Below are 72089 nucleotides of genomic sequence, written 5' to 3' on the forward strand. Positions count from 1 at the left end.
CCATCTCGGCCCAGGGCACAAATGCTGCCCACTCCCCCGGCCGTACCTGGAAATAGGACCGCAGAAACCTGCCCAAATCCTGGTTGACTCTCTCTACCTGCCCGTTACTCTAGGGGGGAAAACCTGAGGTAATGCTAATCGAGACCCCCAGACGTTCCATGAACGCCTTCCAAACTCTCGATGTGAACTGGGGACCCTATATCCTCAGGCACCCCGTAGTGCCGGAAGACGTGTGTAAACAGGGCTTCCGCAGTCTGTAGGGCCTTAGGGAGACCAAGCAGAGGGAGGAGACGACAGGACTTAGAAAAACGATCCACAACGACAGGATCGTGGTATTTCCCTGTGAGGGAGGAAGATCCGTTAGGAAATTCACTGACAGATGTGACCAATGTTGTTGTGGAACGGGTAAGGGAGTTAACTTACCTCTGGGCAGGTGTCTCGGAGCCTTACACTGGGCACACACCGAGCAGGAGGGGACATAAACTCTCACGTCCTTAGCCAAAGGGGGCCACCAGTACTTCCCAGTCAGACAGCGCACAGTTCAACCAATCCACGGATGACCAGAGGAGGGAGACGTGTGGGCCCAAGAGATCAACTGGTCATGGACAGCAGACGGAACGTACATACGCCCAATGGGACACTGGAGGGGAGCGGGCTCTGTACGCAACGCCTGCTCAATGTCCACATCCAGATCCCACATGACCGGCGCTACCAGGCAGGAGGCCGGGAGTATGGGAGTCTGATCCATGGGCCGCTCCTCTGTGTCATACAGCCGGGACAGTGCGTCTGCCTTCTTATTCTGGGAACATGGTCTGTAGGATAGGGTGAAAACAAGACGGGTAAAGCCCATTTTGGCCCACTTTGCCTGACAAGGATTCAATCTCCTCGCTGCCCGGATGTACTCCAGGTTGCGGTGGTCAGTCCAGATGAGAAAAGGGTGTTTAGCCCCCTCATGCCAATGTCTCCAATCCTTCAACGCTTTAACCACAGCAGCACTTCATCTTTTACTGCATCTAACACTTCATCTGTTACTGCATCTAACACTTCATCTGTTACTGCATCTAACACTTCACCTGTTACTGCATCTAACACTTCATCTGTTACGCATCTAACAATTCATCTGTTACTGCATCTATCACTTCATCTGTTACTGCATCTAGCACTTCATCTGTTACTGCATCTAAGCCTTCATCTGTTACTGCATCTAACACTTCACCTGTTACTGCATCTAACACTTCATCTGTTACTGCATCTAACACCTCATCTGTTACTGCATCTAGCACTTCATCTGTTACTGCATCTAAGCCTTCATCTGTTACTGCATCTAACACTTCACCTGTTACTGCATCTATCACCTCACCTGTTACTGCATCTAACACTTCACCTGTTACTGCATCTAACACTTCACCTGTTACTGCATCTAACACTGTTACTGCATCTAACACTTAATCTGTTACGCATCTAACACTTCATCTGTTACTGCATCTAACACTTCATCTGTTACTGCATCTAACACCTCACCTGTTACTGCATCTAACACCTCACCTGTTACACTTGTTTACTGTTCACTTGTTTTTCTTTAAAAATATTTTTACAGGTTTTTAGAAGGACAACCAAGCAGGTGAAACAAATGAGGAGAGGCCTAAAAAACACCTGTCTTTGGGAGTTTTTTAGCTCCAGGCCAGATTCTTTGCCAGTTCTTTTCCCAGGGGCCAGTGACATGGAGAACACCACAAATAAGTTAAATGAATTAATAAATAGATCAAACAAAACTATCTTAGTTAGCCTTCCTAAATGTCATGTAATGAATAATGTATTTTGTTGGATTTGAAACTTTATTGACTTTGAGTCATAAGATTTCTGTTTTATGATATAGCTTACTCAAAACGTACATTTTAACATGGACATTTCTACATTTTGGTCCCATTCATAATTGTTTGATAGTTATCTGTAGGAGTGTACTAATTTAATTCCTTTGTAAATAACCACAAACTAATGTAATGTAGGTCTGAAAAAGCTTAGTTCTTATGAAGAATGCAACCAATTATTCTAGTATTTGTTTTGGATGATTCTGGACAAGATTGTCATCAACATGCTTTTTACCCTGAAGCTGTCTGACTGTGCCCTTCCACAGTCATCAACATGCTTTTTACCCTGAAGCTGTCTGACTGTGCCCTTCCACAGTCATCAACATGCTGTTTTACCCTGAAGCTGTCTGACTGTGCCCTTCCACAGTCATCAACATGCTGTTTTACCCTGAAGCTGTCTGACTGTGCCCTTCCACAGTCATCAACATGCTTTTTTACCCTGAAGCTGTCTGACTGTGCCCTTCCACAGTCATCAACATGCTGTTTTACCCTGAAGCTGTCTGACTGTGCCCTTCCACAGTCATCAACATGCTTTTTTACCCTGAAGCTGTCTGACTGTGCCCTTCCACAGTCATCAACATGCTGTTTTACCCTGAAGCTGTCTGACTGTGCCCTTCCACAGTCATCAACATGCTTTTTTACCCTGAAGCTGTCTGACTGTGCCCTTCCACAGTCATCAACATGCTGTTTTACCCTGAAGCTGTCTGACTGTGCCCTTCCACAGTCATCAACGTGCTTTTTTTACCCTGAAGCTGTCTGACTGGGTAAAACAGCATGTGAACTGTGTATAAGGTAATTACAGTGAACTGTGTATTAGGTCATTACAGTGAACCGTGTATGAGGTAATTAGAGTGAACCGTGTATGAGGTCATTACAGTGAACTGTTTATAAGGTAATTACAGTGAACTGTTTATAAGGTAATTACAGTGAACTGTTTATAAGGTAATTACAGTGACCTGTGTATGAGGTCATTACAGTGAACTGTATATGATGTAATTACAGTGAACTGTGTATGAGGTAATTACAGTGAACTGTGTATGAAGTAATTACAGTGAACTGTATATGATGTAATTACAGTGAACTGTGTATGAGGTAATTACAGTGAACTGTATATGATGTAATTACAGTGAACTGTGTATGAGGTAATTACAGTGAACTGTATATGAGGTAATTACAGTGAACCGTGTATGAGGTAATTACAGTGAACTGTGTATGAGGTAATTACAGTGAACTGTATATCAGGTAATTACAGTGAATCGTGTATAAGGTAATTACAGTGAACTGTGTATAAAGTCGCATTAACATCATTTGATTGATTTACACTATCAAATTGGAGCCATGAGGATATTTAAGGCCAACAGGGGTTAATTCAACACCCAGGAGACGGTGTTTCCTGTCACACACTGAGGGATGAACATGTGAACTGAGTCTCAAGGCCTCCCCAGTGTTAGAAATCTGACAGTAGACGGGCAGTGCAGCCATTTGACCCTTGAACTCTCCTGATGAGAGGGCGATGTTTGAAGGCAATGATAAGGGCTTTAGCCCAGGGAATCCTGACACTGAATAAACGTGATGTAGTGTATTGTAACAGAAGCCAGATGTGGGGTCGTTCCACTTGCACTGCCACTAACACCTTATAAAAACCTTCTCACTTCTCTCAGACTCCAAACATTTAATAAAGAAAATGATACAGTCTAGTGTGAGTGTCAGAGAGTGAAAAGGAGAGGCTCCTTTACATGTATTAGTGTGCCCTACCAAGGTGACTGGCTTTGGTCTTGACAGGGTTTGGAGCACCTAATCCTGTTTGAGGCCCCCGGTCACGTTCCGTCCCTGGCTCCCCATGTTGTGATGTGATGTCCTTGTTCTGTGGCCTGGCTCAAATTGAAATAACAAGTTCCTCCAGAGGCCGTTGCCTCTGTGTTCTGGGGGTCTGTGGAGAGCAGGCTGTGTCGGTAAGCCTTTCTACACTGTTACAGTGTTCGCCCCCAGATGATTATAGCATAGATAGCACTGAGGAATAAAAGGACCACAATGGTCATTACGGTGCGTGATATGGTCATGGTGAGGGTAGTATTTTGAGTTTGTCTCAGGAGGGGCATGATTGATAGAAGTACATCACAAGAAATACATGTTTTAATATATTTTCTAAACAATCATGAAGAATAGATTCAGCTGAAGTTGAAGTGACACTTTTCGTTATACTCTTTAGTTGAACTGCTCAGACGGTCTGTCTGCTCACTAGTGTACAGACAGTAGCATGTCTTATTATTGACCGTTTCTCGCTGCAGTTTTACTGAGACAGTCAATGGGGACAGGGCAAACTGTACAAATTCGAATTAAAGAATAGAATTGAGCAGTTATTGAACACCCTTTCTTAAAGGCTCCACAAGTAAACATCAGTAATGTTTGTTTACCATGCTTCCTCCTGATGTCCTTTTGGCTTAAATCCGATTTTCAAAGGCAAACTCAAAATTGGTGATGAAAGTTTTCACAGAACAGCATCTAAAGTAAAGCACTTCGGCAACTGAATACACCCTAGACAAGTTTTTTTTTTTAAATTTGATTTATTTTACCCCTTTTGTTCTCCCCAATTTTGTAGTGTCCAATTGTTTTTTGTAGCTACTGTCTTGTCTCATTGCAACAACTCCCATACGGTTGAAAGTCTTGCATCTGATACACAACCCAACCAAGCCGCACTGCTTCTTCACACAGCGCTCATACAACCTGGAAGCCAGCCGCACCAATGTGTCGGAGGAAACACCGTGCACCTGGCAACCTTGGTTAGCACTGCGCCCGGCCCGCCACAGGAATCGCTGGTGTGCGATGAGACAAGGGCATCCCTACCGGCCAAGCCCTCCCTAACCCGGACGACGCTAGGCCAATTGTGCGTCGCCCCACAGACCTCCCGGTCGCAGCCGGTTATGACAGAGCCTGGGCACGAACCCAGAGTCTCTGATGGCACAGCTGGTGCTGCAGTACAGCGCCCTTAACCACTGCACCACCTGGGAGGCCACACCCTAGACAAGTTGTCAGACAATCAATGATTGATTTTAAAACACATTCACTCATTCTTTTGGGAGGTAAAATGCTTGGGAACTAAATCAGCCAAATACAACACATTTTACATTGGCTTTACACTTTGCACAAGCGCAAAGTCTTCAAGACAGTAATGCAAATGGACATGATGAGTGAATTAGTAATACCCTATATAACAAATACATCCTAATCATTGTCCCAGCTTGTTGAATAGGTCTCTGACATAAACGTTGCTCTGTGACGGTTAGTGGCATGAGTTCAACTGAGAATGGAGGGGATGGGGATGTCCCCCAAGATGATGAGGGTTTGCTCGTAGAACGAGGCCTGGATACGGAGGGGCACACCAGTGACTTTGGAGCAGGTTTTAACAATGGCTTGGAGACCTGTTTGGTTACCTGCCACAGTTACAAGCGGAGATTAAATGGCAACTACCAAACGGGGTTGCTTCCTTACAATAGATTCAGTTTCATCAATTAATACCTTTTTGTAACACCTGTTATGAAACGTTGAAACACCCATATGGGACCATAACTCCATATCAAACACGATTTTGGGAAAACATGTAGAGACAAAACTGCTCATGTGTCCTGTGACAGAAGCTAGGAGCGACTGAAATTCTTTAAGTACACCATCCAACTCAAGAAATGCAATCAACTCATACCCATATGCGAAGGCATTAATACTTTTTATACAATCATGTTTATGTAGATATGGTATACCCCACACATATGGGGACATTGGGGGTTATTGGAGAGACCCTTACAGTAGTTAAGGACTGTTGTAACATTATTATTGTTAAAATGATGTAGTGGTTAACACTGAGAATGGCTTTTACAGGGACTTTGAGCACTCTCTTCTCTAATACTTTGTAGTCTGCACTAATAACACAGTGCGTCACATACAAAAAGTATTGCATGATTTTGCATTGTATTGTACTGTTCCATTGACAAAAACTCAGCCTTACCTTATGAGTTTATGGTTGCCATCTATATGCCACAAACTGTTTGGAGCTGGCACAGAACATCTTCTGCAGCTGGAGAGTATCTGAACTCCTTCTGGATCTATAAGACACATTCTTGAACACATCGTCCTTCATAAACGGTTAGAGGTTAGAATGTTGTTTCACACAAATGTCATATTCACTTCTGTCAGGTAAGCCCACATATTGATAGACAATGCTCTTCCCCATTGCACTGAAAATCTACGCGAAATGCAACACTTACGTTCGATCCGTATACCTCTAGCGTTGAGGTGGCCCAACATCATTTTATAGCCTGTATTTGGATGATGACTGAGGATTTCACGCACAATTGCTTCCAACTCCTCATTGCCAATGGTGGTGTTAAACAAGTCAAACACCCGTAAGAACAATATTTCATATATGTCAGACAAATAAGACTTTGCGAGTTATAGATCTAACTTTGCACGATTGCCATTTCATCACACAGACCAAGTTATCAAGCTTGACAAGGCAAGTGTTATCAGCTAGATGTCACCTGCTAACAAATAACTTTCATTCATAGGCAGTAGGTGAGCAGGGCGTCCAACTGCTCCGGTGTCATCTGAATGTTGGATTGAAAGATTCAGGCGATGGCACACTTCACTTCATCCAAATTGCTGAACACTACAGGCTCTGTGTCAGTAGATGCAGCTAACTGGAACAAATTGTCAGCCAGAGACTACACACAAAAAAAGTACATCATCAGATTCAGCACTAGCATTTTCAGCTAGGTTAGCCAACACTCTCAAATCTCTACCTATCTCTTGCATGTGTGTAGCCATATTGCGTAGTGTCTGTGTCATAGCAACCAGGCATGTGAAGTCGATCTTCGTACTCTGATACCGATCAACCAGTGGGAGTAAGGTCACACTTACATAGTTTGATTGACAGCCTTGTCATTTGCACAAGGATGAAGAAATACAGAAATAAATACAGAAATAAATAAATAAAAGTTGACATGAATAAATAAATAGGGAAATAAATAAATACAGGAATAAATTATGCAAAAGTACTAATTTTTATTTATTTATGATTTTGACCGTCTTGGTCCTCCATATATATCTCGGCCCTAACAGTCTGTGGGCACTGTTTGTCACTGTTATAGTGCAATTCATGTATTGTTTAGTGTCGTAAAATTGTCAAATAAAAGGGAATACCTGGTGGCATCACACTATCAATTTTTAAAATATTAACACACCACACCTACAACTGAGATTCTTAACCAGAATGTTATGGTGGTAAATTAGATTTAGGAGTATGATGCATGTTAATGGAGGTTGGTTGTTTGATGTTAGGTTGATCCAGGGAGAGGAATCTAGATGTTGGGAAAGGAGCCCTGGGGGTATCTGCTTTCTGGCGCCGCAGAACCTCTCTGTAGATCCTGTAGAGATGGAGCAGAGTAAACAGGTAGAGGACAGGTAACTGTTCATCATGAGGGTATATATGTATATATGACTATGCAATCACAATGTCAAAATTCAAATTATGGTAATGACACAAGTAGCACACACCAGAGCTATGGAGGACAATGGCTCGAGCCTTAAATTCAAAATATAGAGATAGCTTACTATTAACTGCAGACCCTGCTGAGTATTCCCAACACCACTTTTATCTCTGCACACAGAATTGTTTTTTCTCTGTAAGCCAATATGTACAGTAACTCATATACAGTTTACTGCATTGTGGCTAATGGAATGGGTGGAGTAGGAAGTGCTGTTGGTTATTTAGACCTCAGTCCCCCAAGAAATAACACCATAAAAAGATTCTGCAGACCCTAATGAGTATTTCCAACCCCACTTTTACCTCAGCACATAGAATAGTTTTTTTCTCAACAGCCCAATATTGTGAGCATACCAGTCTGAACATTGTATATTTTTATTAGCTGTCTTAAAAAGGTCAAATAAAATAAAAATACCAAATACCATGTTATACCTTCCTTCCTGTATTTTCTTAGAAGCACAATGAAAATTAAAAGCAATGTTTTAAAATGCTGGCTTTGACTTTCAAGGTTTCCTTCCTCATTATCATACAAAAATGACATAGTAATTTGTGCTGCTGTAGGAATACTAGTGGCAGTGAGAGAAGTTTTATTGGAATTCAGTAATTGAGGACAGAATGGAAAAAAGCATGCTTAACACCTTAGAGGTTTTGTATACCAAACAAGGCTAGAAAGGTCCAATTGAAGGTGCGACATAATATACATCCAACAAATGCGTTGATTTCGAAGTTCACAGATGTGGAAGAGAATTGCTCTGTTTGTGGTAATACATCTGAATTGCTGTGTCACCTTTTTTATGACTGTAATGTAATACCCAAATTCTGGAATTATCTTGTTGTATATTTCTAAAACAAGTGTTTCTAAATTTACCTTGAGCAAAAAACACGTTTCATTTGGACAACATTGCTAAGAAGCTAGATTTCATTGTTAAACATCATTGAGTAGATTCCATATTCATAAATCTACATTTTCAAAGAAGACGCCCACATATCAAGCATTCATGTATGAATTTGTAGCTTTATTTGCTAAAAGCTACAAAATTACATAGTAACAAAAATGGTATGTGCACTGTAGAATTTTATTACATTTTTGATGTACCGGTATTTATTTTTATTTTCATGAAACCTTTATTTTATCAGGTATTCATACTGAGGCAGAGGTCTCTTTTACACATGAATTACAGAAAATACACACATCAAAATACACAAAATGCAAGCAGAAAGACGATCATAAAGAACAAACACATTCATCAGTGATACGGGTCCTCAATCAGCTTTCTGAATAGCCCTTGAGGCACCAAAACATCAAATTTAAAACAAGTTTGGACACACCTACTCATTGAAGGGTTTTCCTTCATTTTTTACTATTTTCTACATTGTAGAATAATAGTGAAGACATCAAAACTATGAAATAACACCAATGGAATAATGTAGTAAACAAAAAAGTGTAAAACAAATCCAAATGTATTTTTTATTTTAGATTCTTCAAAGTAGCCACCCCTCACCTTGTTGAGAGCTTTGCACACTCTTGGCATTCTCTAAACCTGGAATGCTTCTCCAACAGTCTTGAAGGAGTTCCCACATATCCTGAGCACTTATTGGCTGCTTATCCTTCACAATGCCATCCAAATCATCCCAAACCATCTCAATTAGGTTGAGGTTGGGTGATTGTGGAGGCCAGGTCATCTGATGCAGCACTCCATTGCTCTCCTTCTTGGTCAAATAGCCCTTACACAGCCTGGAGGTGTGTTGGGTCATTGTCCAGTTGAAAAACAAATGATAGTCGCACTAAGGCAAACCAGATGGGATGGCATATTGCTGCTAAATGCTGTGGAAGCCATGTTGGTTAAGTGTGCCTTGAATTCTAAATAAATCAGTGTCACCAGCAAAGCACCCCTACACCTCCTCCATGCTTCACGGTGGGTTACCACACATGCAAAGATTAACCGTTCACCTATTCTGCGTCTCAAAGACAAGACGGTTGGAACCAAAAATGTCTAATTTCGATTTATCAGACCAAAGGACAGATTTCCACCAGTCTAATGTCCATTGCTCGTGTTCCTTGGCCCAAGCAAGTCTCTTCTTCTTATTGGTGTCCTTAAGTTGTGGTTTCTTTGCAGCAATTCAACCATGAAGGCCTGATTCACGTAGTCTCCTCTGAACAGTTGATGTTGAGATTTATCTGTTACCTGAACTCTGTGAAGCATCTATTTGGGCTGCAATTTCTGAGGCTGGTAACTCTAAGCACGTCTGTAACCATGAAGTGCTTTGAAAGGCTGGTATTGGCTCACCATTATCCCAGAAACCCTAGACCCACTCCAATTTGCATACCGCTCTAACAGATCCACAGATGAGTGCAATAAAGATTGCATCCACACTGCCCTTTCCCACCTGGACAAAATTAACACCTACGTGAGAACGCTATTCATTGACTACAGCTCAGCGTTCAACACCATAGTCCCCTCAAAGCTCATCACTAAGCTCAGGATCCTGGGACTGAACACCTCCCTCTGCAACTGGATCCTGGACTTCCTAACGGGCCGCCCCCAGGTGGAGATGGTAGGTAGCAACACATCTGCCACGCTGATCCTCAACACTGGAGCCCCTCAGGGGTGTGTGCTCAGTCCCCTCCTGTTCTCCCTGTTCACCCACGACTGCATGGCCAGACATGACTCCAACACCATCATTAAGTTTACAGAAGACACAACAGTGGTAGGTAGGCCTGATCACCGAAAATGATGAAACAGCCTATAGGGAAGAGATCAGAGACCTGGCCGGGTGGTGCCAGAATAACAACCTATCCCTAAACGTAATAAAGACAAATGAGATGATTGTGGACTACAGGAAAAGGAGGACCGAGCATGCCCCCATTCTCATTTACGGGGCTGTAGTGGAGCAGGTTGAGAGCTTCAAGTTCCTTGGTGTCCACATCACCAACAAGCTAGAATGGTCCGAACACACCAAGACAGTTGTGAAGAGGGCATGACAAAACCTATTCCCCCTCAGGAGACTGAAAAGATTTGGCATGGTCCTCAGATCCTCAAAAGGTTCTACAGCTGCAATCATCGAGAGCATTCTGACTGGTTGCATCACTGCCTGTAGTACAGTGATTCTGTAGTACAGCCACTATTGAAGGCTATCAAATGCTTCTCAAAGATGACCTCTGGTGGTCAAACTAGCACTAACTAGCAAATCAAATCAAATTTTATTTGTCACATACACATGGTTAACAGATGTTAATGCGAGTGTAGCAAAATGCTTGTGCTTCTAGTTCCGACAATGCAGTAATAACCAACAAGTAATCTAGCTAACAATTCCAAAACTACTACCTTATAGACACAAGTGTAAGGGGATAAAGAATATGTACATAAAGATATATGAATGAGTGATGGTACAGAGCGGCATAGGCAAGATACAGTAGATGGTATTGAGTGCAGTATATACATATGAGATGAGTATGTAAACAAAGTGGCATAGTTAAAGTGGCTAGTGATACATGTATTCCATAAAGATGCAGTAGATGATATAGAGTACAGTATATACATATACATATGAGATGAATAATGTAGGGTATGTAAACATTATATTAGGTAGCATTGTTTAAAGTGGCTAGTGATATATTTTACATCATTTCCCATCAGTTCCCATTATTAAAGTGGCTGGAGTTGAGTCAGTGTGTTGGCAGCAGCCACTCAATGTTAGTGGTGGCTGTTTAACAGTCGGATGGCCTTGAGATCATCGGGTGGTGTAGGTGTCATCGGGTGGTGTAGGTGTCCTGGAGGGCAGGTAGTTTGCCCCCGGTGATGCGTTGTGCAGACCTCACTACCCTCTGGAGAGCCTTGCGGTTGTGGGCGGAGCAGTTGTCGTACCAGGCGGTGATACAGCCCGACAGGATGCTCTCGATTGTGCATCGTTAAAAGTTTGTGAGTGCTTTTGGTGACAAGCCGAATTTCTTCAGCCTCCTGAGGTTGAAGAGGCGCTGCTGCGCGTTCTTCACCACGCTGTCTGTGTGGGTGGACCAATTCAGTTTGTCCGTGATGTGTACGCCGAGGAACTTAAAACTTACTACCCTCTCCACTTCTGTCCCATCGATGTGGATAGGATGGTGCTCCCTCTGCTGTTTCCTGAAGTCCACGATAATCTCCTTTGTTTTGTTGACGTTGAGTGTGAGGTTATTTTACTGACACCACACTCCGAGTGCCCTCACCTCCTCCCTGTAGGCCGTCTCGTCGTTGTTGGTAATCAAGCCTACCACTGTAGTGTCGTCTGCAAACTTGATGATTGAGTTGGAGGCGTGCGTGGCCATGCAGTCGTGGCTGAACAGGGAGTACAGGAGTGGGCTCAGAACGCACCCTTGTGGGGCCTCAGTGTTGAGGATCAACGGGGTGGAGATGTTGTTACCTACCCTCACCACCTGGGGGCGGCCTGTCAGGACGTCCAGTACCCAGTTGCACAGGGCAGGGTCGAGACCCAGGGTCTCGAGCTTGATGACGAGTTTGGAGGGTACTATGGTGTTAAATGCCGAGCTGTAGTCGATGAACAGCATTCTCACATAGGTATTCCTCTTGTCCAGATAGGTTAGGGCAGTGTGCAGTGTGGTTGCGATTGCATTATCTGTGGACCTGTTGGGGCGGTGAGCAAATTTGAGTGGGTCTAGGGTGTCAGGTAGGGTGGAGGTGATATGGTCCTTGACTAGTCTCTCCAAGCACTTCATGATGACGGATGTGAGTGCTACGGGGCGGTAGTCGTTTAGCTCAGTTACCTTAGCTTTCTTGGGAACAGGAACAATGGTGACCCTCTTGAAGCATGTGGGAACAGCAGACTGGGATAAGGATTGATTGAATATGTCTGTAAACACACCAGCCAGCTGGTCTGCGCATGCTCTGAGGACGCGGCTGGGGATGCCGTCTGGGCCTGCAGCCTTGCGAGGGCTAACACGTTTAAATGTTTTACTCACGTCGGCTGCAGTGAAGGAGAGTCCGCAGGTTTTGGTAGTGAGCCGTGTCAGTGGCCTCAAAGTGAGCAAAGGCGTTGTTTAGTCTGTCTGGGAGCAAGACATCCTGGTCCGTGACGGTGCTGGTTTTCTTTTTGCAATCCGTGATTGACTGTAGACCCTGCCACATACCTCTTGTGTCTGAGCTGTTGAATTGCGACTCTACTTTGTCTCTATACTGACGCTTAGCTTGTTTGATTGCCTTGTGGAGGGAATAGCTACACTGTTTGTATTCGGTCATGTTTCCGGGTCACCTTGCCCTGATTAAAAGCAGTGGTTTCAATTTGGTGCGAATGCTGCTATCAATCCACGGTTTCTGGTTTGGGTAGGTTTTAATAGTTGCTGTGGGTACGAAATCACCGATGCACTTGCTAATAAATTACTCACTCGCCGTCGGATCCTTCCAAGGCTCCACCCTACCTACATCCCTGACATCTCAGTCTCTTCTTCATGCGAATGACATGGATTTGGGTCTTGTTGGGTGTCTGAAGTAAATCCTTCGCGTTCGACTAGTTGAAGAAAAACAATCTTCGTCCAGTATGAGGTGAGTAATCACTGTCCTGATATCCAGAAGCTCTTTTCGGTCATAAGAGACGGTACCAGAAACAATATGTACAAAATAAGTTACAAATAATGAGAGAAAAAAATACAATAGCACAATTGGTTTGGAGCCCGTAAAACGGCAGCCATCTCTTCCGGCGCCTTCTTCAAAGTGAGTGTTCTCCAGTCCAAAGTTTTAGATAGCTAGTGTTACTAGTGTAGCTAGCAACCGCACTTAAAACCTGTTGTGACTAGGGGGTAGTATTTTCATTTTTGAAAAATAACGTTCCCATAGTAAACGGGATATTTTGTCAGGACAAGATGCTAGAATATGCATATAATTGACAGTTTAGGATAGAAAACATTCTAAAGTTTCCAAAACTGTAAAAATATTGTCTGTGAGTATAACAGAACTGATATTGCAGGCGAAAGCCTGAGACGAATCCAATCCGGAAGTGCCTCATGTTTTGAAAGCGCTGCGTTCCAATGCGTCCCTATTGAGCAGTGAATGGGCTATCAACCAGATTACTTTTTCTACATATTCCCCAAGGTGTCTACAGCATTGTGACGTAGTTTTATGCATTTATTTTGAAGAATACCCGTAAGCGGCTACATTGTGTAAGTGGTCACCTGATGGCTCTCAGAGTGATTCTCGCGTAAAATACAGAGGTAGCCATTTTTCCAATCGGTCCTACTGAAAAACCAATTGTCCCGGTGGATATATTATCGAATAGATATTTGAAAAACACCTTGAAGATTGATTATAAACAACGTTTGCCATGTTTCTGTCGATATTATGGAGCTAATTTGGAATATTTTTCGGAGTTTTCGTGACCCTAATTTCCGGCTGATTTCTCAGCCAAACGTGAAGAACAAATGGAGCTATTTCGCCTTCAAAAATTATATTTTTGTAAAAAATTAACATTGGCTATCTAACTGGGAGTCTCGTGAGTGAAAACATCCGAAGCTCATCAAAGGTAAACGATTTAATTTGATTGCTTTTCTGATTTCCGTGACCAAGTTACCTGCTGCTAGCTGGACAAAATGCTATGCTAGGCTATCGATAAACGTACACAAATGATTGTCTAGCTTTGGCTGTAAAGCATATTTTGAAAATCTGAGATGACAGGGTGATTAACAAAAGGCTAAACTGTGTCTCAGTATATTTCACTTGTGATTTTCATGAATAGGAATATATTCTAGTAATATTTATGTCCGTTGCGTTATGCTAATTAGTGTCAGTCGATGATTATGCTCCCGGACCCGGGATGGGGAGTCACTAGAGGTAAATTAACGTTACCATTACAAATCTGCAGTCTGATAGTATAATATTAGATTAAAATGCAATTACATTAAATCAATCTATACAATAGTTTTCTAGCTAGCTAAAGTTAGCTAACAGATTAATTTGCAGCTACAGCTAAACTAATGTTATTGTTAGTTATAGGTGACCGATGGCACGGTAGCTAGCTAGCTACAGCAGATGATATAATGTTAGCTATGATATTTTAACTTTAATGTTAGTTAGCATTTACAAACATTAAACTAGTTAAATTCAGTGACAATTAGATGTAATAATAATTGATAATTACCCAATTTGGTAACAGTTAACGCTAGCTTCTTCAGCTTCAACGAGTAGCTACTGGCAACACAGGCAAACCAACAGTCAAAAAGTTCTGAGCCTTGCCAGTGTGCACGTGCTAGATATAATTAAGGTTTTGCATGCTTGCTATGATCCGTGTAGCGTTAGTCTCTCGCATGAGCTTTGATCATGGCTGTACTGATCTTTGTCTGATGGTCTTCTATTTACCTGTAGATAACAACCCTCAATTATTGGATTTAAAAAAAAAATTGGAATTAAATGACTGGATAATTTAAAGTGGTTGCTGCATGCATGCTATACGGGGTCAGTTTGTAAAGCCTATTTTGTAAAATTGCTTTATTAATCCTAGTCCAGATCACCCCATTTATTGATTTAATTTCTTCCTCCATCAAATCCCCTCATGTAGGCCTATACCCTAATCCCCTTATTATTATAGAGAACATAATCTTTGATGTCTGAATGTAGCCTGCTTTTTATTGATTAGTTAGATTTATTTTTTAAACATTTGGCATCACAGCATCGTTTAGTAATTTTAAGATTTGCATGATCATTTAAAAAAAGTGTATGAGTAAAATGTGCAACTGGTGGATGTCAACTGTGGTCTCTCACTTGAGAATCCCGTTTGAGAACCCAATGACTTCTCCAAAGTGTTAAGCAATGTTAGGAGACCCAATGTGGATGGATGGCTCAGTGATTTAAGTTCACATCGCCAACTCATTTTTTCGGTTATCTTCTACACAGTGCAGTAAAGGTGGCCAATTGGTTTATGATTTGCCAAATTGACACCTGTGCTTTATACATATTTTCAGATAAAAATATTGCCAGCCACGACCTGACTGTCCATGGGTAGGCTATCCCTAAAATATATGAAACGCAAGGATTACGCATTGAGAGAAAGCAGCAATTCAAGCATTGTGACTCTCGTCCCCATTTCGATGTCTGACCGATCTACCGCCGACTCTGTGACTGTGCAGCGCGCATATGCATTTCGACCCACCACACTCACAGCCCTCCCGCCGACGTTCAAAACGGAACACGATCTACAAACGATATACCGCTGCCAGGCCGAAGTCGGCGAGATGAACGCGTGCTGACTGGGGACAGGCGAATATATTAATGAAAGTTACCTTATCCGAAATATATTTGCGCGGTTATCTTTAAATGTTTTATTTTATTAACAACAAATCAATACATAAAGTACATGAGGGAACACAAGTATATATAGATTATATACAATGGACAATTGAGCTAGGGGGTACAATATCACATTACACAAGGACATTAAGGGACATACATTCACTTATAATTGTAACAGCTTTTTTGTTAGTAGAGTATTTAAGAAAATTTGTTTTTTTGTTTGTAAATGTACATTTGTGAATATGAAATTTGGCCAAAAGAATAATGAAATGAATTACATAAAAATGTTTCAGTTTATTCCTATAGTTATTTGCGCGGTTATCAAAACGTCAAGCCAGGGTCAGCCAACACGAAACACAGACCTTATATGAAGTGGTTCTAACGTCCCCGACAGAAAAAAGAATGGGGAAGAAACATTTCCGGGTTTTGCCGCTAGGTTTTCTGGGTATTATGACTCCTACCGTGGTTCTCACCAGTAGGCTCTAGTCTGCCATTAAACCTCGGAAAAACACGGAGATATGCGACGGTAAACAACATTATATTATAGTTTACTGTATGATATGCATGCATACAATCTTGTAGCCAATAACTATACCCGTCTGTCGCCGAATTTAGTCTAGAGCGCACGGTTGCATTTTGTTTAGGAGCATTCTCATATTCCGGGTGGTCTTTCAAAAGTCTTAGTTTAAATAGCGCTTACACCCTAAACGCTTACCCCGATTCTATTGACTTCAACGTGATATCGATGAAAGTGATTCACCAAAAAGCAGTTGCTTTACACTTTCCGCGTTGGCGACACACTTGAATCAAAATGCAACATTTCAAAATGTAGCTAGCTAGGCGTCTTTTACAATTTGTCATCTAACCAGTGATGTACATATTATTCTTATGTTCCGGGTGGTCTTTGAGCTGTGTTAGTTTTAACTGGACGTGTTATTGATTTCAGCGTGATAATCAATATGTGTAATTTACAAAATAGTGTTGCGTTTCTTGTTCTGTTGGTGACCCCCGTTTTAAAAATGCAATATTCCAAACATCTGCTGACACTCTTCTGCAGGTTGTTCTCTAACTAGTGAAGTAAAAGAAAACCTCCAGTTTCCATGTGGGTTTTGAGTTGTGGTAGTTTCAACAGAGCTTGCAAAATAATTTACCTCCTAATCGATATGAGGGATTTGTTGCCACATGTCAAAACAACAGGGTTTTTGGTGCAATCTGGAAAATGTCAAGAACTTTGACCGTTTCTTCCAAGTGCAGTCGCAAAAACCATCAAGTGCTATGATGAAACTGTCTCTCATGAGGACCGCCACAGGAAAGGAAGACCCAGAGTTTCCTCTGCTGCGGAGGATATTCAATGTCTGCTTTTTTATGTTTACCAATCTACCAATTGGTACCCTTTTTTGCTAGGCATTGGAAAACCTCCCTGGTCTTTGTGGTTGAATCTGTGTTTGAAATTCACTGCTCAACTGAGGGACCTTATAATTGTGTGTGAGGTACAAAAATCATGTAAAACATGCAACTTATTATGTGACTTGTTATGCACATTTCTACTCCTGGACTTATTTAGGCTTGCCATAACAAAGGGGTTGAATACTTATTGACTCAATACATTTCTAAAAACATAACTCCACTTTGACATTATGGGGTGTTATGTGTAGGCCAGTGACACAATCTCGATTTAATCCATTTTAAATTCAGGCTGTAACACAACAAAATGTGGAAAAAGTCAAGGGGTGTGAATACTTTCTGAAGGCACTGTATGTGTAGATGGTACATTTTATCTTAAGGTTTTCAATGTCACAAACTGTTTCTGCATATTGGTTATTGATTTTGGCATGTTAACTGTTTTGACATTGGGCTATTTATCAAAATGTCTTGTCAACTGGATGCAGAGACAGCATAATTTTCAACTTAAGTTATAGGAATATAAATCAAACTTTCAACATTAATATCCAATGGTATTGTGCTTAATCAGGTAAAATCTGCTGTTTAAACCAAAAACAAGCTTTTTATTTAACGGGTTTGCCCAATAATCGGTTGCTAACGACAGTTGTACTGTATGTATGCTTTAATGTAAATGTGTAGAGTAAGATGGGTATGAGACCAACGTGTATACTTTTTGACCCTTTGTGTGTTACAGTATGACTCGTCATGCGTGTGAGGACGGCCCAGTCTTGGAGGAACAGGAGACAGAGGGACAGAGACAGCTCCACAGTCTCCTCCTACAGCAGTTAGACACAGATGTCAACATAGATAGGTGAGCCTCCCTACTCTCTCTTACACACACACACACAGAATTACAATAGCATTTACCACACAGTTCAGATACAATAACCTACACTTCTACTAAATTATAATAATGATAGATTGGATATATATATATATATATATATCCTCAATTTTGTGGTATCCAATTGGTAGTTACAGTCCTGTCCCATCGCTTCAACTCCAGTACGGACTCGGGAGAGGCGAAGGTCGAGAGCCGTGCGTCCTCCGAAACACAACCCAGCCAAGCTGCAATGCTTCTTGACACAAAGCCCGCTTAACCCGGAAGCCAGCCGCACCAATGTGTCGGAGGAAACACGTACACTGGCCATCGTGTCGAAACCCCGTACACCCTGCTTCCGGACCGCCACAGGAGTCACTAGTGCGCGATGGAACAGAAACATCCCTCCCAGCCAAACTCTCCCCTAACCCGGACGACGCTGGGCCAATTGTGCGCCGCCCCATGAGGCTTCCGGTCGCGGCCGGCTGCGACACAACCTTGACTCAAGTCCAGAATCTCTAGTGGCACAGCTGGCACTGCGACGTAGCCTAGATTGGATTTATCAAGTTTTTCTACCAACTGAAAGCTGAAAGCACTTTACATAGTAAGGGGGAAACTCACCTCATCATACTGTTTCTTTTCTTATACAGCATTACAATAGCAAGTTGCAACAGCCACACTATTTACATATTCTTTTTACACCCTAAGTCAGGACTGACAGTTCACTTGTCACATAGGATTTATGGTATTTATGTTATGTCGCCTGTAAAAGACAATGAGGTAATGTTACTATGACTTTCAAACCAGCCTATTTTTACCACCTTTTTACCATTATAAGCCTATTATACCTCACATGCCGGAACCGGTGATGAGTGCACAGGAGTAGAGCAAGATGTGGGTAGGTGTTTCTTATTTAAAAAATCCATTGAATATACACCATCACAAAGATCTGTTATTCATTTGTTGAGGCAGGCCCTTAGAAAACATTATAAGACTAATACAATGTATTTTCACAAGAATAGCATATTGAGTTTGTTACTTGTCTGCGCAGCCTATGAAATAACATTTGAAATGTTAGTTTGTTCATTAAACAGACAAGATAACCTTACATTCCCCTGCCATAATCACAGTCAAACATATGTTTTATAGAAAGAATATAACAGAATAAAATCTAAATAATATTTTTGCCACACAACTTCAGTGTCTCATGGGAACGTGTGGAACCGCTGTCATATAACAAAAAGTGATATTTTGAAACAGCCCAAAGTGACTATGTGCTTTCAAAACCGTTGTATCTGTTCTTTCCGATAAAGTAAATAAATAAATGAAAATCTGATCTGGATGAACCTCTGCAATGATTTGAAAAAGTCCCTTTTTTGATCCATGTTTAATATTGTTTTCTATACCCTCCCTTCGCTTTAAGGAGCGTCGGGTGTTAAATTTGGAGTATCTTAATCCTGATAGCCTGCCGATAGAAAATAATATCAATCTATAATTTCAAAAGTATGTGAGACTTGTGTTTATATTTCACAACTTCTGTGGGCTTATGGGAGTTGCCTATACGCGATTGAGCAAAATAGTAGGCCTCCACTTAATTTAGGCTACATTATTGCATGTTAACCCTGAAATGATCAAGGCATGAGAACTAAATGATTAAGAATTGCTGCTCCCAAAATGAAATCTTATTATCTAGTTAGAGACAGACTCAGACCTCTCATTCAGAGAGACCACACGGATGTAGAGATCTCTCATGTGTTGTCTCAGATGTGTTATCTACTTAGAGACAGACTCAGACCTCTCATTCAGAGAGACCACACGGACGTAGAGATCTGTCATGTGTTGTCTCAGATGTGTTGCCAAGAGGAAGTGTTTTGCCCCTGCTGCGCTGTACAAGCCATTTGGGGAGCAGGCTGCCGGGGTGAGGAGTCTATCCCAGTTCCAGGCTTTACAGGACGGGGAGAGTGAGCTGGCCAGTCTCAGGGAGCTGGGGCTCACAGACCTGGAGGTAGAACTGTGGCTCAACAGAAACCAGCCAGAGAACACTGAGAAGGTAAATGTTATTTATATATATCATTGATATTATATAACAAGGGACGGTACAGTTGTTGGACACCCACGTCCTGCATCCTGTTGGGAAAAGCAGGTAATAATATCGAAGAGAAGGTGATTGTTGCTTTCCAGTGTGCAAAACTGGTTGAAATTACGTCAGTACAACCAGATTGTAATACTGTCATTCTAACCAGTTTTGCCCACTGATAATGCTGGATATCATGACAATATGTTATATGTGTGGTTGTGGTTTTCAATTACACCTCCCAAGAAGGAATACAGAGCTTGTATGTAAACCAAAGAAAATGTTTGAAAAGTGATATTTACTGATTGACCAACTGTGAGTGTTTTTTCAGATGCCAAAACCTCCTGGTGGTGTAGCCTGATATAGATATTGATTGTTTGACCTACCATCGGTCTCTGTGGTAACTCAGGCATCCATGGTGGTGGTTTATGGCCATGGTGTGTTTTCTACAGGCAGACATGTTGTGTGTTCTGCCCTACAGGGTCATGGGGTGTGTGTGGCCCCCGGGGTGCGGCAGCAGCGTCTTCTGGTGATCCAGGACAAGATGGATGCCAGGTTAGAGCTCATTTCCCGCCCACAGCGCTTCTCTGCCAGCCTACCCCTGTCCCGCAGAGAGATGGAGATAGAGAAGGCCCTGTTCCAGGGCAATGACCGCCTGGGCTTCCTCACTGCACTCTATCATCAAGGTGGGATGATTCAACTAACACCAAAAATAATAGTGGACACTTTGAATACAGTGTTGTTTAACATAACTAATGAATTTAGAACTATTCTCACATTTATCATATACTTTGCACACGAACCACCGCCCGTTTGGAATAAGAAAGCATGAACGTATTTACGTGTGAGTGCCTTTGTTTGCCATTTATCTCTATCGGGAACCAGGCCTTCTTAGGAAGGATGTGGGTTGGCCTTTCAGCTTGTGAGGCTCTGATTGACTGGGTTGGCCTTTCAGCTTGTGAGGCTCTGATTGACTGGGTTGGCCTTTCAGCTTGTGAGGCTCTGATTGACTGGGTTGGCCTTTCAGCTTGTGAGGCTCTGATTGACTGGGTTGGCCTTTCAGCTTGTGAGGCTCTGATTGACTGAAAGGGTCCGGACCGTCTCGTCTACTGTGGGTTACTCTCCACGTAACCAGAGACCGTAGCCGCAGCATCTCCCTTGCAAAAAAATGTGCACTCGGCCCTTTGATTGGACCAGCAAACTGTCAATCAACACAGGTGAACAGACTGCTGATTTTCTGTACATATATAGGATCGGGTGCAGCGCGAACGTCAAATTGTAGGGATAGAGGATAGCCATAATAAATACATATGCAGCTCCCCAAAAAATGGAGGTGATCAAGAATATTACTTGTTTAGTTTGTTCCCTTCCAAAAAATGACAGCTTAGTTTTTAGGCCTACTGGTCTTTTGGTATGTCAACATTTCTTGAAATTGATTATTAACTGTTGAAACTTGCATTTGTAATTAGTTGTTCAAATGAATTATTAGCCTACAGTGGCGAAGACGCACCATCTCCACTTGCGCTCTCCCAACTCCCGCCATTGGAGAGAGCTTTGTTCTCTAGTTGAAATGTTTACTGATACTTTCACACGTTTAAATGCATATGTGGAAAATCTGTATTCCATCTAATCCCACAATAATTGTTACCGTTTTGTCATTCCATCTCCATATCGTTTGTTGTTTCATGTTTGATACAATACATTTTCATTGACCATTTCTTACCCTCTCAGTGGGCGCTGTGTTTATTATGCACATGAACGTTCGCAAGGCTCATGAGGTAGAAGTTCTGTTTATTTAATTCACTGTATGGTTTGTTCATATTCCCTGGGTTATGTCAGAGTTCCGTGTGTCTGTATCATTCTGGTTTTGCGTAAAAGATTGTGCATAGAAATAGGCTACGTGGGCTGCGCACCACGCTTTGGAGAAGGTACGTTGAATAAGAGGACATGATTGTTCCATGGATGAATGGTGAGGAAATTTCATGAGGCTAATAATCCTTAAGTCTGATTTAAGATTAATGTAACAATGGATGTGGAAATTGCCTTTTACATTGTTGAACCAGTTGGTTGTAATTGCCATTTGGGTAATTATATGGTCCTGGGAGGGGCCAACTGCTTATATGTACCTGTTTGAGCTCCTGTTAGTGTAAATGAGGACTTGGTGGACTGAATATTCTTTAAGTTTTGTTTTACTTTGTGTTCGCTCCTGTGTGCTGATAAGGTCACAGATGACAAGACCGAGGATTACGGTCGAGGTGGTTTAATAACGCTGAAGATTCATACGTTGTGCTGTGCCTGTACTATGTAGTACATGGGCTAGGGCACTAGGGCTTTGATTGACAGGTTCATACGTTGTGCTGTGCCTGTACTATGTAGTACATGGGCTAGGGCACTAGGGCTTTGATTGACAGGTTCATACGTTGTGCTGTGCCTGTACTATGTAGTACATGGGCTAGGGCACTAGGGCTTTGATTGACAGGTTCATACGTTGTGCTGTGCCTGTACTATGTAGTACATGGGCTAGGGCACTTTAAGGCTTTGATTGACAGCTTGTAATAGCCGAGAGAGAGTGTGTGTGGTCTGGAAGTAAAGAGAGAAATAAATATACAATAGTGAATGACCTATATACATAATACAATCTGTAATTCACCATAAACAATATGCATTTAATAATAACATGGCTTAATGCTATACAAGACAATACAGCGCCATACAACGTGACTCCACTAATTAGAGATCAAAGGAGTGCCATGTACTACAAAGCATAGTGCCGCCATCTTCGGTACAGGGCTACAACGACACAATGAACAGTGAATTACAATGTAATAGCCACATAAATTATATAGCATACATCTATATATACTAAACAAAAATATAAACGCAACATGTAAAGTATTGGTCCCATGTTTCATGAGCTGAAATAAAAGATCCCAGAAATGTTCTATATGCAAAAAAAAAAGCTTATTTCTCTCAAATTGTGTACACATTTGTTTACATCCATTCAATCAAATGTATTTATAAAGCCCTTTTTAGTTCAGTCACAAAGTGCTGTACAGAAACCCAGCCTAAAACCCCAAACAACAAGCAATGCAGGTGTAGAAGCACAGTGGCTAGGAAAAACTCCCTAGAAAGGCCAGCACCTAGAAAGAAACCTAGAGAGGATCCAGGCTATGAGGGGCGGCCAGTCCTCTTCTGGCTGTGCCGGGTAGAGATTATAACAGAACATGGCCAAGATGTTCAAATGTTCATAAATGACCAGCATGGTCAAATAATAATAATCACAGTGGTTGTAGAAAGTGCAACAGGTCAGCACCTCAGGAGTAAATGTCAGTTGGCTTTTCATAGCTGATCATTCAGAGATAGAGACAGCAGGTGCTGTAGAGAGAGCGAGTTGAAAACAGCAGTTCCGGGACAGGTAGCATGTCTGGTGAACAGGTCAGGGTTCCATAGCCGCAGGCAGAACAGTTGAAACTGGAGCAGCAGCAGGTAGACTGGAGACAACCGGTGGACTGGGGACAGCCAGGAGTCATCAGGACAGGTAGTCCTGAGCAGGTCCTCAGAGAGTTAGAGAGAGCATACTTAAATTCATACAGGACACAGGATGAGAAAGGAGAAGTACTCCAGATAACAGACTGACCCTAGCCCCCCGACACAAAGTATTGCAGCATAAATACTGGAGGCTGGGACACGAGGGGTCAGGAGACACTGTGGCCCCATCTGATGATACCCCCGGACGGGGCCAACCAAGCAGGATATAACCACACCCACTTTGCCAAAGCACAGCCCCAACACACCTAGAGGGATATTTTCAAACCACCAACTTACTACCCTGAGACAAGGCCAAGTATAGCCCACAAAGATCTCCCCACGGCATGAACACTAGGGGGGCGCCAAACCCGGACAGGAAGATCACGTCAGTGACTCAACCAACTCATGTGATGCGCCCCTCCTAGGGATGGCATGGAAGAGTGCCAGTCACTCAGTCCCTGTAATAGGGTTAGAGACAGAGAATCCCAGTGGAGAGAGGTTAACCGGCCAGGCAGAGACAGCAAGGGCAGTTTGTCGCTCCAGGTCCTTTCCGTTCACCTTCACACCCCTGTGCCAGCCTACACTCAATCATAGGACCTACTGAAGAGATGAGTCTTCAATAAAGACTTAAAGGTTGAGACCGAGTCTGCGTTGCTCACATGGGTAGGCAGGCCATTCCATAAAAATTGAGCTCTATAGGAGAAAGCCCTGCCTCCAGCTGTTTGCTTAGAAATTCTAGGGACAATAAGGAGGCCTGAGTCTTGTGACCGTAGCGTACGTGTAGGTATTGACGGCAGGACCAAATCAGAAAGATAGGTGGGAGCAAGCCCATGTAATGCTTGGTAGGTTAACAGGAAAACCTTGAAATCAGCCCTAGCTTTAACAGGAAGCCAGTGTAGAGAGGCTAGCACTGGAGTAATATGATCAAATTTTTTTGTTCTAGCCAAGATTCTAGCAGCCGTATTTAGCACGAACTGAAGTTTATTTAGTGCTTTATCCGGGTAGCCGGAAAGTAGAGCATTGCAGTAGTCTAATCTAGAACTGACAAAAGCATGGATACATTTTTCTTTATAATTTTTGGACAGAAAGTTTTCCATTTCTGCAATGTTACGTAGATGGAAAAAAGCTGTCCTTGAAACAGTCTTGATATGTTCGTCAAAAAAGAGATCAAGGGTCCAGAGTCACGCCGAGGTCCTTCAGTTTTATTCGAGACGACTGTACAACCATCAAGATTAATTGTCAGATTCAACAGAAGATCTCTTTGTTTCTTGGGACCTAGAACTAGCATCTCTGTTTTGTCTGAGTTTTAAAAAATCCGCCATCCATTTCCTTATGTCAGAAACACAGGCTTCCAGGAAGGGCAATTTTGGCAGCTTTACCATGTTTCATCGAAATGGACAGCTGTATATTGTCCACATAGCAGTGAAAGTTAACATTATTTTTCCGAATTACATCACCAAGAGGTAAAATATATAGTGAAAACAATAGTGGTCCTAAAACGGAACCTTGAGTAACACCGACATTTACAGTTGATTTGTCAGAGGATAAACCATTCACAAAGACAAACTGATATATTTCCGTGTGTTTCCAATCTCTCCAAAAGAATGTGGTGATCGATGGTATCAAAAGCAGCACTAAGGTCTAGGAGTACGAGGACAGATGCAGAGCCTTGGTCTGACCACCTTCACAAGTGCAGTCTCAGTCTATGATGGGGTCTAAAACCAGACTGAAGCATTTCATATACATTGTTTGTCTTCAGGAAGGCAGTGAGTTGCTGCGCAACAGCTTTTTCTAAACATTTTGAGAGGAAGGGAAGATTCGATATAGGCTGATAGTTTTAAAAATATTTTCTGGGTCAAGGTTTGGCTTTTTCAAGAGAGGCTTTCTTACTGCCACTTTTAGTGAGTTTGCTACACATCAGGTGGATAGAGAGCCGCTACTGACTCAGGACAACTGAGCTTTGGAGAAAAATCTAGAAATGCTCCCTGTTAGTGAACATTTTTTCTTTGCTATGATAAGTGTCTGCTAAATGGCCAATATGTTTTTTAAAAAGTAGGCTACAAGCTGTCATGGACTACTAACACTTATGTGCTCACGATTTTGGTATTTCCCTTAGAGGAAGATACCCAAGCTGACCAGCAGGGGGCATCTTCCTCAAACCCCCTGGACTCCCTATACAGAGATGTCCTAAGTGATAGGCGAAAACACACGTCTGTGTCTGTATCAGAGGACTCTGAGCTGAAAACCACAGGACACTCATCTCTACCTCAGCCTGAACCACAAACTGACTTTGAGAAATCACAGAGCTCATGGAAAAGCACTGACCAATCACAAGTCCAGCTTGACTGTAGATCTGATCCATTGAGAAGTGGGATCAAGGACTCTGACCAATCAACTACAATGGACACTTCTGGCCAATCACAAGATCAGGACAGATCTGTACACAAGCAATTGTCAGCTCCAAAGAAGATAAATGTGAGCCAGCCAATTGGGAGTCTGTGTAGTGTGGCAAAGGCGGGGCCTGGGGGTCCGGTGATGGTGCGGGGCGAGGTAGAGGAGGTTCCAGAGGAAGAGATTCAGCAGAACCGGGAAACAGAGGAAGGGATCCGGAGCATACCACGGTTCCACAACTACCAGCCAGGGAAACCATCAAAGGTAGAACCTTCCTCAACGTAACATCAAACTAATTGTGTTTTAGTAACCGTGTTTCCCTGAGAGATAAGAGTATCACTCACTTGTTCTAATGACATTAACCAGACTCGGTTATAAGCTACTCATATTACAGACTAAGAATGAGAAATGAAAAAACTGTCTGAGTTCAGTCTCATGGCTTTGAGATCTGCCACACCACCTTGTTGTTGTCTGGTCCCTGTGGTTGTCCGTAGGTGCTGTGTGTGAAGAACCTGAGTGCCCGTGCCTCTGTGGCCCAGCTGGTGGCGCTATTCTCCAGGTTTGATTGTGACATCACCCAGCCTGTTGTCTACCGCCTACTCACTGGCAGACTGAAGGGACACGCCTTCATCACACTATCAGGTAACACTGACGTGTGCACACACACAAACTTTGTCAGATGACTGAGTTTACTCTCACACACACACACACACACACACACACACACAAGTTCTCCCTGTAGGCTCAGATTACACGCATGCATACACTCCTCTATATTTAAGGTGACTGACTAACTCATACACACATGCACTCCCTCGCTCTATCTCTAAGCAACACACCAATTCAAATGTGCTTGTTATGTATATACATTGCACAATAACACGTGCTGTAATAATTGTGTATAATATAGTACGGTGATTCGAAAAGTATTCAGACCCCTTGACTTTTTCCCACATTGTATTACATTATAGCCTTATTCAAAAATTGATTCAATCTTTTTGTTTCTCATTAATCTACACACAATGCCCCATAATGACAAAGCGAATACAGGTTTTTAAAAACAGAAATACTTTATTTACATAAGTATTCAGACCCTTTGCTATGAGACTCAAAATTGAGATCAGGTGCATCCTTTTTCCGTTGATCATCCTTGATGTTTCTAAAACTTGATTGGAGTCCACCTGTGGTAAATTCAATAGATTGGACATGATTTGGAAAGGCACACATCTGTCTATATAAGGTGCCACAGTTGACAGTGCATGTCAGAGCAAAAACCAAGCCAGGAGGTCAAAGAAATTGTCCTTAGAGTTCCGAGACAGGATTGTCGAGCCGCAGATCTGGGGAAGGGTACCAAAACATGTATGCAGCATTGAAGGTCCCCGAGAACCAAGTGGCCTCCATCATTCTTCAATGGGAGAAGTTTGGAACCACCAAGACTCTTCCTAGAGCTGGCCACCTGTCTAAACTGAGCAATCGGGGGAGAAGGGCCTTGGTCAGGGAGGTGACCAAGAACCCAATGGTCAGTCTGACAGAGCTCTGGAGTTCCTCTATGGAGACTCTGCAGCACTCCACCAATCAGGCCTTTATGGTAGAGTCTCTGAGTGGCCCAGTCAGAGCCCGGACTTGAACCCAAACGAACATCTCTGGAGAGACCTGAAAATAGCTGCGCAGCGATGCTACCTATCCAACCTGACAGATCTTGAGAGGATCTGCAGAGAAGAATGGGAGAAACTCCCCAAATACAGGTGTGCCAAGCTTGTAGCGTCATACCCAAGAAGACTCGAGGCTGTAATCGCTGCCGAAGGTGCTTCAACAAAGTACTGAGTACAGGGTTGGAATAATAATGTAATGTCTAAAAACCTGTTTTTGCTTTGTCCTTATGTCCTGTGTGTAGATTGAGGAAAAAAATATTTTATCAATTTTAGAATAGGGCTGAAACTTAATAAAATGTGGAGAAAGGGAAGGGGTCGGAAAGTTTTCAGAATTCACCATATACTGTCACGCCTTGGTTTTAGTATTTTGTGTTTTCTTTATTTATTTGGTCAGGCCAGGGTGTGACATGGGTTTATTTTGTGGTGTGTTTTTGTATTGGGGTTTTAGTAGGTATTGGGATTGTGGCTGGGTAGGGTTGTCTAGGAAAGTCTATGGCTGCCTGAGGCGGTTCTCAATCAGAGTCAGGTGATTATCGTTGTCTCTGATTGGGAACCATATTTAGGTAGCCCGGGTTTCACTGTGTGTTTGTGGGTGATTGTTCCTGTCTCTGTGTTTGTTGTCACAAGATAGGCTGTATAGGTTTTCACGTTCCGTTTGTTGTTTTGTAGATTTAAGTTATTTCATGTATCGTTCATCTTCCATTAAAGAACATGAGTAACCACCACGCTGCATTTTGGTCCGACTCTCCTTCGACGGAAGAAAGCCGTAACATATACAGTATATACTCTACCAGTCAAAAGTTTGGACACACCTACTCGTTCCAGGGGTTTTCTTTATTTTTACATTGTAGAATAATAGTAAAGACGTCAAACTATGAAATAGCATTTATGGAATAATTTAGTAACCAAAAATTGTTGAACAAATCAAAATCCAATCTTTTGACTGGTACTGTATATATCATCCAAAAATAACATCCTAATATGTAACTGTATTGATATTTCTTATTTTCCCCCCATCACTAATATTGTCGTGTTATACCATTTTCTAGACACCGAAACGTCCCAGAGAGCCTTGGAGATGGTGAACGGTTACCGGTTGCTAGGGAAACCTTTGGTGATCGAGTTTGGCCTAGAGCGGAGGGATGAGAAGAAACCAAAAACGGAACGGGAAGAGGAGAAAACGAGAGAATGTAGTGTACCATCTCTATCTAACCCCAGTACTACAGACACTAGATACTACGACAGGACTTCAACACACAAATAAGAGAGAGAAACAGACCGACCACATACATATGTGGTCAAAGGAGGAGTGTGACTCTTCAATGACTGAGGTTTGACATTTCTGCTCCTTGTACCATTTGTTGTGTGAAGGTCGATAAACGTGGATTAATTTGTATTTTTGTCCTGGATGTTAAGTGTTTTTTTTTGTATGATCATAGGCTGTGTTTGGAATGTGAAGTATTAAAAATCTGTTCTCTGCATTTCATTCTAATGGGGGGATTCCTCCGGGGGTCCAGTGGTGAAAAATGGTCATAGTTGAGTAAAAGTTTAATGTACGTTAATAAAAAAGACTCAAGTGAAAGTCACCAAGTAAAATACTACTTGACTATAAGTAAGCAAACCAAAGAAAACATTTTTTTTTTATAGGCAGGCAGGGGCTCCAACACCATTTACAAACGCAGTATTTGTGGTTTGTAGGCCTCATTGCTCACACATGCGTTTTAATTTCTGCCCACAAATTTTCTAAAGGATTGAGGTCAGGGCTTTGTGATGGCCACTCCAATATTGACTTTGTTGTCCTTAAGCCATTGTACCACAACTTTGGAAGTATGCTTGGGGTCATTGTCCATTTGGAAGACCCATTTGTGACCAAGCTTTAACTCCTTGACTGATGTCTTGAGATGTTGCTTCAATATATCCAGATAATTGTCCTGCCTCATGATGCCATCTATTTTGTGAAGTTCACCAGTCCCTCCTGCAGCAAAGCAACATGATGCTGCCACCCCCATGCTTCACGGTTGGGATGGTGTTCTTTGGCTTGTAAGCCTCCCCTTTTTCCTCCAAACATAGCGATGGTCATTATGGCCAAACAGTTCAATTTTTTTGTTTCATCAGATATTTCTCCAGAAAGTACGATCTTTGTCCCCATGTGCAGTTGCAAACCGTAGTCTGGCTTTTTTTACGGCGGTTATGGAGCAGTGGTTTCTTCCTTGCTGAGCGGCCTTTCAGGTTATGTTGATATAGGACTCGTTTTACTGTGGATGTAGATACTTTTGTACCCATTTCCTCCAGCATCTTCACAAATCAAAGTTCATTTGTCACGTGCGCCGAATACAACCTTACAGTGAAATGCTTACTCACGGGCTCTAACCAATAGTGAAAAAAATGTGTTAGGTGAACAATAGGTAAGTAAATAAAACAACAGTAAAAAGACAGGCTATATACAGTAGCGAGGCTTTATACAGACAGACACCTGTTAGGCTGATTGAGGTATTATGTACATGTAGATATGGTTAAAGTGACTGCTTATATGATGAACAGAGAGTAGCAGTAGCGTAAAAGAGGGGTTGGTGGGTGGCGGGACACAATGCAGATAGCCTGGTTAGCCAAATGCTGGAGCACTGGTTGGTCGGCCCAACTGAGGTAGTACGTACATGAATGTATAGTTAAAGTGAATATGAATATATGATAAACAGAGTAGCAACAGCGTAAAAATAGGTGTTGGGGGGAGGGGGGAACACAATGCAAATAGTCCGGGCAGCCATTTGATTACCTGTTCAGGAGTCTTATGGCTTAGGGGTAAAAACTGTTGAGGAGCCGTTTTGTCCTAGACTTGGTACTCCGGTACCGCTTGCCATGGGGTAGTAGAGAGAACAGTCTGACCATTTTTAAGGCCTTCCTCTGACACCGCCTGGTGTAGAGGTCCTGGATGGCAGGCAGCTTAGCCCCAGTGATGTGCTGGGCCGTACGGCCAGGGAGGGGACTGAGCACGCACCCCTGTGGAGCTCCAGTGTTGAGGATCAGCGTGGCAGATGTGTTGCTTCCTACCCTCACCACCTGGGGGCGACCCGTCAGGATGTCCAGGATCCATAGCTTAGTGATGATCTTTGACGGTACTATGGTGTTGAACGCTGAGCTCTAGTCAATGAATAGCATTTTCACGTGTTCTTTTTGTCCAGGTCAGAAAGGGCAGTGTGGAGTGCAATAGAGATTGCATCATCTGTGGATCTGTTTGGGCGGTATGCACATTGGAGTGGGTCTAGAGTTTCTGGGATAATGGTGTTGATGTGAGCGATTACCAACCTTTCAAAGCACTTCATGGCTTCAGACGTGAGTGCTACGGGTCTGTAGTCATTTTGGCAGATTGCCTTTGTGTTCTTGGGCACAGGGACTATGGTGGTCTGCTTGAAACAAATTGGTATTACAGACTCAATCAGGGACATGTTGAAAATATCAGTGAAGATACCTGCCAATTAGTCAGCACATGCCCAGAGCACACGTTCTGTAATCCGTCTGGCCCCGCAGCCTTGTGTATGTTGACCTGTTTAAAGGTCTTACTCACATCGGCTACGGAGAGCGTGATCACACAATCGTCCGGAACAGCTGATGCTCTCATGCATGCCTCAGTGTTGCGTGCTCGAAACGAGCACAAGGTCCTTTGCTGTTCTGGGATTGATTTGCACTTTTCGCACCCAAGTACGTTCATCTCCAGGAGACAGAACGCGTCTCCCTCCTGAGCAGAATGACGGCTGCTTGGTCCCATTGTGTTTGTACAGATGAACGTGGTACCTTCAGGCGTTTGGAAATTGCTCCTAAGAATGAACCAGTCTTGTGGAGGTCTACAATTTATTTTTCTGGGGTCTTGGCTGATTTATTTTGTTTTTCCCATGTCAAACAAAGAGGCACTTGAGTTTGAAGGTAGGCCTTGAAATACATTTGACTCAAATGATGTCAATTAGCCTATCAGAAGCTTCTAAAGCCATGACATAATTTTCTGGAATTTTCCAAGCTGTTTAAAGGCACAGTCAACTTAGTGTATGTAAACTTCTGACCCACTGGAATTGTGATACAGTGAGTTAAGTGAAATAATCTGTCTGTCTAAACGATTGTTGGAAAAATGACTTGTGTCGTGCACAAAGTAGATGTCCTAACTGACTTGCCAAAACTATAGTTTGTTAATTAACAAGAAATTTGTGGAGTGGTTGAAAAATGAGATTTAATGGCTTAGGAAAACAAAATATTGGAGTGGTCATCACAAAGCCCTGACCTCGATCCTATAGAAAATTTGTGGGCAGAACTGAAAAAGGGTGTGCGAGCAAGGATGCCTACAAACCTGACTCAGTTACAGCAGCTCTGTCAGGAGGAATTGGCCAAGATTCAACCAACTTGTTGTGGGAAGCTTGTGGAAGGCTACCCAAAACGTTTGACCCAAGTTAAACCATTTAAAGGCAATGCTACCAAATACACTCAATTAGTATGTAAACTTCTGACCCACTGGGAATGTGATGAAATAAATCAAATCTGAAATAAATCATTCTCTCTTCTGTTATTCTGTCATTTCACATTCTTAAAATAAAGTGGTGATCTTAACTAACCTAAAACTGAATTTTTACTAGGATTAAATGTCAGGAATTGTGAAAAACTGAGTTAAAATGTATTTGGCTAAGGCGTATGAAAACTTCCATCTTCAACTGTATCAGTATAACGTGTTGTCATCCTTACTGCCGCTGATTTGGCAGACCCATTAAACACAAATACTGCGTTTGTAAATGGTGTTGGATGTTGGAGTGTGCATGTGAACCGACTTCAACTGTACATACAGAACAAAAATTCTGAATTGCTCTCTAGTAACCGATAGGACGAACGACCAGCCGGCTTGGGTAGCAAACCCTAGATTTGTGTTGGGACTATATCTTGTGGAAAGATGAAATAGTATGAATAAATTAATCAAAATAATGTTAATGAAAATATGTCAATCATTATTTGAAGATGTTGGTAAACCATTTGTACAAAAGTGATAATGCCCTCAAAGTTGGTGTTTGGAGGATATATGTATATATATTTATATATCCTTTTATGCAATGAGTTTGTTTGTTCTAAATGTTCCATTGCTATACTGGCTGGCAACGTTCTTATCCTTTGCTTGCTAGCGATCCAACGACAGTTAATTTACAGTCATGTCAAAAAGTGCAGCCAGAATTACAGCTGCATTTTTGTAGAATAACAGCCACCATTTAAGTAACAATATGGTATGGCAGCTGAGCGAAGAGCCCTTACGGACCTCCATAGTTTTTTACTATAATAGGGTAAAATGTAGCAACTTGTTCCTCGTCAGTATAGTGGTGAGTATCCCCTCCTGTCACGTGGGAGACCGGGGTTCAATTCCCCAAAGGGGAGGAAGGAAGGTTTATTTACATTTTACACCAAGTCCTCAAAGCAGAAAATACGCTTGAAATTCAAGCTTTCTGATATGATTTCCAGCCTGTGGGGTAAATTCTCTTTCACAAGGCATTGGTTGTTTAGTGGTAGAATTCTCGCCTGCCGCGCAGGGTGACTCCTGGGTTTGATGCAACTGCTTTTGAACATGGATTTTTGACAAGTATGCAAACCCCAGAGGCTATCCAGAAATATTTAGTTATGGTAGAATTCTCAGCTGCCTCTTGAAAAGTCTGTGAGTCCTTTCATTTACAGTTTGGACATTTACGTCTTCACAGTAGACTTTTGTGAATCCATTGTAGATTTCCAGTGCGTGAGTTGATTTACTTTGTGCAAGGTTTTATTTGTTAAATGGGAAACTAATATCCAACTCGTCAGTGATAACTGTTGAGTTTTGAGTTTGTGACAACAAATGTAGAACAATGCCTTAACTTCTAACTACTTTTGTGGGGCCCGTGAGCGGAGTGGAGCAAAACCGATAACATGGACGTGTCTGTGAGAGTCTCAGCTGTCCATAGATGAGTCACAATTATTTCAATCACTACGGATGTTTTTGTGAGAAGGGTTAGGGTTAACTCCCAACACTCCAAATTTAGGCTTAGCACCCAACACTCCAACGTTTTTCACACGGCCGACCCACCGTCCTGTGCATTATAACTTGTCAGCACTATAGCCACCATTTAAGTAACAATATGGTATGGCAGCCGAGCGAAGAGCCTTTACGGACCTCCATAGTTTTTTACTATAATAGGGTAAAATGTAGCAACTTGTTCCTCGTCAGTATAGTGGTGAGTATCCCCTCCTGTCACGTGGGAGACCGGGGTTCAATTCCCCAAAGGGGAGGAAGGAAGGTTTATTTACATTTTACAAGTTTATGATGTGTATTGCTTGTTATCTGACGTTATCTGCCGGAGCTATCATCATTTCTCCGGACATTTGAGTAGAATTTTGTGAACATGGCGTCATTGTAAACAGAGATTTATGGATATAAATAGCATATTATTGAAAAAAACATAAATGTACTGTGTAACATGTCCTATTACTGTCATCTGATGAAGATTTTCAAAAGGTTAGTGAATTATTTTTCTTTTAATCCTGCGTTTGTTGATTGCATTTTTTGGCTATTCAAATGAGCTGTGTATTTGGTGGTGGTTTGACATAAATATGTGCTATGTTTTCGCCATAAAACATTTTAGAAATCTGACTTGCTGGCTAGATGAACAAGGTGTTTATCTTTCATTTGAGCTATTGGACTTGTTAATGTGTGGAGGTTAAATATTTCTAAGAATATTTTTGCATTCCGTGCGCCACCGTTCCAGCTGAACGTGGGAGGGGTCATTCCCAAAAGGGAACCTACCCCGTCAACAGTGTAATTAAGCCATTTTGCCACAACATTGGAAGTATGCTTGGGGTCTTTGTCCATTTGGAAGACCCATTTGCAACCAAGCTTTAAATTCCTGACTGATGTCTTGAGATGTTGCTTCAATATATCCACATAATTGTCCTTTCTCATGATGCCATCTATTTTGTGAAGTGCACCAGTCCCTCCTGCAGCAAAGCACCCCCACAACATGATGCTGCCACCTCTGTGCATCATGGTTGAGATGGTGTTCTTCGGGCTTGCAAGCCTCCCCTTTTTTCCTCCAAACATAACAATGGTCATTATGGCCAAACAGTTCTATTTTTCTTTCATCAGACCGGAGGACATTTCTCAAAAAAGTACTATATTTGGCCCCATGTGCAGTTACAAACCGTAGTTGCTTTTTATGGTGGTTTTGGAGCAGTGGCTTCTTCCTTGCTGAGGGGCCTTTCAGGTTATGTCGATATAGGACTTGTTTTACTGTGGATATAGATACTTTTGTACCTGTTTCCTCCAGCATCTTCACAAGGTCCTTTGCTGTTGTCCTGGGATTGATTTTTACTTCTCGCACCAAAGTATGTTCATCTCTAGGAGACAGAATACGTCTCCTTCCTGAGCGGCATGACTGCAGCGTGGTCCCATAGTGTTTATACTTGCATACTATTGTATGGACAGATAGACACGGTACCTTCAGGTGTTTCGAAATTGCTCCCGAGGATGAACCAGACTTGTGGAGGTCTACAATCTTTTTTCTGAGGTCTTGGCTGATTTCTTTTGATTTTCCCATGATGTCAAGCAAAGAGGCACTGAGTTTAAAGGTAGGCCTTGAAATACATCCACAGGTACACCTCCAATTGACTCAAATGATGTCAATTAGCCTATCAGAAGTTTCTAAAGCCATGACATCATTTTCTGGAATTTTCCAAGCTGTTTAAAGGCACAGTCAACTTAGTGTATGTAAACTTCTGACCCACTGGAATTGTGATACAGTGAATTATAAGTGAAATAATCTGTCTGTAAACAATTGTTGGAAAAATTACTTGTGTCATGCACAAAGTAGATGTCCTAACCGACTATAGTTTGTTAACAATAAATGTGTGGAGTCATTGAAAAACAAGTTTTAATGATTCCAACCTAAGTGTATGTAAACTTCCAACTTCAAATGTTGCACTTATATTTTTGTTCAGTGTAGAACCTAACTATAAAAATGTAAAAAATCCTTCAACCCCATTACAAACCAGATGGTTGTGAATTAAGGTGTAGTTAACCAGGCAAGACAGTTAAGAACAAATCCTTATTTTCAATGATGGCCTACCGTGGAGCAGTGGTTTAAGTGCCTTGTTCAGGGGTAGAACGAGAGAGGTTTACCTTGTCAGCTCAGGTATTCAATCCAGCAACCTTCTGATCACTGGTCTAATGCTCTAACCTAACCACAAGGCTACCTGCCACCCTGGTATACAGACAGATATACAGTAAATCCTATAATAACCATCATATTGTCTTCTTTTCCAGAACATCATGCCAAACATTAGCACATTGCGAAAGAACCCCAAGAATATATGGAAACGTTACTGCCAAGGGGCCGTCGGAGGTGAGGGACAAAAAGGCTGTCAGTTAGGCGTTTGGGGTCCCCCACTCTACCTTGGTGGAGATCAAACATGGCATGTCTAGCTAACATTTTGCTTTCTCCTCACAGACGGGACCACTCCCACTGCCTCCTCCTAAACCACCCCAGCTGGACCCAAGAAACGTGTTCCGCCTCCTATGCCAACCTGTAAAAAGCCTTTCTTTTTTACCACTTTTTCATGATATCCAATTGGTATTTACAGCCATGGCCCATCACTGGAACACTCCTACAGACTTGAGAGAGGCCAAGGTTGAGAGCCACGCATCCTCCGAAACACAACCCGGCCAAGCGGCTCCCTTAATCCGGAAGCCGCGCCAATGTGTCGCAGGAAATAGTGCACGGCCTCACGGGTCTCCCGGTCTCAGCCAGCTTTGACATAGCCTAGCCTCGAACCTGGGTCCGTAATGACCTTCTCAAGCAGTGCCTTATACCGCTGCACCAGTGTTTATTTCCTACCCATTGAATCTGATGTACAATTGATGTAAGGATGTATCCAGCTAGCACAGTTTAGTAAATGCATGTTCTCTTTTTCTCAACAGGCCACAAAAGAAAAGGTACATTTAAAGTCAACAGTTCCTTCTGTGGCCGATGCTAGGGGGGAGTTCCCTCCCACCAACGAGGACACACCGTCTTGGGTCCAGTGTGAAAACTGTGGTTTCACTTTAGTTGTGTCGGGTGGAAAGGGGAAGAAGAGGAGGATGTACAATATATATATATATGCACATGGTGTAGCTCTTGAAAAACAAGTTAAAATATATATTTTTTTATGTCTTGGGTGGAGGGTTATGTGTTATTCTAATGAAAGTTATATAGCCATATAAGAACACAAACACTGTGTGGTTCTCTCAATTCTGCATTAGATTAAAAACAAAATTGTTCAAGTGAATATGCTCAACGGTAGAATGTTTACTTGATTCTAAGGTAAACTGAAAAGAAAGCAAAAGACAGGTTTAGACTGATTATTTTCCTAATTACTATTATGTTTAATGTTGATACTCACACTATTGCAATGAATGACTAATAATCAAAGATGGTTTAAATATAATGACAAGGCTTTTAAGGAAGAAAATACCACAACCTTTTGCTTGTTATTATGCTTTTTTTTTGTTGGGTTCTTGAGAATAGTGTACAAACAAATATCCACAGGGTGGCGACATTCTGTAAATAATGAGAATTGAGTCCCATGAAGTGGCAGGAGTCGATACTTCCATTGTTGATCGATAGAATTAGATGACACATTGGTTTGCGGTCTTTCGGACGACAGTCAGTAACAAAGCTGTACCTTTGTTTTTCGGCGGATTTGGCACAACTGTACTGTGACTGGCGTCGGCATGGCAGATAGGTCGGATGGTAGTGTTAGGGCAATTGATATTGATAATGATGATGAAACCAATGATGATCAGCTAGTTACACCGGTTGTAAATAGTCGGAACAGGAGTACGAGAAATCGCAGGCACTTGTTTGAAATTGAAAAGCGTCTTGGTAGCATTTGATAAAGAAAGGACATCAAGACGATGCAGCTGCGTTATAAGTGGGATGCATTGTTGAGTGCTACATCACGAGGGGTTCGTGCTGATTGTACGGAGACTGTGACAGACGTTTAAATGGCGTCCCTTGAGAAAGCAAGAACAAGATGTATGTCAGAAGAAGTGCAGTATTATCATAAGGAGACGTTTACTTGGAAGTGGGGGGCTAAGAGAGAGAGGGAGGAAGAGGGTGAGCTTGAGTCGGTTAAAAATGGCGGGAAAAATAGACCTGGTTTGAAGAATGGTAGAAAGTGTAAGCAGAGTGAGCTGAAGAGGAAGTGAATGAGGGTGAATTATCAGAGGTTCTAGGTGTAGTGGAGACTTGTACTGAGGGTCAGGATAAAGATGAGTCTGACAGTAGGAGTAAAGGTTTAGGAAAAAGTGGACCCTTGCCTTTTGACTGATCCATTTGTGGTTTCAGGGTGAATGAAAACAGAGTTGGGTGCTGTAGAATCAGTGAAGGTATCCAGAAGTGGTCTTGTGATAATTGTTTGTGTTTCTGCTGGTCAGAGGGAGAAGGCGCTCCGCATTAAATGAATGGGGGCAAGAAATGTGAATTGTTTTGCTCTCAAGAAAAGATAGCCATTGAAAGAAGTGATTACTGAGGTAGCAGTAAATGCAAAAGTTGAAGGGGAAGATTCCCAGTGTTTGTGATGCTCGTCGTTTGGTGCAACGCAGACAGGGTGGTAGAGTGGTGAAACAGAATCATTGTCTGTTCTTTTGAGTTTTGATGTTGAGTCGTTGCCCAACAAAGTGATGTTAGGATATATAAGTTATCCTGTATGTGCAAAATACATTACGTTCTTACAGGTGGCAAGCTTATGGGCATGTGGCAGCAGTGTGTAGGAGGGAGGTTCCTAGGTGTGAGAAGTGTGCAGAAGGGCATGAGACAAAGGAATGTGTGGCATTGGGGAAAGTAGTGGTATGTGTTAATTGTAGGGGTGCCCATGGGGCTGAGAATCAGACATGTCCGGTGAGAGAGGCAGTTTGAGGTTTCCAGGGTTAGAGTAGTGCAGAAGTTGCTGTATGCAGAGGCAGTGAATAGAGTAGAGAAAGATGGGTTAATGGGGAGGAGTGGTGAGAGTAGTAGATCTGTACCAGTACAGAGGGATAAACCAACAAGTGAAATATGTTTCAGTAAAATAGGATTTTTAACATTTATAGCAATGGTTATCAACTGTACTGCAGGAATGGATTGTAAGTCACAGGAAATAGAGGTTGTGGTGGCAACTGCAGTGAGGTATTTGGGTGTGTGAGACTTAACATCAGAAGAGTTACAGTGTGTATTAAGTGGTGGTGTCCTTTCAGGCTATTGGCCTGAAGTAGGACTAAATAGATTTAAATAGTGGAGTATGGTAATTATTAAAAAATATAATTGTGAGTGTAGTGTTAGAGAGATAGGGTATTTGTTCATTTATTCATTTTTTTCAAGCAAAGTGTAAGGGAGTTGTACTCCAGTCTAGTAGGTGGCGGTAATGAAACATTTATTGGATGCCAACCGCCGTTAAACCGAATCGAAAAATAAGATAAATCGCAATGGGGGTGATGGAGGGATGAATAATGCTGGGGAAGCATTGAGTAGTGCGTGTTGAGAGTAGACCTGTAAAGCGCAGGACCCGTTTAGACAGAGGTCGGAGTAGAAGGTTCTAAAGTTATTGTAGTGTTCCCAGCAGCAGCAAGTAAACACTTCCACCGTTACATTTGACAAACTAAATGAGGAAAGCGATTGGGGTGATCAAGGATGCCAAACCGCTGAGTTATGGGAAGGTTCTGATCATTGCAAATAGTTTTGAAAATGAACTCACTAAATGGCAGTCGGGTGAAATGTCACATTCCTATGTCTAAACTGAGGGGGTTATTTACTGGGATGCCATTGGATATTAGACAAAGAAGTGTAATGGGTTCGCACAGAAATATGTTGCATAAAGCCTACTTCATTATTCAATGTTTGTTATTTTTTACTGCATCAGGAATAGGGTACACAGACTTTTCGGCTTTACAGTCTTCTTTAGTGTGTAGGTACAATTTCCTTTAATTCAAAGCAGCATGTGTAAAGAACAACAAATGAGCAGCAGGTGCTTCTAATCAGGGTTGCCACTCATCAGCCAATCAGGACTGTGGCCCCTCTGGTCTACCTGCATACAAATTAGTCCCAAAAATATATAGAATGATAGGGTATGGGAGGACGAAGGGCAACTTACAAATCAATCGCCCAAGCTGTCCGCTCACCTAAACACGTCACATCAATTCACCACAAAGGACATCGGGCAAAGCCGCTGGGGCGACTCATAAACAATATGGAAAATCTGATATGGACAGTGTTCTAGTTTAACAGTCTAAAGGTGGCGCCTCTTCAATCTCAGGAGGCTGAAGAAATTCGGCTTGTCACCAAAAGCACTCACAAACTTCTACAGATGCACAATCGAGAGCATCCTGTCGGGCTGTTTCACCGCCTGGTACGGCAACTGCTCCGCCCACAACCGTAAGGCTCTCCAGAGGGTAGTGAGGTGTGCACAACGCATCACCGGGGGCAAACTACCTGCCCTCCAGGACACCTACACCACCCGATGTCACAGGAACGCAAAAAAGATCATCAAGGACAACAACCACCCGAGTCACTGCCTGTTCACCCCGCTACCATCCAGAAGGCGAGGTCAGTACAGGTGCATCAAAGCTGGGACTGAGAGACTGAAAAACAGCTTCTATCTCACGGCCATCAGACTGTTAAACAGCCATCGCTAGCATTGAGTGGCTGCTGCCAACATCTCAAATCTCTAGCCACTTAATAATTCAAAATGTAATGTAATAAATATATCACTAGTCACTTTAGACAATGCCACTTTATATAATGTTTACATAGCCTACATTACTCATCTCATATGTATATGTAATGGATGTGAAACGGCTAGCTAGTTGGCGGTGGTGCGCGCTAACGGGCTTTTGTGGAGCAATGGGTAACAATGCTTCGTGGGTGACTGTTGTTGATGTGTGCAGAGGGTCCCTGGTTCGCGCGAGGGGACGGTCTAAAGTTATACTGTTACATATATACTGTACTCTATACCATCTACTGCATCTTGCCTATGCCGTTCGGCCATCGCTCATCCATATATTTACATGTACATATTCTTATTCATTCCTTTACACTTGTGTGTGTATAAGGTAATTGTGAAATTGTTAGATAACTTGTTAGATATTACTGCATGGTCGGAACTAGAAGCACAAGCATTTCGCTACACTCTCATTAACATCTGCTAACCGTATGTAAAATGTGATTAGATTATTATCAAAATCCATGTTCAAAAGCAGTTGCATTGGCCGGGAATCGAACCCAGGACTCACCCTGCGCGTCAGGCGAGAAAGCTACCACTATACAACCAATGCCTTGTGAAAGAGAATTTACCCCACAGGCTGGAAATCATATCAGAAAGCTTGAATCTCAAGTGTATTTTCTGCTTTGAGGACTTGGTGTAAAATGTATTAACTGTATTTAGTTTCACTAATAGAGTTAATCTCAAATAATAATGTTTCTTTGATGTGTGGTACACAGGACAACATTCAACCCGATCAGCTTCTAGCTAACTCCAGCATCACTGGTCAGCAACTCCATACATCTGACTCCGGTGAAGGGCAAAGGGGCATTAACTAACATGGAGCTGTCTCAGTGAAACAAGTAAGTTACTTTTGTGATAAATGCCAGAGCCAAGCATCGTCTCTCACAGGTAAGATGCTTTTTCTGAACAGAGCACAGCATTTGGTTTGTTACATTATGCAGACCATTTTGTAGTGGTTCAGTGATGGTTGAGTTCATTCTCAGTGCTAGGTTGTCCACCTTTACTACTGTAGATCCCTTATGTCCTTATGTTAATGAATATGTCATTAGCAAATCTGGATATCATAGGTATACATGATGTGTGTTCCAACCTCCATGATTGATGCCTTTCCTTCCTCTCGCTCTGTCTTTTGCTGGTGTTGCAACAACATTTAGTCAGGACAGTGTTATTAAGAAGCAGTTTAGCTGTTTGGATGCAGAGGAAATTCCAATTGCTCGAACACTATGCAGGATGAACTGTGGAGGACCAAAAGTCATTTTCATCAAAGACAAATTATTTTATTATGTACCATTAGTCAAACACGGGCACCCTCATAGATATCATCCTAACCAACTTGCCCTCTAAATACACCTCTGCTGTCTTCAACCAAGATCTCAGCGATCACTGCCTCATTGCCTGCATCTGTAATGAGTCAGCGGTCAAACGACCTCCACTCATCATTGTAAAACGCTTCCTGAAACACTTCAGCGAGCAGGCCTTTCTAATCGACCTGACCGGGGTATCCTGGAAGGATATTGATCTCATCCCGTCAGTAGAGGATGCCTGGATATTTTTTTTAAATGCCTTCCTAACCATCTTAAATAAACATGCCCCATTCAAGAAATGTAGAACCAGGAACAGATATAGCCCTTGGTTCTCCCTAGACCTGACTGCCCTTAACCAACACAAAAACATCCTATGGCGTTCTGCATTACCATCGAACAGCCCCCGTGATATGCAGCTGTTCAGGGAAGCTAGAAACCATTATACACAGGCAGTTAGAAAAGCCAAGGCTAGCTTTTTCAAGCAGAAATTTGCTTCCTGCAACACTAACTCAAAAAAGTTCTGGGACACTGTAAAGTCCATGGAGAATAAGAACACCTCCTCCCAGCTGCCCACTGCACTGAAGATAGGAAACACTGTCATCACTGATAAATCCACCATAGTTGAGAATTTCAATAAGCATTTTTCTACGGCTGGCCATGCTTTCCACCTGGCTACTCCTACCCCGGTCAACAGCACTGCACCCCCCACAGCAACTCGCCCAAGCCTTCTCCATTTCTCCTTCTCCCAAATCCGTTCAGCTGATGTTCTGAAAGCGCTGCAAAATTTGGACCCCCACAAATCAGCCGGGCTAGACAATCTGGACCCTTTCTTTCTAAAATAATCTGCCGAAATTGTTGCCACCCCTATTACTAGCCTGTTCAACCTCTCTTTCGTGGCGTCTGAGATTCCCAAAGATTTGAAAGCAGCTGCGGTCATCCCCCTCTTCAAAGGGGGGGACACTCTTGACTCAAACTGCTACAGACCTATATCTATCCTACCATGCCTTTCTAAGGTCTTGGAAGTCAACAAACAGATTACCGACCATTTCGAATCTCACCATACCTTCTCTGCTATGCAATCTGGTTTCAGAGCTGGTCATGGGTACACCTCAGCCACGCTCAAGGTCCTAAACGATATCTTAACCGCCATCGATAAGAAACATTACTGTGCAGCCGTATTCATTGATCTGGCCAAGGCTTTCAACTCTGTCAATCACCACATCCTCATCGGCAGACTCGACAGCCTTGGTTTCTCAAATGATTGCCTCGCCTGGTTCACCAACTACTTCTCTGATAGAGTTCAGTGTGTCAAATCGGAGGGTCTGCTGTCCAGACCTCTGTGATGTCATCTATAAAATAGCCTACAACACTCTACTCAACAAATTGGATGCAGTCTATCACAGCGCAATCCGTTTTGTCACCAAAGCCCCATATACTACCCACCATTGCAACCTGTATGCTCTCGTTGGCTGGCCCTCGCTTCATACTCGTCGCCAAACCCACTGGCCTCATGTCATCTACAAGACCCTGCTAGGTAAAGTCCCCCCTTATCTCAGCTCACTATAGCATCTCCCACCTGTAGCACACGCTCCAGCAGGTATATCTCTCTAGTCACCCCCAAATCCAATTCTTTCTTTTGCCGCCTCTCCTTCCAGTTCTCTGCTGCCAATGACTGGAACGAACTACAAAAATCTCTGAAACTGGAAACACTTATCTCCCTCACTAGCTTTAAGCACCAACTGTCAGAGCAGCTCACAGATTACTGCACCTGTACATAGCCCACCTATAATTTAGCCCAAACAACTACCTCTTTCCCTACTGTATTTAATGTATTTATATTGCTCCTTTGCACCCCATTATTTTTATTTCTACTTTGCACATTCTTCCATTGCAAATCTACCATTCCAGTGTTTTACTTGCTATATTGTATTTACTTTGCCACCATGGCCTTTTTTTGCCTTTACCTCCCTTATCTCACCTCATTTGCTCACATCGTATATAGACTTGTTTATACTGTATTATTGACTGTATGTTTGTTTTTACTCCATGTGTAACTCTGTGTCGAACTGCTTTGCTTTATCTTGGCCAGGTCGCAATTGTAAATGAGAACTTGTTCTCAACTTGCCTACCTGGTTAAATAAAGGTGAAATAAAAATAAATAAATAAAAAGTCTAGAACAGTTCTTATCACACCCAAGGACTATGTCCATGGTTTAAAAGGGACATCAGGTGTGCAGGGAGTTTTTTTCTTGACATTGTTGACGGTGCTCTTCTGAAATCACATCCCTTAATTTCAGAGAAGCCAAATGCATTGCAGATTGTTCTGTACACGGATGAAATAGAAATCTGTAATCCACTAGGCTCCTTTGCATCAAAAAAACAAGTTGTTAATGGTGTACTACACCCTAGGAAATATAAATCCAAAATACCGGTCTAAACTGGCTGCTATCAGGCTACCTGCCATGGCTCGATCAGCAGACCATCAATCTGGTGGAGATGTAATATTGAATAGAATCAAGGAAGACATGGATGCATTGTACAGTGGGGTTAAAATGCTAACTATTAACGGAGAGAAAACGATATATGCCAGGGTGTCTCTGTGGAGACACCCTGGCACAACATAAACTAGCAGGGATCAAAGAGGGTGTGGGCCTTGCCTACAGTAAGTGCAGACACAGTGTTCTTTTGAGGACATGCAGTCAGACTTCAATGAGGATGCATATACTAAAAGTACATTGGAGAAGCATGTCAGACAGTGTGGTGAAATAGAAAAGGCAAAGACTGACTTGCTTCGCAACAGCCTGGGAACAACATATGGGATCAATAGAAGGAGCAAGTTAGTTGAATTCCCAGCCTTTATCATACAAAAAACTCCCAAGACATTATGCATGTAATTCTGGAGGGCGTAGCCCCAGAGGAAATCAAATGTGTTTTGAATCATCTTGTGTCAGGACAGATTGATCTGGACTCAGTGAATTGCTATTCTTGGTTTCCCTTATTCCCCTCTAGATGTTAGAGATCGGCCATCCCCAATTTCTGTTAGTACATTAACGTCAAGTGATGGTAAACTAAAACAGACATCTGGGCAAATGCTTGTCCTACTAAAGATATTGCCATTTGTTTTGGAGAGTTTGGAAGTCAAAGCCTATATACAACTGATAATTGAGCTAATAGAGATTGTACAGGTAGTATTTGCACCTGTTCTTTCCATTGTGGCTGTGTCTAGGTTGAAGATACTAATTGAAAATCATTTGAAGGAGCTTTTTCCAGACTGCAATGTTACACCTAAACAGCATTATATGATACATTTGCCATCACAGATAGTCATTGGGTCCAATGATTAGACATATTTTTATTCATTTTATTTTTATTTAACTAGGCAAGTCAGTTAAGAACAAATTCTTATTTTCAATGACTGCCTAGGAACAGTGGTTTAACTGCCTGTTCAGGGGCAGAACGACAGATTTGTACCTTGTCAGCTCGGGGGTTTGAACTTGCAACCTTCCGGTTACTAGTCCAACGCTCTAACCACTAGGCTATCCTGAGTCTAAACATTGTTTCTTTAAACAATGGGCTTCCAAGCTCAATTTTAAAACATATTTGGAAGTCTGATCAATCAGAACCAAATATATGAAAGCTGCCAAAATGTTGACAGTTCAATGCACTCAATTTTTTCAAATGAAAGAGCGATGGGACCTGTATCCGAGGTTAAAGATCTACAATATTTATGTGGAAAATTGAGGGACTTCCTAGGTTTCAATGAAGTAAACCATGCTGTATCAGTCAAATGGCTTGTAATAAATTGTCACGACTTCCGCCGAAGTTGGTGCCTCACCTTGTTCGGGCGGCGTTCGGCATCACCGGCTTTCGAGCTGCCACCGATCCATGTTCCTGTTTTCCATTTGTTATGTCTTGAGTGTACACACCTGGTTCCCATAAAGTTATTATTTCTTTATTTAACCCTCTGGTTCCCATTATGTTTTGTGTGTGATTTATTCCTGGTTTGTTAGTCGTGTGTGTTAGGGTTGTTATCCCTGCGTGGATTATTTTGGCTAATTCATTTGTTCAGAGTAAAGTACGTTATTTTTACTCAGTTCTGTGTCCTGCGCTTGACTCCGTCCTCACCTCTGCACAACTGACATATGACATAAATACATAACTCAGAAGTCCATGATCAAAGTACTGAATGGTAATATGCCAGAATTTGGACTGGTCAAAAACATATCTCTTGTTGATTCTAGGCTTTATTGTTTTGCATCTCAACCATTTCAAACTATACGCTTTGATAGAAACATCATGGCTTATCAAGTTGAGGTCCCACGCCTTGCACAGGCCACTGAGTAAGTGGGGGCTGAAAAGCTGGTTGATTTGACCTCTTATTACACAACTAGCAACAAGAGCCAAACGTATGTACAAGTCAAATACCATCTTGGGGATGTAATAGAATTGTACAACAGTTCAAATGACTCGTAGTGTGTTCCCCAGATATGAAAAGCGTACTGTATTTTGTCTACATGATTGCTGTGTGTAAGATTGACAAAACAGTGAATTCCATTTGGTAATTATCTGATCTTATTATGTGAAGAGATGAAAAGGATAAGATGCTTGAAATAAGAAATTGTGACTTTGACAAAGCAGTTTTGTACTTGTCAGTGTTGATCAAACAGCTTTATAATTCTGGTAATTCCAAGTTTCGAGCCTTAAGTTACTCAGAACCAGTAATACAATCTCAGTAACAAGTTATATTATCTTATTAAGATAATTAAGGACAAAAAAAGCTTGAAACAAGTGAAATGCTCCAATGTAAAAACTGATAAGAAGAAATATCTTGTCAGACAAAAAAAACAAGCATATTGCCTTGATTTAAGGTATTTAATCTAACTTAGATTTACATTTTTGCAGTGTATATATTCATACGGTTTAAGGGGGCACTTTGTCATGACGACAAGGTGAAGGTGCTATCTACTCATGGCACAACAGAATCATTTGGATAATCCAAAGCACAGTATATGACAGCCCTATCGTATAACTGAGTGATGTCTCCTTTCATATCTGGAAAACAACAAAGTAGTGGAAGTATAAACTGATGCTGCTGCAGCATTGCTCATCTTCACAGTGGGAATCCAGTCGACATGGATGTCTTGAGAGGTCAGCTGTTGAACCTACAGCAGTACATAAACCAATGAAAAGCACACCTGATGTTAGAATATCACTTCTTTAAGTGTTTGGTTGTGTCTATTTATTTAGATGTTTTAGTGTCAAATAATGATTAAATCTATTGTTAGGCTGGAACAACCAATAGTCAACACAGCAGATTGCCCTATCCCATTGAGGCCTATACATTTGACCTATTAAGAAAAAATACATATTTGGGTTAATATATGATAACCACTGGAGTTTGTTTGGACAATAATGTCCTCCAGGCGATATGGATGTCATATCGTACAATTTAAATCTCCCCTTTTCATGGCCATGACTAGAAGGGGTACAGCTTTTGTAAAAGTAACATATTTGACTTTTGTGGGCAGATCAGGAGAATTTATGCAGCATATTAGGAGATTTCGGGTTAAATTAGGAATAGGGTTAGCTAAAATGCCCTAAAAAAGTAATTTGATGCTAACTTGACAAAAGCTGGATCCCTTTTAGTCACGACCCTTTTTTGGCCTAGATCACATAGTTGCATTCAAGACAAGGTTGTTTTTATTGATCTGTTGTCAGTAGAGCAGGCCTAGCCTACCATCGTATTAAAAATGATTCAGCTAATGTCTCCAGTCATATAAAGTGTAGTAGAATTGCATGAAATAATATTAATTGCCTAAATGATCACTATCTAATCTTCTCATCCCGAGTGGTGCAGCGGTCTAAGGCACTGCATCTCAGTGCAAGAGATGTTCCTACAGTTCCTGGTCAAATCCAGGCTGTATCACATCCAGCTGTGATTGGGAGTCCCATAGGGCAGTGCACAATTGGCCCAGAATCATCCGGGTTTGGCTGGGGTAGGCCATGTTTGTAAAAAAAAAAATGTTAACTAACTTTCCTTGTTAAATACATGATCAATAAAAAATTACAATAGTAGGCTTACAGTAGTCTACAAATGTGGTGATAGATACATTCAATCCTTTGATAAAAAGGTGCATTTTATAGTGAAAATAGCTTCCCCAAAACTTGAAACTCAGGCGACACATGCTAATAGCTAGACTACAAGCTATCTAGCTAGCTAATTTTCTCTAACTTACTGTAGTGTTGTTGTTAACACCTGGTTAGCATAACAGCTAAACTACTCGAAATCATCTGTAGTGTTGCCAGGTATAGCCCAAAGACCACTAAAAACCTACCCTCAAGGCCTGAAAACTCCCCCAAAAATGTTTTAAGCAGCAAGAGAGGAGTTTGCACATTTATCCAAGCATTGTCATTTTAGAGACACCTAGTCTCTATAATGATAATCTAAATACTTATGGTGAAATTGCTTCTCTGCATTTCTCCCTTTGTTGGTTCATCACACATAATGATTTAATCTGAACTATATAAGTGACACTCAGCAACAGTGTTCCAGCCAGTAAGGGGTCAAAGGAGGTGAATGCTGGTGATCTCCATACAAGTTGGTGCTGCAGCCATTCCCCATCACGACATAACAGAGACAGAGTAGAGGAACAGACAGAGATATGAGGGATGAGTTATTGTTACGCGAAGCAGCACAGGGGAACCCAAGAGCAGACTCAGATGAGGAAACAGAGATGAATGAACCAAGGTATTTATTGTAACAGGGAGATATGGAGTGCAGATCCGGGGAAGCTTGGATGAGTTGTAGGAAAGGTTGGAGGTTGGAGAGGTTGGAGTGTGCTGGGTTGGGACAGGGTAAACGGGTCCGGAGGGGAATCCAAGGGAGTGGTGGTGTGGTGAGTCCGGAAAAGGGTAGCAGGGTGGTGAGATGTGGAACAGGAGCCAGAGTCAGGGTGGCAAAACTGCAGTGACAGGATAAAGTGTCAAGCAGGGAAACAGGTACAGCAGGGTAACAGGCTCTTGAATAATAATAATAATAGGTCTTGATTATGGAACGAGTTGCAGCTGGTATGGATCTGCTCTGACTCCAGCACACCTGTCTCCAACCACACACACACAAAGAGACAGAGAGAGAGAACTGGGGGAATGGCTGCAGGTCAAGCAGACACCGGATGACCACTAGGGGGTGTAGCAGGACCAGATGTGACCGTTATAGAAACGGGGAATTAGACTTTACAGACAGATGACTGAAGGAAGTGTGTGTGTAGACTCAAAAATAACGCTTGTAAAAGTTAATTACCCTGCTTTTTTTTTTTTTTTTTTTTTTTAGTGTGACTTGAGAGACTTTCTTGATGTGGTATCTTATCACATAACACAGTTCCTTCTTGGTTGTGACATCAGTACTTTCATCAATCAATGACTCATTCACAATGTCCTTTATTAGTTCCTCATGCCCTGCAGGCCCTATAACTGCATTTATACAGCGCTGTGCATTTTGTTATGTGGATATTGATTTCTGTCTTTGCAATGTCTTCAACAACACATCCCAGGTGATCTACAGTTGCAATGCTGCAATGGAAATATGTGCAGGCATCTAACTCTGATAGTTTAACTGTGTTATTATCTCTTACAAATGTAGTTCCTGTGTCAAATAATGTTCTTGCATTAGAAAAAGGAGCAGCATTTCTCTTGAGTTTATCCGTTTGTGCATGAGAAATAAGATTGGCCTGGTGGGCTGATTTGCAATACCTACAAAGAGTGGTGATTTTAGCATGTCAATTTTGGCAGGGCAAACTCCCCCAATATTTTTTTTATTTTTAGATGCATGCCAGCAAAGCTCCTACACAAAACAATACATTCATTGCATTATAATGTGGAACAAACGGTGCCCACAAACTGTTAGGGCCTACATAAAGCTGTTCAAACAGCAGAACTTTCTTTTCAGCAACATGGAGTGAATCCTTACCACCGCTACACCTGGTTATCAGCGGAGCCTTGTCTGGCAGCGAAACAGTTAATTTAGCCTCAGTTACTGCCTTGTAAAAAACATAGCTGATATGGCTGATTTACTTAAACAAAGATGGTGTCTACTAGCAACTGAGATGTACAAACTATGCCATAAGGGAACAATGAACTGATAAGAGGCAATCAGTCATTTCGATTATGACAGTCATGAGCGAGCTAAGACGGACATAGTCAATATAACTATTTGTTCAGCACTTTTCAAATGTACAGCTACAGAATTCAGAACATGGTCCGATCTTACATTATTCTCCCTGCACACCAAGTCAGAACCGTGGGATAAATAAAGAGGGCATATAAGCAGACAATGAAATCTCTTACAATATTTGATGACATTTCTCTAAAACAGGCTATAGACTACATGTTCAAATCCAAGTCACAACAGTAGGCTAAGTTATGAGGGGAAAAGGGACCAAATTCTTACTGTGAGGCACATGGGCTACAAATAGCTTACTACACAACATTCACTTAGTATTACTTTCATAGCTACAGTATACATACAGTTGAAGTAAGAAGTTGACATACACTTAGGTTGGAGTCATTAACTTGTTTTTCAACCACTCCACAAACTCCACAAACTCTAGTTTTGGCAAGTGGGTTAGGACATCTACTTTGTGCATGACACAAGTAATTTTTCCAACAATTGCTTACAGACCTATTATTTCACTTATAATTCACTGCATCACAATTCCAGTGGGTTAGAAGTGTACATACACTAAGTTGACTGTGTGTTAAGGGATTTTTTAAATCAATAATGACTGTATACATTTCAATCAGGACTGAATCAGAATACTATTATGTTACTGTATAGATGTATGAATTTTCTTTTAATCCTAGTACTGAATATAATGTGTGAATATAATCAAGAATTAGAACATTGACTGTCTGTTCCTTGGTAGAAATGAATGAACTTGTAGTCAGGCTGGCTAGAATGCTTATCTACACAGGGAGACCTTGGCTTGGTCATAAATTATCTAAATTGGTGAGAGACTGTGGGAAGGCTTGAGAACTATACTGCCATTGTACTGAAGTGGAGAAGAGACGGGACAGTTGGAAAACTAATGACGTCATTTTCAGTTTATAACCTGTGGTAAATTGTATCGTGTTCAGTACTCTCGAGAATAAACGCTACTGATTGATTTTGAGACTGGTCTCTGTCCATTTTATGCAAATAAGGGTCTTACAAATTCTTAGGAGTGGGCAGAGTGTTTAATCGAATTGGTTAAATAAAACATAAGAATTTAATTCCTGTAACACTGTGCCTTTAAACAGCTTGTAAAATTCCAGAAAATGATGTCATGGCTTTAGAAGCTTCTGATAGGCTAATTGACATCATTTGAGTCAAATGTATTTCAAGGCCTACCTTCAAACTCAGTGCCTCTTTGCTTGACATCATGGGAATACCAAAATAAATCAGCCAAGACCTCAGCAAAAAATGGTAGACCTCCACAAGTCTGGTTCATCCTTGGGAGCAATTTCCAAACACCTGAAGGTACCACGTTCATCTGTACAAACAATAGTACGCAAGTATAAACATCATGGGACCACGCAGCCATCATACCGCTCAGGAAGGGGTCGTGTTCTGTCTCCTAGAGATGAACGTACTTTGGTGCAAAAAGTGCAAATCAATCCCAGAACAACAGCAGAGGACCTTGGGAAGATGCTGGAGGAAACTGGTACAAAAGTATCTATATCGACAGTAAAACGATTCCTATACCGACATAACCTGAAAGGCTGCTCAGCAAGGAAGAAGCCACTGCTCCAAAACCACTGTAAAAAAGCCAGACTATGGTTTGCAACTGCACATGGGGATAAAGATCGTACGTTTTGGAGAAATGTCCTCTGGTCTGATGAAACAAAAATAGAACCGTTTTGCCATAATGACCATCATTATGTTTGGAGGAAAAAGGGGGAGGCTTGCAAGCCGAAGAACACCATCCCAACCGTGAAGCACGGGGGTGGTAGCATCATGTTGTGGGGGTGCTTTGCTGCAGGAGGTACTGGTGCATTTCACAAAATAGATGGCATCATGAGGAAGGAAAATTATGTGGATGTATTGAAGCAACATCTCAAGACATCAGTCAGGAAGTTAAAGCTTGGTCACAAATGGGTCTTTCAAAAGCACAATGACCCCAAGCATACTTCCAAAGTTGTTGCAAAATGGCTTAAGGACAACAAAGTCAAAGCATTGGAGTGGCCATCACAAATCCCTGACTTCAATCATATAGAAAATGTGTGGGCAGAACGGAAAAAGCATGTGCGAGCAGGGAGGCCTACAAACCTGACTCAGTTACACTAGCTCTGTCAGGAGGAATGGGCCAAAATTCACCCAACTTACTGTGGGAAGCGACCCAAAACGTTTGACCCGATTTAAAGGCAATGCTACCAAATACTAATTGAGTGTATGTAAACTTCTGAACCACCGGGAATGTGATGAAAGAAATAAAAGCTGAAATAAATCATTTTCTCTATTATTCTGACTTTTCACATTCTTAAAGCAAAGTGATGATCCTAATTGACCTAAAACAGGAAATGTTACTAGGATTAAATGTCAGGAATTGTGAAATACATTTAAACTCAGTATTTGGCTAAGGTGTATGTAAACTTCCGACTTCAACTGTATCTCCCTGGCATATTACATCATTTATGGAGTCATTTTTGGACTCACCATTGTGCTGTGCCCACTTGTGCCACCTTTCTGTTCGGCTGTCCATCTTGTGGGCAAATTTTGTCATCAAAGTCTGGCATTCTCTGGATTTATGGTGCTTTCATGACAACAGGGAACTCTGAAAAAAACAAGGTCAAATCATGACGTCAGCTATCTTCAGGTCGGAGCTCTAGAAAGAGGCCCGAGTTCCCGACTTGGAATTCCGAGTTAGATGACGCTTCATAAGGTATTTTCCCAGTCGGAGCTCGTTATTTTCCTGAACTCACTCAAGTCTGGGATTTCCCAATTCCCGAATTTCCAGTTGTTTTGAATGCGCCAGAAATCATGCTGGATTGACAGCATTGCCAATGTATTCAACCTTTTCTGGCCCTGCCCCACCTGCCCTGAATGACGGGTCGCCACTGTCTACAAGTAAGCTTTTCTGTCATCTCCTGGGATGCTCTTAATCCATTCCATTATACCCCGTTCTCTTTCCCAGTCGTTGCAATATTTTGCCCATTTACCTGGCATTCTGACAGTAGAATTGTTTCTAACCAGTAAACTAGCATGTCAAATCGGTTCATTCTTCTGTCCTCACCTCTGCACATTGCTCCATCTCTCCTCTGACTTCAACTTTCTGGCCAATGTAGCTAGCTAGCTACATTCCAAGAGAAAGCACATTACAACAACAGCAGCCTACCTCAGACAGGTAGGTTACAGTGAAATTAATAGATAATACAAAAAGAGAAATGCCATGATGGCCGCAATGCAATTTAGAATTAGCCCAAAAACCCACAACCAAAACATTTTCACCCACAACATTGTTTTCAAAGTAGCCCAATTTCCAGAAAACTGTGAACATGGCAAACCTGCCTGTCTGGGTTCAGGTCTTGATGGGCAAAAAGGTTTCTTCGCTTTTCGGACAGTCCTTGAGTCTTACGTCATTGGTATCGCCAATGGTGTTACATGACTGCGGGAATCTGTAAATATACATTTTCCCGTTGTCTATCCTCTATCCTGCCTTGTTAGAGAAGCCAAATACTCCACAGAGAATGACTATGGTGATGAATCACTGTTATTATGCAGGTTGTGGTAGCCACTCTGCTATTTTTGTCGGAAGGATTCATGCGGTGGCCTTCCGACATGGCCGCCAAGAGGCATTGTATGTCAACTGCAAGAAATCTATATGAGTTGATTTGAGAAGGAGCAGCAAGCCAGGAGAGAAAAGCAAAAACAGCACAAGCTCGGAGTACTTTGGAGTAAATAGCTAGCTAGGTAGTCAATGGAGTTTCTAGAGGAGAAGCAACTCGAGGAATCCGAGAGAATGAGAGCGCGCTTGTTTGAAATGGAAAAGCGTTGCGGTAGCTAATGATAAAGAAGAACATCAAGACAAAGCAGATGCTTTACAAATGGGATGCACTATTGAGGACTACATCCGAGGTGGCGGAGCCAACGCTGTTGAAGAACGGTGCCCACCATTTTGTGGAAACGTGTCGTTCAGTAGCCCTACAAACCGTCATGCAAATTGGCAAACGTTGAATCGAACTGAATGCACCCCAGGTGTGTTTGACAACAGCTGATAATCATAGAAGGGAACTGTGTGTAGCGAAAATAAGAAGTTGGGGATGAGCCAGGAGAGGCTGAAAGCTGTGGCAAATGATCAATCGTTGATAAAGAAACATATATAGGGATACCCCTCTAGTATGTTGAGGAAGTGAATTACTGGGGGTCTGCATGGATAGGAAAAAAGACCTGCGGATACTGTTTTATTGTGTTGAGGAAGTGTATCAATAAAGGACTGCACAGGCAGGCAAAAATCCTGTGGTTACCACTTTGTTGTGTTGAGGAAGTGAATTAGCAAGGGACTGCTCAGACAGGTAAAACCCTGTATAATACACTTCCTCATCGCAGAAAAGCGGTATCAGAGAAGGGCTGAATTTGCAGGTAGCTTAGGAAAGCGTACGAGTGTGAAATATTCTGTCCTTGGTAGGGAAAAGGTTGCGCTTCTCTCCTGGACCATCACTTAAGTGTGAACTGGCATAGAGGACACGCCCAGCCCACGCTAAAGGAGGGGAGTGTGAATGGGGCATGAATGACTATTAAAGTAATATGATACTAGAGGTCTGAACTGGCAGGATTAATAAAAAATACATGGATATTACACAATAAATAAAATAGTAATAAATGCCAAGATGATATCAGCGATTGCCCGGTACGGCTAAAAGTCGAATACTGAGCTGCAAGGTAAAAAAACATACAGTACAGAGAAACATAGAAATAACAACGTGTGAGGTAAAAAATATATACTGGGAAAGAGAGAACAACCATAAATACCTAGACACAGGGGTAATAGCAAATAAACCAAGTGCAATATTTAGAGGGAAAAATATAACGTGGAAATCAATAGGAGAGAATAGGGTGTGGTCAAGCCACCCAGGGCTTAACCTACCATTACGAAGATATATAAGAATGAGAGAAAGAGTTAACAAACAATAATAGGGTTTAATTGGAGACTATTTCTTCGGAGCCTAGACCTACAGTGGGGCAAACAAGTATTTAGTCAGCCACCAATTGTGCAAGTTCTCCCACTTAAAAAGATGAGAGGCCTGTAATTTTCATCATAGGTACACCTCAACTATGACAGACAAAATGAGAAAAAAACATTCAGAAAATCACATTGTATGATTTTTAATGAATTTATTTGCGAATTATGGTGTAAAATAAGTATTTGGTCACCTACAAACAAGCGAGATTTCTGGCTCTCACAGACCTGTAACTTCTTCTTTAAGAGGCTCCTCTGTCCTCCACTCATTACCTGCATTAATGGCACCTGTTTGAACTTATCAGTATAAAAGACACCTGTCCACAACCTCAAACAGTCACACTCCAAACTCCACTATGACCAAGACCAAAGAGCTGTCAAAGGACACCAGAAACAAAATTGTAGACCTGCACCAGGCTGGGAAGACTGAATCTGCAATAGGTTAGCAGCTTGGTTTGAAGAAATCAACTGTGGGAGCAATTATTAGGAAATAGAAGACATACAAGACCATTGATAATCTCCCTCCATTTGGGGCTCCACGCAAGATCTCACCCCGTGGGGTCAAGATGATCACAAGAATGGTGAGCAAAAATCCCAGAACCACACGGGGGGACCCAGTGAATGACCTGCAGAGAGCTGGCACCAAAGTAACAAAGCCTACCATCAGTGACACACTACGCCGCCAGGGACTCAAATCCTGCAGTGCCAGACGTGTCCCCCTGCTTAAGCCAGTACATGTCCAGGCCCATCTGAAGTTTGCTAGAGAGCATTTGGATGATCCAGAAGAAGATTGGGAGAATGTCATATGGTCAGATGAAACCAAAATATAACTTTTTGGTAAAAACTCAACTCGTCGTGTTTGGAGGACAAAGAATGCTGAGTTGCATCCAAAGAACACCATACCTACTGTGAAGCATGGGGGTGGAAACATCATGCTTTGGGGCTGTTTTTCTGCAAAGGGACCAGGACGACTGATCCGTGTAAAGGAAAGAATGAATGGGGCCATGTATTGTGAGATTTTGAGTGAAAACCTGCTTCCATCAGCAAGGGCATTGAAGATGAAACGTGGCTGGGTCTTTCAGCATGACAATGATCCCAAACACACCACCCGGGCAACGAAGGAGTGGCTTCGTAAGAAGCATTTCAAGGTCCTGGAGTGACCTAGCCAGTCTCCAGATCTCAACCCCATAGAAAATCTTTGTAGGGAGTTGAAAGTCCTTGTTGCCCAGCAACAGCCCCAAAACATCACTGCTCTAGAGGAGATCTGCATGGAGGAATGGGCCAAAATACCAGCAACAGTGTGTGAAAACCTTGTGAAGACTTACAGAAAACATTTGACCTCTGTCATTGCCAACAAAGGGTATATAACAAAGTATTGAGAAACTTTTGTTATTGACCAAATACTTATTTTCCACCATAATTTGCAAATAAATTAATTTAAAATCCTACAATGTGATTTTCTTAATTTCTTTTTCTCATTTTGTCTGTCATAGTTGAAGTGTACCTATGTAAATTACAGGCCTCTCTCATCTTTTTAAGTGTGAGAACTTGCACAATTGGTGGCTGACTAAATACTTTTTGCCCCACTGTATATAAAATAACTTAACTGGCTGAGTTAGGCTTTGAGGCTTATTAGCCTAATAGAAGTAGGATTTTTCTATTAGGCCCACTTACAGTTTCGAACTAGTTAAAAATGTAGCATCCTACATTTCTGTAAAGAAACTAGAATGCCCACCCTAGTCACACTATGGCCTAACCAAAATAGAGAATAAAAGCCTTTCTATTGCGGCCCTGGTGAATGGACCTTAACTGGAGGAACCGGGCCGCAGATCATTGCCGGAGGAACCAGACCACCGATCATCGCTGGAGGCTCCGGACTGGGGACCGTCGCTGGAGGCTCCGGACCGGGGACCGTCGCTGGAGGCTCCGGACCGGGGGCCGTCGCTGGAGGCTCCGAACCGGGGACCGTCGCTGGAGGCTCCGGACCGGGGACCGTCGCTGGAGGCTTCGAACGTGGAGCCGGAACAGGTCTCTCCGGACTGAGGAGACGTACTGGCAGCCTAGTGAGTGGAGCTGCCACAACACGTCCTGACTGGATACCCACTCTAGCTCGGTGAGTGTGGAGAGCTGGCACAGGATGCACTAGGCTATGGCCGCGCACTGGAGGCATGGTGTGTAGAGCCAACGCAGGACACACTGGACTGTGGAGGCACACCGGAGGTCTGGAGCGCAGAGCTGGCATAACTCGTCCTGGCTGGATATCCCCCTTATCCCGGCAAGTGCGGGGAGCTGGAACAGGCCGCACTGGGCTTTGCTGGAGAACCGGGGACAACGTGCGTAGAGCTGGCACATGATAACCTGGGCCGAAGAGACGCACCGGAGGCCAGGAACGCTGAGCCGGCATAATCCGTCCTGGCTGAATGCCCACTCTAGCACGGCCATTGCGAGGAGCTTGCACAGAACGCACCGGGCTGTGGCTGCGCATCGAAGGATCCGGATAATATGGTGCTTGACCAGTCATTCTCTGACCACGGTAAGCACGGGAGTTTGGCTCAGGTCTACAACCTGACTCCGCCAATCTACCCTTGTGCCTCCCCCAAAAATTGGGAGTTGTATACAAATTATGTGTGACATTGTGGTTACAATAAAGAATGTAAACAAGATGTAAACAAGATGTAAGATCTGTAGCAGGTGTAGCAGGTGTAGCCCATCATGCAAATGTTTCCTATTAGCAGGACAATATACAGTGGGGCAAAAAGTATTTAGTCAGCCACCAATTGTGCAACTTTTGTTATTGACCAAATACTTATTTTCCACCATAATTTGCAAATTAATTAATAAAAATCCTACAATGTGATTTTCAGGATTTTTTTTTCTCATTTTGTCTGTCATAGTTGAAGTGTACCTATGATGAAAATTACAGGCCTCTCTCATCTTTTTAAGTGGGAGAACTTGCACAATTGGTGGCTGACTAAATACTTTTTTGCCCCACTGTACATTTTATAACCCGGCTACTGTTGTGAAAATCCCTCAACTTGCAATGTATTCGATGCTTAAGTACTCAAGTGTTACATTTCTAACTCAAAACAGCAGTACAGTATTTCAACATCTTAATGCTTTTGTTAATAAAATAAAGATTAAAATTACATTAAAATGCAGTAGTTTATTTAAACTACATTTTAGTCGCACTTCCACCCAGCTCCACGACCACAGGTAAAACCTTGCTGAGATGATCAATGTATTTGTTGCATCGTCAATTTACCTGAAAAAAGAGGCAAGAGTGCATTATTGTGGAACACATAACAGTCTTTGAGGTGTAGGCTACAATATTGGATGTACATTTTGCTTTGTAAATATCCAAACTTAACTTAAAAAATCTAATATGGGCCTGGTCCCTGGTGAGAAATTGCCCCCATGGAGTTTGAGCGGACGCCCAGGACTCTGCTTGTTTGATCTTCCTCCTTTTTTTCTGTAGCAATTTTGAACAAATTGCTCAAGGGCTATGGTTGATTTGTCTGTGAAGATGACGTTATTGAATGTCTCGCCCGGACCGTTCTGCTATTCCAAGGATGTGTAACCGAAGAGCGATACCACGAGTGGGCACAGAATACATAGCACTCCCGCTGTGGACGTCTATTTCAGCACCGTTTCACGGTGCTCTGAGACAAGCATGGAGAAGCAAAAATGTTAAAATATTCCATGCTATTCTTAACTTCTTAAAGCTAGGGGGCAGAATTTTCACTTTTGGATAAATAGCATGCCCAATTTCAAGAGAAAGAACGAAACAAACAACGAACCGTGACTACAGAGGTGCTACGTGCACTAACTCAAAACAATATCCCATAAAACACAGGTGGAAAAAATGCTACTTAAATATGATCCCCAATTAGAGACAACGTTAGCCAGCTGCCTCTAATTGGGAATCATACCAAACACCAAAACAGAAAAACTAAACTAGAACCCCACATAGAAAATAATAACTAGAAAACCCCCCAGTCATGCCCTGACCTACTCTACCATAGAAAATAAGGTCTCTCTATGGTCAGGACGTGACAAGTATGTATTGTAGACTGCGCAGTAGCCTAATAAACAAATACAGGTGGCTTATCTTCAAAAGGCTTTAAATGCTTTATTATCCAAAACAAAAAGCATATATATTACAGTACTGTATTTCGTCATCGGCATCTTTATGCTTTTGTTAATAAAATAATGATTAAAAATACTCTTTCAAAATGCAGATGTTGATATAGTTACGGATCCATAATGAATTGCTATGGGAAGAAATATCAGTGATTTACAGAAATATTGGAACAAAGATGTCTAATGAAGGCAAACCATTTAGAATCCTCCAATTCTCATGCTGTAGCCTTTTTCCGACCATCACGTTGTACAGCGCCATATTTTCCATTCAATCCTAAGCCCCTGAGGGTTTTTTTCTCCCTTTTCTCAAAATAGAAACACCATAATATTAATCTAAATAATTAAGCCAAATTTCTTAATCAATCCCATATACTATGGTATAACAAAAAAGGTTTTAAATTCTCTGGTAATGCCAATATGGAAGACAATCAAATTCTTCTCAAAGATGCCCTCTGGTGGTCAAACTAGCAATAACTTGCATTAACAGAAAAAGATGGCTGACAAATAGATAACGGGCAGCAGACCGCAAGCTGCAGTATGACAACTTTTAAAGGAGGAACCACTGTACTGTGGTAAAAGGAAAATATGAATGCTTTAGTCATGAAGACAGTGGAGTAGATGTAGGGAACACTATGGTAGAATGCAAAACAATGTGGGTACTGGAAACTGCAGGAGTTTGAAAATTTGAAAATATATAACTATATAACTAAAATAGGACCGTCTCTATCAATGTTGAAAAACTAAAACAGTGGTACAGCAGACAGTTTCTGGATGTGTGGAAATAACAAACTCCTAAATGTTTTACCAGCAAAGTGGGCTGGACTATGTGCTTCAGTTAGAGCAATACAACAGGTGACCATTATAAAGTCACAACAAGAGCAGACTATAAAACTTAGAGTGAAAAGAGCCTATGAATCTGATCCAAAAGTATACTTAAGACACAGTTGGACAGCCTAGAGGAGTTCCTAATGTATACAAAGCAAGAGATGAGATTAAATAGGGAATTGAATCAATATTCCTTTGGATATCACACAACAAAAACCTAGAATGGATCAATTACATTTACTATAACCAACAATTAATTATACAGACTCTGTATTGACAGCTTTGGGAGAACACGTACCGGCCACAAGCAAAATGACATGGCAGAACAGGCAGGTTTTGAATTGGCTCTTAGCCAAGAAAGGTGGATTTTGCATAATGTTTGGAGAAGAATATTGCACCTTCATTCCCAACAACACGGCCCCAGATGGATCGTTTATGGAATCTATGACCAAACGGAAAAAATTACGGCAATAAGTAAAGGACAATGCTGGATTTGATACACACGCTTGGGATTGGCTGGACTTAACTTTAGTAAAATGGGGACCAAATATATGATAGGTGTTGTACTGGTGGTCATGCGAATCATCTCCAGACCTGACTAGCCTGTTCAACCTCTTTCGTGTCGTCTGAGATTCCCAAAGATTGGAAAGCAGCTACGGTCATCCCCCTATTCAAAGGGGGACACTCTTAACCCAAACTGCTACAAACCTATATCTATCCTACCCTGCCTTTCTAAGGTCTTCAAAAGCCAAGTCAACAAACAGATTACCGACCATTTCGAATCCCACCATACCACCTTCGCTATGCAATCTGGTTTCAGAGCTGGTCATGGGTGCACCTCAGTCACGCTCAGTTCCTAAACGATATCTTAACCGTCATCGATAAGAAACAATACTGTGCAGCCGTATTCATTGACCTGGCCAAGGCTTTTGACTCTGTCAATCACCACATCCTCATCGGCAGACTCGATAGGCTTGGTTTCTCAAATGATTACCTCGCCTGGTTCACAAACTACTTCTCTGATAAGAGTTCAGTGTGTCAAATTGGAAGGCCTGTTGTCCGAGCCTCTGGCAGTCTCTATGGGGGTGCCACAGGGTTCAATTCTTGGGCCAACTCTTTTCTCTGTATACATACGCTCTTGCTGTTGGTGAATCTCTGATCCACCTCTACGCAGATGACACCATTCTGTATACTTCTAGCCCTTCTTTGGACACTGTGTTAACTGACCTCCAGACAAGCTTCAATGCCATACAACTCTACTTCCATGGCCTCCAATTGCTCTTAAATACAAGTAAAACTAAATTCATGCTCTTCAACCGATTGCTGCCTGCACCTGCCCGCCTGTCCAACATCACTACTCTGGACGGTTCTGACTTAGAATATGTGGACAACTACAAATACCTAGGTGTCTGGTTAGACTGTAATCTCTCCTTCCAGACTCGCATCAAACATCACCAATCCAAAGTTAAATCTAGAATTGGCTTCCTATTTTGCAACAAAGCATCCTTCACTCATGCTGCCAAACATACCCTTGTAAAACTGACCATCCTGCCGATCCTCGACATCGGCGATGTAATTTACAAAATAGCCGCCAATACCCTACTCAATAAATTGGATGCAGTCTATCACAGTGCCATCCGTTTTGCCACCAAAGCCCTGTATACTACCCACCACTGTGACCTGTACGCTCTCGTTGGCTGGCCCTCGCTTCATACTAGTCGCCAAACCCACTGGCTCCAGGTCATCTACAAGACCCTGCTAGGTAAAGTCCCCCCTTATCTCAGCTCGCTGGTCACCATAGCAGAACCCACCTGTAGCACACTCTCCAGCAGGTATATCTCTCTGGTCACCCCCAAAACCAATTCTTCCTTTGGCCGCCTCTCCTTCCAGTTCTCTGCTGCCAATGACTGGAACGAACTACTAAAATCTCTGAAAACTGGAAACACTTATCTCCCTCACTAGCTTTAAGCACCACCTGTCAGAGCAGCTCACAGATTACTGCACCGGTACATAGCCCATCTATAATTTAGCCCAAACAACTACCTCTTTCCCTACTGTATTTATTTATTTTGCTCCTTTGCACCCCATTATTTCTATCTCTACCTTGCACATTCTTCCACTGCAAATCTACCATTCCAGTGTTTTACTTGCTATATTGTATTTACTTCGCCACAATGGCCTTTTTTTTTTGCCTTTACCTCCCTTATCTCACCTCATTTGCTCACATTGTATATAGACTTATTTTTCTACTGTATTATTGACTGTATGTTTGTTTTACTCCATGTGTAACTCTGTTGTTGTACGTGTCAAACTGCTTTGCTTTATCTTGGCCAGGTCGCAATTGTAAATGAGAGCTTGTTCTCAACTTGCCTACCTGGTTAAATAAAGGTGAAATAAATCAATCATTTTTTTATTGTTGTGTCTTACCACGGTTCAAATCTCTCCTCATACAAACCACAGTGAAGCTGTACACACGGTTATTAATTACTCACCCAGGGTGAAGTTCACCCTAGAGCCGCAGGGAAATGCACATATAAAAGAGGGAAATTATGTAGGAGAAGGACCCTTGGACCGGCCATTTGTTACCCTGGATGTTTATGGAGTGTGGCTCCAGGGGGAGGTGGGCATGTCTTACCTATCAGGAGGTTCTTTTGTCTTAGCTTTGACAACCTGTAGGTGCTTTGCCTTCTCTATTTTAAATAAACAGGGTACATGTATAGGCAATATTAAATGTAAAAATAACATCAAGTGCACCATCAAGTTGGTACCCTATGAGATGAGTACCCTATGAGATATCTATTCCTTTATGTCGAGGTTCTTCTGTAAAAGATAAGCATGTCAACATTCTCTTAGGCAAGACGAGAACGGCTTGCGCTGACAATGTCCCCTGCGATGGAGAAAACGCTCTCAATTGCAACAGAGGTTCTCAGGACACTGAGCCACTGTTGTGCAAGTTTTGCAACATGGTGGAACTTTGACTGGTTTGTTTTCCACCACACAAAAGGATCCACGTGAAGGCAATCTGCTGCCTTGTATGAGGTGACCTCCTACTCAATATCTTTGGAAAGGGCTTGGTCTGCTCCTCTGAAAAGCTCCCCAAATAACTCTGACATGGCAATCTTCTTTTGAGGATAACGAGGATGGATTTTCTTCCTCTGTGGATGGCCCTGCTTGCACTGCTTGAAACTGCAAGAATAATGGCAAACGTATTATTAATATTATTAAGTGTAAGTGACACGTCTCATCAAAAAAACATATCTCATCACATTTTAAAACGCATGATAAAAACAATAAAAAACTATATCATGAATAATCTTAAAAATATGCTGGGCTTCACTGATGGTTACACTGTCCTCAGGACCTGGTGCCATGGATTTGAGAATCATTGTCTTTAGAGGAAGAATCATTGAGGTGGGACTTTTTTCACTACTCCTGAGTTGTCATTGTTTTCAGGGGGTTGAGTAGCTGAAGGTGCTTCTACACCTGCATTGCTTGCGGTTTGTGGTTTTAGGCTGGATTTCTGTACAGCACTTTGTGACATCAGCTGATGTGAGAAGGGCTTTATAAATACATTTGATTGATTGAATGTGTTCTTCTGCCAGCTTCAGTTCACTGTCAGTCAGCAAGGCTATGTCTTTGACCGACTTCTTCACAGCCTTGTCCAATACAGCAGAGTAGCTGGCCGGTTGCTGTTCCACATAACATTCCAGCATGTCATGTATGGTATTCCAACGGGTTGTGACATCATGAATTCATTTGTGTTTTGGTGTATCTAGCATCTCTTGCTTGACTGTCAAAACTTGGTGAGCAGTGGTGCTTTTGTGAAAAAAAGTAACCACTTTTCTGACCTTCCCCAGGAGGTGGTACACTGCCTCCCCTGCTTAAGCCAGTACATGTCCAGGCCCATCTGAAGTTTGCTAGAGAGCATTTGGATGATCCAGAAGAAGATTGGGAGAATGTCATATGGTCAGATGAAACCAAAATATAACTTTTTGGTAAAAACTCAACTCGTCGTGTTTGGAGGACAAAGAATGCTGAGTTGCATCCAAAGAACACCATACCTACTGTGAAGCATGGGGGTGGAAACATCATGCTTTGGGGCTGTTTTTCTGCAAAGGGACCAGGACGACTGATCCGTGTAAAGGAAAGAATGAATGGGGCCATGTATCGTGAGATTTTGAGTGAAAACCTGCTTCCATCAGCAAGGGCATTGAAGATGAAACGTGGCTGGGTCTTTCAGCATGACAATGATCCCAAACACACCGCCCGGGCAACGAAGGAGTGGCTTCGTAAGAAGCATTTCAAGGTCCTGGAGTGACCTAGCCAGTCTCCAGATCTCAACCCCATAGAAAATCTTTGTAGGGAGTTGAAAGTCCTTGTTGCCCAGCAACAGCCCCAAAACATCACTGCTCTAGAGGAGATCTGCATGGAGGAATGGGCCAAAATACCAGCAACAGTGTGTGAAAACCTTGTGAAGACTTACAGAAAACATTTGACCTCTGTCATTGCCAACAAAGGGTATATAACAAAGTATTGAGAAACTTTTGTTATTGACCAAATACTTATTTTCCACCATAATTTGCAAATAAATTAATTTAAAATCCTACAATGTGATTTTCTTAATTTCTTTTTCTCATTTTGTCTGTCATAGTTGAAGTGTACCTATGTAAATTACAGGCCTCTCATCTTTTTAAGTGTGAGAACTTGCACAATTGGTGGCTGACTAAATACTTTTTGCCCCACTGTATATAAAATAACTTAACTGGCTGAGTTAGGCTTTGAGGCTTATCAGCCTAATAGAAGTAGGATTTTTCTATTAGGCCCACTTACAGTTTCGAACTAGTTAAAAATGTAGCATCCTACATTTCTGTAAAGAAACTAGAATGCCCACCCTAGTCACACTATGGCCTAACCAAAATAGAGAATAAAAGCCTTTCTATTGCGGCCCTGGTGAATGGACCTTCACTGGAGGAACCGGGCCGCAGATCATTGCCGGAGGAACCAGACCACCGATCATCGCTGGAGGCTCCGGACTGGGGACCGTCGCTGGAGGCTCCGGACCGGGGACCATCGCTGGAGGCTCCGGACCGGGGACCGTCGCTGGAGGCTCCGGACCGGGGGCCGTCGCTGGAGGCTCCGGACCGGGGACCGTCGCTGGAGGCTCCGGACTGGGGACCGTCGCTGGAGGCTTCGAACGTGGAGCCGGAACAGGTCTCTCCGGACTGAGGAGACGTACTGGCAGCCTAGTGAGTGGAGCTGCCACAACACGTCCTGACTGGATACCCACTCTAGCTCGGTGAGTGTGGAGAGCTGGCACAGGATGCACTAGGCTATGGCCGCGCACTGGAGGCATGGTGTGTAGAGCCAACGCAGGACACACTGGACTGTGGAGGCACACCGGAGGTCTGGAGCGCAGAGCTGGCATAACTTGTCCTGGCTGGATATCCCCTTATCCCGGCAAGTGCGGGGAGCTGGAACAGGCCGCACTGGGCTTTGCTGGCGAACCGGGGACAACGTGCGTAGAGCTGGCACATGATAACCTGGGCCGAAGAGACGCACCGGAGGCCAGGAACGCTGAGCCGGCATAATCCGTCCTGGCTGAATGCCCACTCTAGCACGGCCATTGCGAGGAGCTTGCACAGAACGCACCGGGCTGTGGCTGCGCATCGAAGGATCCGGATAGTATGGTGCTTGACCAGTCATTCTCTGACCACGGTAAGCACGGGAGTTTGGCTCAGGTCTACAACCTGACTCCGCCAATCTACCCTTGTGCCTCCCCCAAAAATTGGGAGTTGTATACAAATTATGTGTGACATTGTGGTTACAATAAAGAATGTAAACAAGATGTAAACAAGATGTAAGATCTGTAGCAGGTGTAGCAGGTGTAGCCCATCATGCAAATGTTTCCTATTAGCAGGACAATATACAGTGGGGCAAAAAGTATTTAGTCAGCCACCAATTGTGCAACTTTTGTTATTGACCAAATACTTATTTTCCACCATAATTTGCAAATTAATTAATAAAAAAATCCTACAATGTGATTTTCAGGATTTTTTTCTCATTTTGTCTGTCATAGTTGAAGTGTACCTATGATGAAAATTACAGGCCTCTCTCATCTTTTTAAGTGGGAGAACTTGCACAATTGGTGGCTGACTAAATACTTTTTTGCCCCACTGTACATTTTATAACCCGGCTACTGTTGTGAAAATCCCTCAACTTGCAATGTATTCGATGCTTAAGTACTCAAGTGTTACATTTCTAACTCAAAACAGCAGTACAGTATTTCAACATCTTAATGCTTTTGTTAATAAAATAAAGATTAAAATTACATTAAAATGCAGTAGTTTATTTAAACTACATTTTAGTCGCACTTCCACCCAGCTCCACGACCACAGGTAAAACCTTGCTGAGATGATCAATGTATTTGTTGCATCGTCAATTTACCTGAAAAAAGAGGCAAGAGTGCATTATTGTGGAACACATAACAGTCTTTGAGGTGTAGGCTACAATATTGGATGTACATTTTGCTTTGTAAATATCCAAACTTAACTTAAAAAATCTAATATGGGCCTGGTCCCTGGTGAGAAATTGCCCCCATGGAGTTTGAGCGGACGCCCAGGACTCTGCTTGTTTGATCTTCCTCCTTTTTTTCTGTAGCAATTTTGAACAAATTGCTCAAGGGCTATGGTTGATTTGTCTGTGAAGATGACGTTATTGAATGTCTCGCCCGGACCGTTCTGCTATTCCAAGGATGTGTAACCGAAGAGCGATACCACGAGTGGGCACAGAATACATAGCACTCCCGCTGTGGACGTCTATTTCAGCACCGTTTCACGGTGCTCTGAGACAAGCATGGAGAAGCAAAAATGTTAAAATATTCCATGCTATTCTTAACTTCTTAAAGCTAGGGGGCAGAATTTTCACTTTTGGATAAATAGCATGCCCAATTTCAAGAGAAAGAACGAAACAAACAACGAACCGTGACTACAGAGGTGCTACGTGCACTAACTCAAAACAATATCCCATAAAACACAGGTGGAAAAAATGCTACTTAAATATGATCCCCAATTAGAGACAACGTTAGCCAGCTGCCTCTAATTGGGAATCATACCAAACACCAAAACAGAAAAACTAAACTAGAACCCCACATAGAAAATAATAACTAGAAAACCCCCCAGTCATGCCCTGACCTACTCTACCATAGAAAATAAGGTCTCTCTATGGTCAGGACGTGACAAGTATGTATTGTAGACTGCGCAGTAGCCTAATAAACAAATACAGGTGGCTTATCTTCAAAAGGCTTTAAATGCTTTATTATCCAAAACAAAAAGCATATATATTACAGTACTGTATTTCGTCATCGGCATCTTTATGCTTTTGTTAATAAAATAATGATTAAAAATACTCTTTCAAAATGCAGATGTTGATATAGTTACGGATCCATAATGAATTGCTATGGGAAGAAATATCAGTGATTTACAGAAATATTGGAACAAAGATGTCTAATGAAGGCAAACCATTTAGAATCCTCCAATTCTCATGCTGTAGCCTTCTTCCGACCATCACGTTGTACAGCGCCATATTTTCCATTCAATCCTAAGCCCCTGAGGGTTTTTTTCTCCCTTTTCTCAAAATAGAAACACCATAATATTAATCTAAATAATTAAGCCAAATTTCTTAATCAATCCCATATACTATGGTATAACAAAAAAGGTTTTAAATTCTCTGGTAATGCCAATATGGAAGACAATCAAATTCTTCTCAAAGATGCCCTCTGGTGGTCAAACTAGCAATAACTTGCATTAACAGAAAAAGATGGCTGACAAATAGATAACGGGCAGCAGACCGCAAGCTGCAGTATGACAACTTTTAAAGGAGGAACCACTGTACTGTGGTAAAAGGAAAATATGAATGCTTTAGTCATGAAGACAGTGGAGTAGATGTAGGGAACACTATGGTAGAATGCAAAACAATGTGGGTACTGGAAACTGCAGGAGTTTGAAAATTTGAAAATATATAACTATATAACTAAAATAGGACCGTCTCTATCAATGTTGAAAAACTAAAACAGTGGTACAGCAGACAGTTTCTGGATGTGTGGAAATAACAAACTCCTAAATGTTTTACCAGCAAAGTGGGCTGGACTATGTGCTTCAGTTAGAGCAATACAACAGGTGACCATTATAAAGTCACAACAAGAGCAGACTATAAAACTTAGAGTGAAAAGAGCCTATGAATCTGATCCAAAAGTATACTTAAGACACAGTTGGACAGCCTAGAGGAGTTCCTAATGTATACAAAGCAAGAGATGAGATTAAATAGGGAATTGAATCAATATTCCTTTGGATATCACACAACAAAAACCTAGAATGGATCAATTACATTTACTATAACCAACAATTAATTATACAGACTCTGTATTGACAGCTTTGGGAGAACACGTACCGGCCACAAGCAAAATGACATGGCAGAACAGGCAGGTTTTGAATTGGCTCTTAGCCAAGAAAGGTGGATTTTGCATAATGTTTGGAGAAGAATATTGCACCTTCATTCCCAACAACACGGCCCCAGATGGATCGTTTATGGAATCTATGACCAAACGGAAAAAATTACGGCAATAAGTAAAGGACAATGCTGGATTTGATACACACGCTTGGGATTGGCTGGACTTAACTTTAGTAAAATGGGGACCAAATATATGATAGGTGTTGTACTGGTGGTCATGCGAATCATCTCCAGACCTGACTAGCCTGTTCAACCTCTTTCGTGTCGTCTGAGATTCCCAAAGATTGGAAAGCAGCTACGGTCATCCCCCTATTCAAAGGGGGGGACACTCTTAACCCAAACTGCTACAAACCTATATCTATCCTACCCTGCCTTTCTAAGGTCTTCAAAAGCCAAGTCAACAAACAGATTACCGACCATTTCGAATCCCACCATACCACCTTCGCTATGCAATCTGGTTTCAGAGCTGGTCATGGGTGCACCTCAGTCACGCTCAGTTCCTAAACGATATCTTAACCGTCATCGATAAGAAACAATACTGTGCAGCCGTATTCATTGACCTGGCCAAGGCTTTTGACTCTGTCAATCACCACATCCTCATCGGCAGACTCGATAGCCTTGGTTTCTCAAATGATTACCTCGCCTGGTTCACAAACTACTTCTCTGATAAGAGTTCAGTGTGTCAAATTGGAAGGCCTGTTGTCCGAGCCTCTGGCAGTCTCTATGGGGGTGCCACAGGGTTCAATTCTTGGGCCAACTCTTTTCTCTGTATACATACGCTCTTGCTGTTGGTGAATCTCTGATCCACCTCTACGCAGATGACACCATTCTGTATACTTCTAGCCCTTCTTTGGACACTGTGTTAACTGACCTCCAGACAAGCTTCAATGCCATACAACTCTACTTCCATGGCCTCCAATTGCTCTTAAATACAAGTAAAACTAAATTCATGCTCTTCAACCGATTGCTGCCTGCACCTGCCCGCCTGTCCAACATCACTACTCTGGACGGTTCTGACTTAGAATATGTGGACAACTACAAATACCTAGGTGTCTGGTTAGACTGTAATCTCTCCTTCCAGACTCGCATCAAACATCACCAATCCAAAGTTAAATCTAGAATTGGCTTCCTATTTTGCAACAAAGCATCCTTCACTCATGCTGCCAAACATACCCTTGTAAAACTGACCATCCTGCCGATCCTCGACATCGGCGATGTAATTTACAAAATAGCCGCCAATACCCTACTCAATAAATTGGATGCAGTCTATCACAGTGCCATCCGTTTTGCCACCAAAGCCCTGTATACTACCCACCACTGTGACCTGTACGCTCTCGTTGGCTGGCCCTCGCTTCATACTAGTCGCCAAACCCACTGGCTCCAGGTCATCTACAAGACCCTGCTAGGTAAAGTCCCCCCTTATCTCAGCTCGCTGGTCACCATAGCAGAACCCACCTGTAGCACGCTCTCCAGCAGGTATATCTCTCTGGTCACCCCCAAAACCAATTCTTCCTTTGGCCGCCTCTCCTTCCAGTTCTCTGCTGCCAATGACTGGAACGAACTACTAAAATCTCTGAAAACTGGAAACACTTATCTCCCTCACTAGCTTTAAGCACCACCTGTCAGAGCAGCTCACAGATTACTGCACCGGTACATAGCCCATCTATAATTTAGCCCAAACAACTACCTCTTTCCCTACTGTATTTATTTATTTTGCTCCTTTGCACCCCATTATTTCTATCTCTACCTTGCACATTCTTCCACTGCAAATCTACCATTCCAGTGTTTTACTTGCTATATTGTATTTACTTCGCCACAATGGCCTTTTTTTGCCTTTACCTCCCTTATCTCACCTCATTTGCTCACATTGTATATAGACTTATTTTTCTACTGTATTATTGACTGTATGTTTGTTTTACTCCATGTGTAACTCTGTTGTTGTACGTGTCAAACTGCTTTGCTTTATCTTGGCCAGGTCGCAATTGTAAATGAGAGCTTGTTCTCAACTTGCCTACCTGGTTAAATAAAGGTGAAATAAATCAATCATTTTTTTATTGTTGTGTCTTACCACGGTTCAAATCTCTCCTCATACAAACCACAGTGAAGCTGTACACACGGTTATTAATTACTCACCCAGGGTGAAGTTCACCCTAGAGCCGCAGGGAAATGCACATATAAAAGAGGGAAATTATGTAGGAGAAGGACCCTTGGACTGGCCATTTGTTACCCTGGATGTTTATGGAGTGTGGCTCCAGGGGGAGGTGGGCATGTCTTACCTATCAGGAGGTTCTTTTGTCTTAGCTTTGACAACCTGTAGGTGCTTTGCCTTCTCTATTTTAAATAAACAGGGTACATGTATAGGCAATATTAAATGTAAAAATAACATCAAGTGCACCATCAAGTTGGTACCCTATGAGATGAGTACCCTATGAGATATCTATTCCTTTATGTCGAGGTTCTTCTGTAAAAAGATAAGCATGTCAACATTCTCTTAGGCAAGACGAGAACGGCTTGCGCTGACAATGTCCCCTGCGATGGAGAAAACGCTCTCAATTGCAACAGAGGTTCTCAGGACACTGAGCCACTGTTGTGCAAGTTTTGCAACATGGTGGAACTTTGACTGGTTTGTTTTCCACCACACAAAAGGATCCACGTGAAGGCAATCTGCTGCCTTGTATGAGGTGACCTCCTACTCAATATCTTTGGAAAGGGCTTGGTCTGCTCCTCTGAAAAGCTCCCCAAATAACTCTGACATGGCAATCTTCTTTTGAGGATAACGAGGATGGATTTTCTTCCTCTGTGGATGGCCCTGCTTGCACTGCTTGAAACTGCAAGAATAATGGCAAACGTATTATTAATATTATTAAGTGTAAGTGACACGTCTCATCAAAAAAATATCATATCTCATCACATTTTAAAACGCATGATAAAAACAATAAAAAAACTATATCATGCATATATCAAATACCTGGTGTTCATGCTTCACAATTTCATTGATGAGAGCCATGTAGACGCAAAATTTAAACCTTGGATATGCTGTATGAATAATCTAGAAAATCTTCTCTCAAAGTATGGCTGGGCTTCACTGATGGTTACACTGTCCTCAGGACCTGGTGCCCTGGATTTGAGAATCATTGTCTTTAGAGGAAGAATCATTGAGGTGGGACTTTTTCACTACTCCTGAGTTGTCATTGTTTTCAGGGGTTGAGTAGTTGAAGGTGCTTCTACACCTGCATTGCTTGCGGTTTGTGGTTTTAGGCTGGATTTCTGTACAGCACTTTGTGACATCAGCTGATGTGAGAAGGGCTTTATAAATACATTTGATTGATTGAATGAGTTCTTCTGCCAGCTTCAGTTCACTGTCAGTCAGCAAGGCTATGTCTTTGACCGACTTCTTCACAGCCTTGTCCAATACAGCAGAGTAGCTGGCCGGTTGCTGTTCCACATAACATTCCAGCATGTCATGTATGGTATTCCAACGGGTTGTGACATCATGGATTCATTTGTGTTTTGGTGTATCTAGCATCTCTTGCTTGACTGTCAAAACTTGGTGAGCAGTGGTGCTTTTGTGAAAAAAAGTAACCACTTTTCTGACCTTCCCCAGGAGGTGGTACACTGCCTTGAGAGAGACAGCCCTCTTGCCTGCGAGGTTCGGGATGTGTGCAAAACATCCAATGTGGGGCCCAAACCCATCAGCTTCACGGATAGCATTCACAATGTTTTGTGAGTTATCTGTAGTGGCT

General features: G+C 42.2%; 1 protein-coding gene and 1 long non-coding RNA gene across 4 annotated transcripts; both read left to right on the top strand.

Annotated features, from left to right (window-relative positions):
- The first annotated feature begins 16060 nt into the window (after positions 1-16060).
- Positions 16061-29063, top strand: rbm41 (RNA binding motif protein 41). Of its 2 annotated transcripts, XM_024379074.2 has the most exons (7): positions 16061-16200; positions 17812-17928; positions 19786-19987; positions 20493-20697; positions 25656-26194; positions 26425-26572; positions 28632-29063. In XM_024379074.2, exons 1-7 carry the CDS (start codon positions 16193-16195, stop codon positions 28844-28846), a joined length of 1434 nt encoding a protein of 477 aa, XP_024234842.1. In that variant the 5' UTR covers positions 16061-16192; the 3' UTR covers positions 28847-29063. The 2 variants fall into 2 exon arrangements, with proteins under 2 accessions (XP_024234842.1, XP_042157284.1); XM_042301350.1 differs by lacking the exon at positions 16061-16200 and having other exon boundaries at positions 18124-19987.
- Positions 29064-32148: 3085 nt separating this feature from the next.
- Positions 32149-37664, top strand: LOC112218360. 2 transcript variants are annotated; one of them, XR_002948613.2, is made up of 4 exons: positions 32149-33806; positions 35891-35969; positions 36075-36152; positions 36545-37664. It is a non-coding gene; the product is annotated as an uncharacterized LOC112218360 (long non-coding RNA). The 2 variants fall into 2 exon arrangements; XR_002948612.2 differs by lacking the exon at positions 32149-33806 and having other exon boundaries at positions 35521-35969.
- Positions 37665-72089: the final 34425 nt, after the last annotated feature.

The sequence above is a fragment of the Oncorhynchus tshawytscha genome, linkage group LG19 (assembly GCF_018296145.1).
Source record: "Oncorhynchus tshawytscha isolate Ot180627B linkage group LG19, Otsh_v2.0, whole genome shotgun sequence".
Taxonomy (NCBI): Eukaryota; Metazoa; Chordata; class Actinopteri; order Salmoniformes; family Salmonidae; genus Oncorhynchus; species Oncorhynchus tshawytscha.

Excerpts from the sequence above, each read along its gene's own strand:
- rbm41 (XM_024379074.2), top strand. Across the intron at positions 19,988-20,492 it reads AGCCAGAGAACACTGAGAAG|GGTCATGGGGTGTGTGTGGC; the intron begins GTAAATGTTATT and ends TCTGCCCTACAG. Across the intron at positions 26,195-26,424 it reads AGCCAGGGAAACCATCAAAG|GTGCTGTGTGTGAAGAACCT; the intron begins GTAGAACCTTCC and ends GGTTGTCCGTAG.